Raw genomic sequence first — 72,089 nt, 5'->3', positions numbered from 1 at the left:
TTATTCCCTTTGGAGGATAAGAGTGCTTTGTCAAGATGCACGATGAGTCTATGATGTGTACCTCTTAGCCGTATGACATCTTTATCCATCATGGAAATTTTGGATCTCTCAATCGCCAGGCCCTCAGCTCTCGATCATCGCTCCTGCGGCCCCTGACAGGCAGCCACTGTAACATGCAGGAGAAGCCACAGATGAGCTCTCCATTAATGAAAAAATAACATATCACACAATACAAATGGGTGTGAAGAAGTGAGAGCACTTCAGAAATGCCCAGATAATTAGACTGTCCGGCAGCAGATTGATGGATGCACTATAATTACCTTTGTGTTATTATTTCAGGGCCAGACAAAAGGGGAAAGCTGGTTCCTCTGCTTTGAGCTGCACTGATTCATTAATCCCATTAATGTGTGGAATTAATATCATTTTATCAGACATTCCAGAGCTGCTGGTGGTATGTGTGGCTCGAGCAATGATTCAGCGCTGTCAAATGGAGGAGATGCATCAATCTAACTCACCACACCGTCAGCTCATCTACCTTCCAGTCACGAGACGGGTGAAAAGTGTACACAACAAATATGAGGCTGTGTTTCCATTACACTCCTTTGTTTAGTGTCTCTGCCAAAGTGTCCCTTTTCTATTCTTTTATTCAAAAAGAGGTAACGGAAGCCAGTGTTGGTACTTTGTGGTAGTAATTTTCTACAAATGAATTCATAGTAAAATGTTAATATCAATTTACCTGACAGGCATAATTGAGCCATTACAGTTGTAAAACCTTCATATGAATATTGCATGTGGAATATTAGGAATTCAGGCTTATGTTGCCCGCCAGTCCTGTAGATTTGTCTTTTCTCTTTTTAAACTGCAGCTTTGCCATGAAAATGGTAGAATAAGAAGGAGAAGGGTGAATTGATTATTTACATCTACATTCATAATTATACTATCACACTAAGAGAGAGTTAGTTCACTCATACATGCATAGCATAGCTTTCATAGCATCTAATCATATATTTAGAATTTGGGGCAGTTGTGTGTAGTTTTTCTTTTGTCCTTTAATTCAATGCTATATTTTAAGCCTATCACTAAATAAGCAGAATTACAATAGTTGCACAGTGAGGAATAGCTTATAACAACAATAATAATAATATATGATATTTTGTGGTTTCTGTATAGTTTTGGCTGTGTTGACCTTTTAGCTACAAACAAAGCTAATTTTGAGGGCTAGAGTTTACCAAACAGCATTATTGTGAAGTCTTAACTGAAACTATGCACATGCTCAATGCAAAGCATATGCACCGGTCATGTGTTTTCTGTGCTTTTTGAAAAAACCAACACACTAACTATATTATTTTTTGTTTGCTTCATTAATATCACGTATTGCTGCATGTGTCAATCTTGAGGAGAAAAGTAAAAAAAAATTGATTGAACACAGATAAATCGACCTATCTGCATTATGACAGAAAAAATGAATGTGTTCACATGTTAACATTACAGATTTTGGGGTCTGGAAGTTTAGGGTGGAACTAACTGCACAGGGCGGCTGTGGCTGAGGTGTAGAGTGGTCGTCCTCCAACCTGAAGGTCGGCAGTTCGATCCCCAGTCTGACCCATCTGCATGCCGAAGTGTCCTTGGGCAAGATCCTGAACCCCGAATGGCCCCCCATAGAATAACAAAGTGCTGCGAGTAGATGCACTGTATGAATGTGTGTGTGAATGGGTGAATGTAAAACTGTACTGTAAAGTGCTTTGAGTGGTCATCAAGACTGGAAAATCTATATAAATACAAAACCATTTACAAAGACACACAATACAAGTTTATGCGACATTCAACATTATATATTTTCGGGTTATGCAGAGAGAGAGTGATGTGGTACATTTTATTTACTGTGACCAAACAAAAGCAGAATATCAGTGTATCAGAATATCAGTGCTGTATATGTAGACATCAACAGCATCATATCCCATCAGCCTGCAGGTGGTTCAGTTTGTCGATGGGAGGAAATGGGATCTTTACACCCAATTTGAGGTGAAGTGACTCAGAGTTTACATGTAGGATATCCCGTGACCCTGGAGTAATGACTTCCAGACTGCAGGTGGTCCTGCTCTTGTGTGGCAGTGATAGGACTCCATAAACAGACTTAATCACATTCCTCCAGCACTCTCTGTATCTCTCTCTCCTTCCCTCTTTTGGCAAATGCTTGGTTGCTCATTTTTGTACATCTCACCCTCAATGTCTTTTTCTTTCTAGTCTCTGTGGCTCAATATGTAAGATTTAAGAATCGTCCTCAATAACATTGTATCTACTACTGATAGACGACTGATGTCTTTGACCCACATATGCACAGTTGTCAACTCTCACAAACACATACACTTTAGTTTCTTGTGGCTTATGTCTCCTGCCACATACATCTACACACAGACGTTCTGTATGCACGTGTATAAAGTTTAGCTGGCTGTAACTTTGACCCAGTCTTTCAGAGGGAGATCATGGTTAGCAGAGTGAGTTGTCAAAGAAAGCAGCTGTTCACTCAGCCTTTCTCTTTTAATGACACTTCCGTGGCTTCCCGAAGGTCCTCTAAGGTTGGAACCATACACAACAGCCACTCCCCCAAGTACAAATGCGGTTTCTGTTTAATTGTTTTCAGATTTTTTTTTTTGCCCACCACCCACTGAAGCCTTTTCCAGGTCTTAATAACAGAGTGGTTTTAGAGGGATATGTCGGAGTCAAAACTCCATGAACAGAAGTGGTTCTTCCAGCCCTGTGCTCATTCCAGCAGGCAGTATGCTGCCCAAATGGAATTTTCTTATGAAACACAATGCAATACTCATTAAGACGGATTGATTTGTGGACTTTTTAAAATCTAGCCTTACTGAGCAACACCGCCATCTTTTCACTTCAATCCATAAATTCACATACTCTGGTATGTCCAATCCAACCAAACATTATTAGTTCCATTATTTTAGAAAAAGATTTTTTTGCAAACTGCTAAAATCTCTAGAGCGCTGTTATCCAAAACACATAAACAGTGTCAGAAATGTTCATTGTAGAAAAGCACTGAATACTGTATAAATTGGTATTGGGTACAACAATGTAAACACCATACTACAGTGGTATTGTGATCTGTTGTCACAACATGCCAATACCTTAATTTGCCAGAAGCCCACTGCAAGTGGTCTGCATTTTAATTTAGACTCTAAAAAAGAGGCCAGTTATGATCTGTTATGAAAAATGATATTATAACACTGGATCCAAAGAAAAACTCAGCAAAAGCCCCATAAACCTACAACTGATCATCCAAGAAATGTTAAATGGATAACCACCTGGATAACCATAACCTGAATAACAGACTACAGCTGCCTGTGGGGCTTTCTAAACACGAACAATGATCTGTTAAATAGAATTATTCTCTTCTGCAGATTATCTTTTTAAATCCACCAACATTTTATTACTTTGCAGCTCTCTAGGTAATTAAGCAGGATTTATTCTTCTTATTCTTATTAAATTCTGTGAATTGACTTTTACTGTTCGGGTGTCTAATGCCCGTCACAGTCTATTTTGTCCCACACTTGAATGAACCACATTTTGTCTCACACTTTTCATTAGAACAAAAAAAGATAATTGACCTAGTGTTTGATGTCATTGCTTTGTTTTTACATTGATTGCCCTGTCTGTCTGACTCACCACCAGGAGTACCTGGAGAAGTCCTGCTGTATTTGAGCACCGTCTAAAAATCCACTACGTTTTTACCTGACGGAATTTGGCATAACATTGGTCCTCTTTGTGTACCTGTCAGCCCAAGCACCCTCCACTTCAGTGGCTACAACCACAGATCAAAACTAATTCTGTTGGAAACACTGTTGTTGTTTTTGTAAGATGAAGCTTTAGGTACAAAAGGCAAGACTAGTTCTTTCCTACATAAACAAACGCAACTAAAGGAGAAAACTACTCTTTGCTCCAACAAGTCACTCTAAACATCCTTAATGTGAATCTGTTTTGGCAATGAAACAAAATGATATCCCCCTACGTATGTTAAGGAGTGGAGCATAACGCTGGGCCCCGTCCTGTCTGGACAGCAGAGCGTCTTGTCCCTGTTTGGGATGTTGTTGATGTAGGGGAGTGGAGCTGTTGAGGCACGCATGAGAGAGATTATCATTGGCTGGGGGGCGGCGTGGGCAGTAGGAACCTATGAAACCTGCCACCCAGGACCTAATTGGAGGTCATTAATCATGAAAGGCTGTCCTGCAGTGAACAGTCCTGTGATTCTCTTTGCTTTTTGACCATCATGTAGTGATCTTCTGTGTAGAAACCAGTTCCAAGTCATGATGGGTAGAGTTTGGTTATGGTCAAGCTGTATCATAAGTAGCATTTGTAACAGTAAAGTAATTGTAGTAATTGTTTGAACCATTAGGGGTGGGACAAATTTTTTAATTGCCACGCTGATTCTTGAATCAATATTTAATTAATTGTTAACCCTGGCCCAGTGTAATAACAGCCAGCGGCTAAAAGCAGTAAAACTTGGGCAATTAGCTCAAGATGGATAATAACTCTGAGACTGCACACCCCCAGGGTTCATTAGAGTCAACAGTGTGGGTGTGGTTGTAATAAATACAACTCTATATGTTTTTACTTTATTACGGTTATTTAACGGTATTTAATTTTACACAAAGGTAGGGTGACTTCTGTGGGCTTATGGCCTATTGACCTGTTAAGTGGTGATCATAATGACAGATTTTTCATTAGCATGGCTTTAAGACGGAGCGAGGGTGCTGCTAAAATAAAACTCAAAAAGACTGTTAACATGCAATGTGCTTTAACTGTAGGAATATGACTCATCAGTTACTGTGTATGAATCAACCCTCCCCATGGTTTATACAGTATTAACTCTATACTGTTAAAAAAGTAAAGCATGTCATTCCAGAAATAGAAACCAAACTGGTTCTCTAGATATACCTGTTGGACTGTTAGTATAATATACTGCCTGAAATTACACCTGACAAAAAACACATCAAGGTGTTTTGATTACTTAAAAACAAACGTAACTTTAGTTGTTGACAATTATTAAAGTTAAAGACTTGTCCTTGATGCCAATGTTGTAAAACTGTTATTTAAAAAAATTACAACTGCCAAGGAGGTTATGTTTTCATCTGTGTTTGTCTCTTAGGTGGGGCATGACCCAAGGAAGATCTGGATAAACGGGTGGAATCCAAGATTTTTTTACACTTTCTTTGACATGGTGCTGTTAGTGCTCTCTGACTGCCTTTCTAGTTTTAACTATATTTGATTTGGACTATGCTCGATCAGTATATAAGATGATCAGTCCACTACTTGTATGCAGGATCTTTTCTTCTTGCCCAGTCAAATATACTAAGCAATAGTCACACATTTTTGCTAAACTAAAGGTCCCTCTATAAGACGAAAGGGTATTTAACAAAAATTATAAAAAAATTAAGAGAAGGATTCAGCGAAACTGTCTGATGGCTAATTATTTTTATGACCTTGGTGATTTGTCATAGGTCAGAGAACTATGCCAACTCGTTGTGATGTCCAATGATGACCGTAGAACAAAATGGAATGTATATTAACAGTTATGTAAAAAATGATGCACTCACAGGTTTATCTAGTGGCTTGCTGCATTTTACATTGTCACATATTAAATGAGCAGGAGTTGGGTCTTTCAACACTGGGCACACACTTTAATCTATCTTTTGACTCCGCAAACAAGGTTTTAACTCACTGATATGAATTAGGAGTGGAAGTATATCTAAGAGCTGGAAATCATGAACTCCTTCCAGCAGCTATTGATTCCAACAGCAGAAAATCCATAGTGGCTGATTTGTGAACCATTAAGTTTTGAACCCAAAGCTCATAATGTCCATATTCACAGCTTCGCTCTGGGCTGATGAGAGTGAGGCTGGGATAAAGAGGCAGGGGGTTAGGGCATTAGATGGTGAGGGGTTAGAGGCAGGCTGTTAGAGAACGAGGGAAAAGCGTTGGAGGGATTGAAGATCATTAAACAAATCAATTCAACTCTATCTGGAAGATTGCCCACAGTGTGCAATAAAACAATGAAGGAAGTGCACAAGGGGGGTAATTTGTTATTATCATATTTACAAGTCTAATTTACCTTTTGGTCTATTGACCCAATGCAAAAGAGCCAGGAGTTTTTATCATAGCTCAAATACAGGCCTCATTTTATACAAGACATTAAGTGGAACCAGCACTTTCAGAGCCCTGTTTATGTTGTAGCAATACTTTATGAAGAACAAATTTTACAATAGTAGAAATCCTAAACATAGTTAATATTATCTGTAGTCAGTACATCCATAATGAATCATATGTTCAGAAATATTAAGGTTGCACAATGTTGCTTATCATCATGATTTACCCTGAGTAGAGATGTACACATATCATTTTCCCTTTCCGATACTGATTCCGATGACTGGACTTTGGATATTAGCCAATACAAAGTACTGGTCCGATACCGGTGCATTAAAAAATGATTTATATAATGTATTTTATCAGTTGTATGTTACTAACCCTTAATCAAAGTAATGATTGCTATCATTTTTGTATGTCCTATTGCTAATGTTGTAATTGGCAACACTGTATATGGTGCACGCACCCTTTTTACTTATGGGACCAACATGAAATATTGCCCAAAACACTACAGTACTAGAAATAATGTCGTCTTCCTAGCCGCTCTTTAAATTGTACTTGCCAGAGGCCTTACAACAAAAGTGCATGTTGGAGCAACAAAGTGATTGCAGGAAAAGAAAATAACAGTTTTATCCGGGTGAAACCAATATGCTTTAAAGACGTTGTATCGGATCGGTACATGATTTGCATACTCGATGCCTGACCTGGCATTTCTGCCACATTAGAGGCATTTCTAATGCTGGTATCAGTACTATCTGAGGCATTTGTCCAACATTGGGTAATGAAATACAAGTGTGTTGAAAAGCTAAATTAAACTTTTAGCTAAAATAACTCCATAGGTCTCCTTTATCTGTGTGTTGTTTTCATTTCATGTCACCTCTGTAGAATCTGCAAACATTGTGGTTTTGAATAGCAAAGCTGTTAATATGGAGATATATTTCATAGCTACATAACGCCTGCCTTGTTCCCTCTCCTTCTGGTCAGCCAGAGGTCACTTCGCACAGCTGCCTCAGTGATATTCTGTCGCTGTCTGTATGTAGTTGCCATCAGACTGTGAACATTAAATGTTTTTATGGATTCATAACACTTTCTATGGTGTCCTTAAGATATTTCCATATGGCAGGCAGCTTTCATGCAAGCTGAACATTACCCTGCCAGAAAGGGGAAAAAAATGTGAACTTCAAAATTCTTAAGTGAAATTAAATGATAATTAGCGACTTCTAAAATTAGTACCCACTACGCCAGAGGTGTCAAAAAAGTCATGAGGAGACATTAATCATAGCCTGCCTCACACATTCGCAGGTACACATATGCCCCTCTCTCAACCGTCACCTTAACACCATGTGCATGTACAAACTGTGGCGTGCCTCTGGGGAAACTAATGTGTTTTTCATACATATTTTGATTTAATCTTACTGCGAGCTGCAATTGAAAATTCGGTCTGACTCACAAAAAGCCATTGAGATCTGCTGGATGTCGTCCATCTGTCCACAGTTATTGAGAAAGTCCTTTTTTGGGAGGGGGAACTCTAAATGTGGTCATGCAACAGTTGAGCCATTTACTGCACAGGTACCTTTTAAGAAAGCCATCTCTGTTCTCAGGACTGTATTGTTTAACAAAGTTGGATAAAACTGTGGTTTATTTTTCACAGATTAGAACCTTATTTTCTTTACTTTGAACTATTGTCAGATGCATTTTCATTTGGCCACATTGTTAGATGGAAGACTAACTTCTATTATATTGGAAGCCAAATAAAATATAATGATCGGTTTGGGCTTTACATGGAATTTAGGGCTAATATTCTGTGCTGTGTAGTTTTCATGAACAATGAGAGAATACACTTATATTAAGTATTACTTTTCACAGTGATTACAAAACTTTACATTACGAAGTGAGTCAGTAAAATTACAACTTCCTGCTATGCAGATCAATTAAAAGAAGTTTGGTTTGGTAATCCTGGAAAAGTTAGCAAGAGCATTCTAATGCAATTGGTACATTTCAACTCCTCCCATCACCCCTTTCATCAAAGCTATGCCCACAAAACACATGAATATGAACTGACTGTTAGAAGCCAACTTATCCGTGACTCCCTCGCTAAATTCTGGCTATCGTGCTAGCTGTGCAGTTCTTCCTAACAGAAGAGTCTAGTCGTGTGCAGTGAGAGCTCAGGCAGGCAGGCAGGTTGGTTAGTTAGTAACGCCAGCCAATCATTTCCTTCGGTCAGTCCGTCAGGGGCAAAGAGACATTGATGCTATCGGAACATGAAGAGGATTTTAACAAATACGATACATTTTCAGAAACACTTTACCAACCACTTCTTTAAAGCACAAATGTAAAATCAAAATTTAGCTAGAACCAACATACCCTGTGGTCTATAACGATACTAACAATGACATTTTCCGATTGTAATCATTGCTGGGATCATCATTAGCTTCATTTTGCAGGGAGAAATGATAATTAGGAAACCACCAAGGAAAGTTCTGCCTCAGCCATGAGTCATATTAATGCTCACCACTGCTGCGGTTGCCAGATATTGTTCAATTGGAAACATCCCTTCAGAAATCTTGCGAAGCAGCCGGATCTGCAGGATATATTTTCCCAGCTATTTCCAAGATGTGTTGAGTGGCGTCCTAATCAAAAATCAATGTTCCCACTTGAGTAGGGCCGCAAGGCTTCTGTAGCGGGTTATGTAATCTGATAATATCAATCATAACTGTGTTAGAGGCAATCCATCTGACTTTCACAGGACTGGGGTCAGTGAGTATAGGGTTGGGGGGGCAGGGTGAGGGAGACCTGGCCTCCCATGCCATCAATTACCACTTATTATGGTGGGGCTCACTCTGCCAGAGATCTATGTGGCCCCTCTACCATAAATAATATTAACAGGACCAAGCTCATCAATCAATAGCAGCACAGTTGTATTGCTCCAGCCTAAATGGCGGCTTCCATGGCTCTCCAGCCTCGATCAATGACCATGGCTCCTCCAGACTTGCGCATAAGGGTAAATCTAGCTCTGCTTGAGCCCTGGGGTCTTCAGCCCACCCTCTCCTGCTACTCCAGTGTTCCCCCCCAAGATCTGTGACTGCCTGTCTATGTCTCACTTGTCTCACTACGCCGAACACCAAACCAACACTACCATCTGAAGCTGCTACTAACTGCTGGTGCTGCAGTCTCTGCCAGGCTCAAGCAAGCTGGCTTGTTAACAGTATGAAGCACACACGGAGGAAGTGTCAGAAAAGTGTCTGAAAGAGTGATTATGTAGAATTAATGAGTCACTTAATGATTCCCTTCCCTCCACTCTCTACCTCCTTCCACTTTTCTGTGCGATTTCCTGCTGGGACGTGGTGTGAAGAAGAGCGTTTTAAGCACTTCGGTGTTGCCAGTAGTAGCAGGAGGGTACAGGGTCAGAGTGCTGCAAAGTTACATTTCACTGTTTTTGAAGCAGCTGTCACATACGAAACCATGTGATTCCTTTTCCCCCCCCCAACATGTTCACCTTAAATACAAATTTATGGGCTGTTTCTCAAGCTGCAGGGAGGAAATCGAGACGGGCCACAGTGGTTCCGTTGGGTAAAGTGGTGTTAGAGGCATAATTATGGAAGCAAATAATTAGTCAGTCGAGTGCAAAGCAAGATTAATTATCCTCATCATCTGCCTGTGACCTTAGCTCCCGCGAATCATTCCCTGCTTGACCAGCCCGGCCATAAGCGAGTCATTCACTCAGGGACCGAGCGCCACATGCCCAGCAACCAGTGAGAGAGTAAGTGGCTCAGACAGCCTTTGCCTTGTGACTGTTATTTGGGTGGTTACAGCGTTCGTCTGTTTGAAATATGAAATTGCTTCCCCTGGAGCCACAGCTGTGAGTGACGGTTTGTCAGACAGAAAAAACTATATGTGCTGAATTATTAAATGCTGTACAAGTGTAATTGAAATGTTGAGTGTCTTGGATCTGACTTTTTGAATCTTTGACCAGAAACAATAACAGATAGAAACCCTACAACAGATAAGGTTAAATATTTCTAGGGATGCACCGATTTATCGGCCGAACATCGGTAGCGGCCGATATTCGCCTCGTTTACTGATATCGGCTTATCGGTAATAAACTTGACTTTCACCGATATCATTGGCCGATGTTCATATTTGTGGTAAAACCGCTGGGCACGTGCCGCGGCTGTCCCTCCGTCGCCCTCCTCTCCGCGCCGCCGGAGGCTCAGTGTGCGGCACCGGGAGGTCCTCATCCGGTGGCACCTCACGGCATCACTGCTGGGGGGGCTTTCTTTCTCTTGTACCGCGGGGCGGTGTCCATCGCCGGCGCGGAAGGGAGGGGACCGGGTACGCGGTCAGCGGCAGCCACTCTGGACGCGTGTCGGGCCCTTCTCGCGGATCACCTCAGCTACGGCGACCGCTGGGGGAACCCTCCGGCTGGCGCCTAGCAGCTGACTGAGAACTGGTGCGGACCAGGGGAATCCGACTGTTTAATTAAAACAAGCATCGCGAAGGGCCACGGTGGGTGTTGACGCGATGTGATTTCTGCCCGACACTCAAAACAGGTAAAACTGAGGAGGGCTTGTTAAGTTATCTTGACTCACGCAGTGTAACTTGGTGTAAAAAGTATGAGCGTAGCGTCTGTTTAAGTACTTTATTCTCATGTGCACCGGCTCTATTCATCCGTCTCATGCACAGGTAACAAGGGAATTGACAACATACGTCATACACACAGAAGCCGTAACACATCTAATAAACGGGCAATACTGCTACCGTAAATCAATGAGAAGAGCGTTCTCTATAATGATACTTTAACAGGGCTGTTTTAGACAGGGTAAAAAGGTACTGTTTTAAATTACCCTTGTGGTATTTTGACCAAAATATGTTACAGACATTTCATTAAGATCCCAAGGAACCATTTCAACTTGCGGTAAAATGGGCATAATATGTCTCTGTTAAATAAAGTTTAGTTAAATCAAAGATTGTTTCATAAATCTGATTCAATCTGTGCTCATTAAAAGATAAGAGTGATGAAGGGCTGAATTTTTTTTAAATAGTGCTTTCTAAATAATGATTTAATTATTTTTCTGGCACAAAAGGGTGAATGAATAACAACAAAAAGAAAATAAACAAATATCGGTATCGGCTATCGGCCAGATTGTTATTTTAAATATCGGTATCGGTATCGGCCAAGAATTTCCATATCGGTGCATCCCTAAACTCAACCCAGAACCTTCATCTAAGTCAATAAAAGAATGATGTTTTCCTTTTCCTTTTTTGGTGATAAAACCAGTGCACCTCAGATTAAATGATGGAAGATTTGAGAGCCGTGAACCACAAGGGTTCAAATCTAGTCATGAATCAACTACTTCTGGTCCAAATGTTAGAAATAATTTTATAAACAATTACATTTCAATGATTGATGAATGAAATGTTCACCTCCGATTCCGTGGGTCAAAAATGAGACCAGCAGGACACCCTTACTCTCCACTCACTGGTTCTGTTCCTAGTTTATAAATATTGGAAATAAGTATTAAATGAAATAATTATAAGATATCTTACCTAAACTTGATATTTAAGTGCTTTTATTTACGTTTGATACTCTGATTTTGTCTTAAATTAACTTTTACATAAAGAAAACGTTGCACATTGTACAGATTAATTCAGATCAAACAAATAACAGTTTGCTTTGATGATTCAGGTCAGATCAAAGCCAGACCAGATCATAGCCAACTAACACATATAAGGAGAACTTTCAAGGGGACGCCTGCACGAGAATCTTTTCCCAGCCAACATCCTTAAACCGCATCAGTAGACCAGCGCTTCATAGCAAATATACTTTATTTCAGTCACTGAGGAAGCTGGCTGCTAAGAAAAAAGCTCTGATGGAGCAGGTTGCAAAGAACGCTGCTCTAGGTGCAGAGCACACCTTTCTGAAGAGGCAGCTGGATGCAGAGAACACCGCTCTGAAGAAAAAGGCTGTATATGAGATTGCTCTGCTTGAAGAAAACATTGCACTGAAGAAGAAGCTGGATACTGCGAACAAAGCTCTGATGGTGCAGGTTGCAGAGAAAGCTGCTCTAGGTATAGAAAACTTTGCTCTGAAGAAGCAGCTGGATGCAGAGAACACTGCTCCGAAGAAAAAGGATGTATATGAGATTGCTCTGCTTGAAGAAAACATTGCACTGAAGAAGAAGCTGGATACTGCGAACAAAGCTCTGATGGTGCAGGTTGCAGAGAAAGCTGCTCTAGGTATAGAAAACTTTGCTCTGAAGAAGCAGCTGGATGCAGAGAACACTGCTCAGAAGAAAAAGGATGTATATAAAATTGCTCTGATTGAAGAAAACATTGCACTGAAGAAGAAGCTGGATGCTGGGAACAAACCTCTGAGGGAGCAGGTGGCAGAGAAAACTGCTCTGGGTGCGGAAAACACCGCTCTGAAGAGGCAGCTGGATGTAGAGAACACCGCTCTGAAGAAGCAAGCTGTATTTAACGATGCTCTTGTTGAAGAAAACATTGTACTTAAGAAGAAGCTGGATGCTGCGAATACAGTTATAAAAGATCATGTGGCAGAGAAAGCTATTCTGGAAAACCGGGCTGCAGAAAACGCTGATCTAGCTGCAGACAGACATGCTGTGAAGAAACAGCTAACTGCTAAGAATGGAACTCTGAGGAAGCAGATAGCCTCTACTGCCTTTCAGCTGCATCAGGCCAGAGAGGACTTGATCAAGATTGAGAAGTCTGTGGACACAGCAAGATCCAGAGAGGAAGAGTTGGAGAAAAAGCTCGATGATCTTCAGCTCCAGGACCTGGAAAAGGTGAGAGTGGAACAAGAGTGGAAGGCGAAATTTGAAGATCTGCAGGAGAACTATGAGGCGAAGCTGAGGAGCAGCGTCCTTGAACAGGAGGCCAGCTTCAAGCAGATAGAGGATCTGATGAACCAGATCAGGGAGGCAGAGGAGAAGTTGTCTGCTGAGCAGGAGGACTCAGTGGAAAAAGAGCGAAAAATGGATGAAGAATTAAAACTCCTGATTCTGCAAAACATTGAGCTTCAGGTACGTTACATCAGATCAATTTTAGATTTGAATTATACAGATTGATTTGTTTCATGTTCAGACATTGAATAAGCAAATTCTGAAACTTATGTTGTCTCTGTCTTTTCAGAGACTCGTCTTGAAGACCAATGAGTACAGAGAGAAGGTCCAGAAGGAGAAGAAGGAGAAGAAGAAGCAGGAAAAGAAAGAGCAACAGGAGAGAGAGAAGAAGGAGAAGGAGGAGAGGAAAAAACTGAAGAAGAGAGAGAAGAAGGAGAAGGAGGAGAGAGAAGGAGATGAAGAAGTTGGGAAGATGTTTTCATGTTTTAGTTTTAAACGACGGAGCTCATCCTAATCTCCTTTCTCATCTTTCCTCTACCTCAACCACCTCGTCATCCTGACTCCCCCCACTTCCTGACCCCTTAACCCCTTCCCACCCCCCCACCCCTCTCCTTAGCCCCGCTCCCTCCTCCCACCTGTATTATATGTATTTATACTCTATATATTTCGAGGGAAAGTACATAACAATGACTTCTTGTCCCATTTTGATCCTTGATTCCAGATGCTCGTGAGTTGACATCTATCTCAATAATGAAAAATAAACATGTACATGAGAATACTTCAATAATAAGAGTTATTATTACATGTGAACGCTGCATGTTGTGATGTTATGATGCACGGCCTTATATCTGAAGCAAGAGTGTCACTCAGTAGAGGATCTGCAGCAATCTCATAAACATCAGTCCCTTAATCTTCTCAGATTTTCTTCCTCAAGATCCACGAATTATTCTCTGACCAATCAGTAAAGCATATCCTTTCTCACCATGTTAAAGAGCAAGAGAAAGAATTCCTGGATCCATCCCCAGATCCAGACCTGCACCAAAGTGCATGCTTCTTTCTTGACCCACATCCTTCCACCAAGTTTCATGGAAATCCGTCCAGTCGTTTTTGAGTAATCCTGCAAACTCGGGCTAAGTTCAGAAAAACTGATACAAGTGGGATTCATGTGACCTCGACGTAAACCATAACCAGTTCATGCCAAACGTTAACCAAGTTTAGCCTCAATAGGACCATTCTTTTATCCCCATGAGGTTTACACTGTTCCTAACAAAGAACCCCCCCCCCACACACACACGTACAAATAAAACCAGAAATGACGAAACTCGAAACCGTTTCCACACGTGACGACACTGGGCTTCCAGCTCATGACCGGGAGGTACCAGGTGAGACTGTGAGTGAGACCCGCTGCCTGCAGGCCGGTCCACAGGAGAGGCAGGTTGATTTCTAAAGTTCATCCACACAGGTCGATACTTCACAGGGACAGCAAACACAACAGAGACAACATTGATGAATCAATTTAATATCAAAGAGCACAGTTTAAAACTGTTTTCAAGCAACAAAAAGAGGTAAAAGAAATGAGAGGGATAAATCTGTATACAAATGTAATAATTTAAGTTTAGGTTAAAATAATACAAATAAAATTAATGGAATTGTGTGAAATAATAGAACAAAATTAACACTAACAACAAAATAAAAAAAACATAATTTCAAGCAAGAGAAACGAGCCAATGTGAAGAAATAAACATAAAAGAGTTAGAGATTAAAAGGGATGAAACCCATATAAAAAATTGAAGGAGAGTACAATAATACAAATGAAATGCACTGCTCAAAACTAGGGATGCACCGATTTATCGGCCGAACATCGGTAGCGGCCGATATTCGCCTCGTTTACTGATATCGGCTTATCGGTAATAAACTTGACTTTCACCGATATCATTGGCCGATGTTCATATTTGTGGTAAAACCGCTGGGCACCTCTCCGCGCCGCCGGAGGCTCAGCGTGCGACACCGGGAGGTCCTCATCCGGTGGCACCTCACAGCGTCGCTGTTGCGGGGGCTTTCTTTCTCTTGGACCGCGGGGCGGTGTCCATCGCCGGCGCGGAAGGCCGGGTACGCGGTCAGCGGCGGCCACTCTGGACGCGTGTCGGGCCCTTCTCGCGGATCACCTCAGATACGGCGACCGCTGGGGGAACCCTCTGTTCGCGCGGGGGGGGCCTAGCAGCTGACTGAGAACTGGTGCGGACCAGGGGAATCCGACTGTTTAATTAAAACAAGCATCGCGAAGGGCCACGGTGGGTGTTGACGCGATGTGATTTCTGCCCGACACTCAAAACAGGTAAAACTGAGGAGGGCTTGTTAAGTTATCTTGACTCACGCAGTGTAACTTGGTGTAAAAAGTATGAGCGTAGCGTCTGTTTAAGTACTTTATTCTCATGTGCACCGGCTCTATTCATCCGTCTCATGCACAGGTAACAAGGGAATTGACAACATACGTCATACACACAGAAGCCGTAACACATCTAATAAACGGGCAATACTGCTACCGTAAATCAAAGAGAAGAGCGTTCTCTAATATGATACTTTAACAGGGGTGTTTTAGACAGGGTAACAAGGTGCTGTTTTAAATTATCCTTGTGGTATTTTGACCAAAATATGTTACAGTAATTTCATTAAGATCCCAAGGAAACATTTCAACTTGCGGTAAAATGGGCATAATATGTCTCTGTTAAATAAAGTTTAGTTAAATCAAAGATTGTTTCATAAATCTGATTCAATTTAGCTCATTAAAAGATAAGAGTGATGAAGGGCTGACATTTTTTTAAATAGTGCTTTTTAAATAATGATTTAATTATTTTTCTGGCACAAAAAGGTGAATGAATAAGAACAAAAAGAAAATAAAAACAAATATCGGTATCGGTATAACTGCTGCTGAGGGAGACTTAAACATATTTATTTCAGTACTATTGTTTTTAACAGTTGCATCTTTTTAATTGCTGCTTACTTTCCACAAGTGATTATTACTATTGGTTTGCATGATGAATGTATTTTTTTTACTCATTTTCTATGCTTTTCCGTTAAAAGGGGAAAGTCTAACAATTTTTAACACAAATAATCTGACAATCATTTAGAATCTGTGGTCATCACTATTTTCTTTTACTAGCAGTAATAGTTTGATCATGAAATTCCAAAAAGAATTACATAAATTTAGCTCAACATGAGTTAAAAAAGTGAAGTAGGGAAAAATAAAACCTGTCTGCGTTTTGGCTTACACGGTATTCCTGTGCCTTTACCAGAGAATCAGTCTAACCTCAGAATCAGGGACTTCAAATGCTGGCCTTACACTGACCTGCAGACTTCAAAGCTTGATCAAGCCTTCCCCAGACAAGAAATTCTTTGGTTCAGGCAATTTGTTAAACAGGAGAGCGGTTTAGTGTGATTTGGGAGTGAAAGGTTGTTTCAGTAGTCCTGGCTAACCCAGAGCTCAGACACTCAGGACCTGAGAGAAGCGCTGGTGATCCACCACCACCATGAAAGAATAAAATTACAAAAAAGAAAAGTCTGCTAGGATCATTACCACAGACTTTGCTTTTTTTTGTCAAAAGAAAGGCATGAAATTGTACTTTTTACATTCACTTTAATGTGTTGTTTTTCTAAAGCATGTGTTTATATATCACTTAGAGAGCTTTGTAAAAAAAAAAAAGGTATAGGCAAATGTGAATTTGTCATGAAAATATCTCTCCAGATGATATCTTTTGTATGAAACAAGGATATTATAAAACAAACTGATTAAAGTGGGAAATGTGGTTAAAACAATTGTGCCTTAATTCTTTTTTCTGGCATAACAACGTATCTGGAAAACCACGATGGTAATAGTTCTTTTGTGGACTACATGAATTTTCCTTTCTTTCAAATGAGTTTAAAAAAACATACATACAATATTTACTGCAAAAAAACATTATATTAAGTCTTCAGGTTACCTACTCCAGACAGTGCAGTTGACATAAAGTAAGCAATGGGGTGGTGGTAGCGGGGGAGGGAGTATCTTGAGGCATTTTGCCAGCACTTGAACAACTAAAATCCATTGCTGGATTCACAGAAAGATGTACTCCTTGTTCAGAGTTTGACACTGGGTCTCATCTGAATACCCTCTCGGCGGAATATAAGCTTTAGTCGACTGACTCTGGTGTCACCAGCTATGTCTGAAATGTATTGGACAGGGAGGCAGATATATTACAAAAGCTTGGTTTGTTTTGATTACGGCCAAGAAAAAGTAGCGTCCAGAAATTCTTCAAAGTAACATTTCTTGCAAATTAAACTAATCCAAATTATTTTATTAGAAATCATCCTGATGTTTTAAAAATGTGCTCACCAAAGATTTCTTGTTGAAGGCAGTAACAAATGTATATGCTCTGTTTTTCTAGACGTTTCATTTTAATCATTTTCAGAGGAGGAAAAGTACAAACCACTCCCTTGATGAGTATGTTCAGTTTGACAAAAGCACTGTATTTACTTCCAGTAATTGTCACAGTTGGTTGCAACCTGTCAAGTTAAGATGTATGAGCGGGTGTGTAAAACGGACATAATTTCATGGTAAAGATGGGACATGTTATTGCTGTTTGATTATAGAACCTTTTGGGGCAACTGCAAAAGTCCTTACTCTGGATTCGCACTCAGTTTTAACCCAATTATTTATGTATTCAGCAGAGTGATGTTTTGAAATCTGCCTCCCCTTTTAAACACTGTAAACAAAGGCTATCAATCATAACCCCTGACAGCTGTAATTGCTAGCAGAGATGGCGATTCGTCTCACTCGCTGCAGCATTAAGACATCGTTCAGTCCCACGGTAGTCTCTGCCAGTCTCATCAGACAACAAAGTATCATGTTGAAGTGAATTGTAGTCCATTTCCATTTGCGTAAACTTTCAAACTGTTGTGCTGTTCACTGTTTATTGGAACTGATTTCTTAATTATCTCAGCCTTTTTTTCCTGCTATAGGCAAATTGCGTGTCATCTGGGACTTTATGACCCGATGAATTTGGCAGTCCGCAAAGTAAGTCTTTGTCTTCTTTGAGTTCACAGTGGACGAGAACATCAAACAAAATTACTTCACAGTCTCTGCTGCAGCTGTACTGATTTTTCTCGGCCCATCACTCTTTTTAAAATTGCAGAGCGTCACCTACTTTTCCTGTTATTAAGTTAGTTGTCTCTTATGACCCTGCACTATTTTCTTTCCATGTCCGTTTGGTTTATTCGATTGCTTAAATGTTCTGTTTAGATTGAATCATAGACAGTTAGTCATCATGCGGAAGGAGTTAAGTTTCAAATATCACACTGAAGTTATACCTATGACATTATCAGATGATGAGAATCCTTTACAAGTAAAACATTTTGTAGTCTGTACACCACTCTGTTTTCTCTTGATCTTTTTTTTTTAATTATTATATTGCATACACACTAGAGTCTCTCTTTATCATGTATTGTACAGTGGGAATTGACAGGCTGTGGTGGGAGCTGGGGAGGAAGCAGAGATGGTGTTCACCGACTCCTTTCACATTAATGAATGGAGAGGCATGGATTTTTATGGAGCTGGGTTGTATTGACCTGTGGCTGACATCCACTTCTTAGTTTCATAACATAATCAGCACTTGACACATGATTATAATAACCCAATGCAATTTACTGCATTCTCTGCAAACACATTGATTTTTTTGAACAGCTCCCAGAACCAATTACATTAATATTGCTGCATAATTAGTTTACACATTACTAAATTACTGACAGATTAAAAGTGAAATAGCACAGTTCATACCCTGCCCACATAACTGCCAGAGAGGAAATTAATATGGATTCAAAAGCTCCTCAGAGACACGAGCAGTAAAGGGGGGGAAAGCAACAATCTATAAGGCATGCTTGCATAAGGATATCCTCTCTGCAGGCTTGCCAGGTGTTGGTTTCAGCAGAGGCTTTCAGGACCAGGTAATTAATATGGTCTTTAATGAGATTTGCATATGAATATTGATAGGCCCTGCTCCGTGGGGAGGGTTACTGTACTGGAAGTTTAGAGCTCTGTGGGTCAGACTACTGAGGCTGCCCATTATTATCAAAACGGCCCATTTAAACCAAACTCACACATAATCTGCTTTTCTTCCATCACCTCTAACTAGTGCAGTGCCTGTTGTAAACCTTAGCCGTCTTCAGAATTATTCATTGTCGATAGTTAGTCCTCCTCAAACAACTCCACAATTTAAGGTCACTTTTCATCTTTTGCATGCTGGATGTGTGCAGAGCTTTTTATAAGTAGTCTATGCTGTAGAGTCAATTTAGAAAACTTTGGGTTCATCCTACCTGGTTTATCTGCAATTAAGTTGTTATAGTTGTTTTTCATTAAAGGAAACAGAATTTGCTTTATTTCAGTTCACGTCTGTGCCTTATATATAAGTCTAAATTATTAACTTAACCGCTGTTTTTTTTTATAGATCACAAATCAAGAACTGCACAGGTCTAGACCCAAGTTCACACCTTTTCAAAATAAAAACTCTGCACTTCAGTTTGATATTAAGCTTTTTGTAAGTTGTCCGCTGCTGAGAATTACCAGGAGACATGTGCCTCTGTTAACACACTGCCCCGACCCACTGACTGCATTGTGACCAGGTCGGCCATCACTATGTACTTTCTTGGGCAATTTACAATAGACGTGCCAAATGCAAAGACGATTTGGTGAACGGTTCCCGAGATATGCATTCTACATACAGACAGACGGACAGACAGACAGATGTGTGTGGAACTAGTAAGTATATATATATATATATATTTAAACTTATACAGTATGGTAAGGAGTCACCTTTAGTAGATTTGCGTGTGAGTATTTTTCACACAAGCTGTGCTCATTTGAAAAGTGGTGCATGCTAGAGACCGTCACATATGTCTATCTGTCCGTCTTTATTGCCCCTCACTTCCAGTCAAGAGGAGGTTTGTTGGCAGATGAGCTGCTCGATGGCACACTAACTTTTCAGCAGAAATGTATTGCTTTGACCTTTGATGTCCACATTGATCCAATGTACTGAGTGGCCATTTCCCAAGAAACAAACATATATAATTGGTATTGGGTTCCAATGGTGCTCTCTCAATGTCTTGGGGATGTTTTGCAGCAATATAAATCAGTTCACACTTATAGACACGATATGGGCGCATTAGTGCTGACTGGTCATTTAGGGATGGCTGAGAGGTAAGAATTCAATAGACCTTGATCAGGCACAACCGATCTATCTTCATCAATCCTCCAACTTCTTCTTTGTACACAAACTTAGGATGGGAATCAGAATGAATTCATCTTTTAGATTTGTATTGTGACTTTTTGGTTATTTTAGGTAATACAATTTTTTAAGTAAGAAAACTGAATAGGTGCTTCATGAAGAATGCATTTAGTCAGCTCATGTTGTCCTTTGTCCTCACCTTACTAACACCTTGTAATGTACAACAATGATTCAGTTTGGCAAAACAGAGACTGTGAACATATGTTTGAGGGGAAAAAAATGTGTTTTCTCATTCCACACACAACAGGTCTGAGTAGTGCTCTTCCTTTTTTTAATCATCAAAGTCTTTTGAGGTGTTACATGTACAGGCAGTGATAAATGCTTGATTGTTAGATTCAAGCCTCGTTGCTTAAAATATTGAATTCTGCTTGTGAGAGGGTGTGATGCAGAAGCACTGCATGATGGGATTCAGCCACCTCAGGTTTAACATGCATCAATGCCCCTGAGGCCTTTGTGTATTTACTGCCTCCTAAACTGCCTCTCTACAAACGAATGTGGTGATGTCGCTGGGTTACTCGTTCGGTGTTGGTGCAGGAAAAATCTCCTCAACTTTGAAAAATACAATTATGCAATTCACCACTTTCCTTTTAAAGTTATTGATTCTCCTCATTTCCTCAACATCTCCTGAGCCCTCTGTTCTTGTTGGTTTTCATATCAGACTTTGAAGTGAGCTGAATAAAGATCTTAATTCTCCCTGAAGTTCCGGGGCTGTGCTTTTTGAGATGCGGGTTTACGATGGAGCACTACAGTTAGATCGCTTCATTGTTCTAGATGTGTCTTTGTGCTGAAGGACTTAGAAAACTACCATATCACATATCTGCATTTACTGACCAGATCAAGAGCATCAGGGTCTGAGTAACACACAGAAATAGCCCAGAATCTTTCAAAGTCCATTGGTGAAGAAGATTTCAGGTTAGGAACTGAATCTTGGAAATAACTCATAGATCAGATCAGCTTTAAGAAAACCCTATAACCATACTTTTATCAAATAAATAGTGTTCTTGTCTTCCCTCACTTTTTTTTATTTGATGCCTCTTTAAGTCATGCCTCTAATGTAGGTAATTCATGTATTGAGCTTATTCATTCTTTACACATTTGCACGTATCTATTGAGACAGAAAATGGCCATGTTTTTATTTTTAACCATGAACCCAGTGTCCAGGCTAACAATGGTCATATTGGTCAGTGCTGGGGAGAGTGGGCGCTGCTCTTTACCTGTCCTCTCACAGCCCGGTTGTTTACTCAGCTGTAGGGCCTCTGTGTCTAGTGGAAGAGCAAAAGACACAGGTCACTAAATATTTCATTTCCCAAGTAAAACATGGTTCCCCCCTCCTCGTCAGCTGGAAAAAAAAAGAAACGGATCACAGTGATGAATGTGCAATCAGGCTGATTAACTCGTTATTATTTGTCCAAGGGATCCACGGAAGGAAATGAGGGCAAGAACCAAAACGGTTGTTTATACTTCTCCTGGTCAGAGTTATGAATGTGATGTGAGGAAGAGGCCTCAGTGAACTTTTACCTCTGCAAATCAGTGGTGTGTGATTTAAAGTTGAATTATGATGCTGACATACAGTGCTCAGTGTGTGGGGCTTCTCTATTCATCAGGTAGGTGTCTTCATCCAAAGCACCAGTACAGGAGAATGAATACATATGACCCAGGTGAGTACTGAACCTGGAGTACTCGCATTGGACCCATTTTTCTGCCAACTTCTCTCCAACTTTCATTTCGTTGACTCCCTCTTTTGACCAGCAGATGGTGCTGCAATCTCTTCACATTGCGTCTCCAGCGGAGCTGCACAACATATGCTCCCCTCATCTCCTACTGCACCCTTTCGATCTGTTCCTGAGTTCAGGCAAATGTTTGTTGAAATAAGTGGAGATTTCCTGGTTTTCTTTTAGTTGGAAAAAAAAAGAAAAGGCGCAAACTTTCTTTATAGGATGAGCTCGGGGTGTTCTGCAATTACCCTTACTTGCGCTCAAGCTGTTTTTCCCCTCGCTGAGTAGGAACAGACAGTGTTTTCCCTTCCAGTTGCTTCTTACAGTCGCAGAGAGGGTGCCGGTGGGCTCGGTGTCGGGGCTTTTACCGCTCGATGTGGCGCATGCTGGGTAGGATGGCTGGGCCAAATATCACAGCTATAGCAGGAATGGTGGGAGGCAGTGCGGACGTAAGTAATAGCAGCAGTAACATCTTTCTTAGTAAGTGGACTGAGAGCAGAGAGCATGCTGGACTTCTGCTAAAGAGGTTAATAATTAAGCTTTTAAGCATCTGCCATGGTTTTGTTTATCCTCAGGTTACAGCTGAACAAAATCTATTGTTATTCTTTAATGATACAATGAGTTTTTTAAATCATTAATAATATCAATATTATTATTATTATTAGTGAGTCAATGTTTTTTAGAGAACACCTGTGACTTGTCAAATGCCTAACATTTGCTTTTCACACCGAGAGGGAAGGTGTAGGCTGACCTGGGGAAGAGGTGTGTGTTCATGTGTGTAGAGGGGGGGGGGGGGGGGGGGGGGGGTTGCGGGGGTGTATGGTGAGTTGGGGGGGAGTTAGCTGAGATGGGGGGGGGCTGTAGTGTGTAAGCTATTGAAAGTAAGGAATGTGAGAGAGCATTATTGCCCACACTTCATGTGAATGGAAAAGGGGTTAAAGAAATGACAGCGTACAGTGGGTGGTACGGCCTCAGTACAACCTGGGAGGAAATGGAATGAGAAAGTGCAGTCAGGCAGACCACTCATTCACCATGACAAATGGGAGAGGCCTCGGCCGAGGGGGATACCTGATACCCCACGGTGGGCTGCGTGCACCTGTCCGGGCCTCCGTGTGCACCAAAGTGGAAATAAATCTCAGCCACTTGTAGAAGCACCTTTAGTTGGATATTACCCCACAATGCCAAAACACGTTCAAAGACAACAAAAATTAAAGGAATTATGTTTTATATTGACTTAAAATGTATTGGCTAATTATCTTCCAAAGTCTTAGGACAGCTTCTATTACACTTTTTTTTTAAATGGAATCCTCCCAAATATGTACAATTTAAAAAAATTTAATTTATTATTATGAAGGATATGAAAAAAATTAATCAATCTTGTGAATTTTTCACATCCAAAAGCATTAATATGCACACAAAGAGTTAATGACAGTTTCGACAGGCAGTCACAAGCTGCATGTCATGAGGTTTCCATCTAAATTAAGTCATATATCAAATTCCAGTGGCATATTAAATCTTTGGGAACTGTTAGAATTAGACAGAATTAGAGGGGTGCTGCTATAATCCAATTGTGTATGAGGACAGAACAAGAGACATACATAGGAAGCAGAGAAGCAGACTACTGTTCACGTATTCTCACACGTGGTGTTTCACAAAGTATACTCTGACCTGAACCTGTCACTCTCTCCTCGGGCGTCCAGGAAGAATTATTGACCTGCTCCCATGCAGCCAGATGAGCTGTGGTCACTCCAACACTGGTCAGTCTGTGGCGTTAGGGTGCAACGTAGCGTGCCATGAAAATATTCAATCTCCTCTCCCATTTCAGTGTTTAGATTGGGCTGTGGAATGACCGTAGCAGGCAGACAGTAGTGTAGAGCCTTCTCTGCGCAGAGGAGAAGAATAACAAAGTGTTTTTCCTCTCGCCAAACATGAGCCTACTCCTCTGCTTTTGAGTCCTTTTTATTAGATTTACACGTAATCGTCTAAATATGACCTTTCTTTAAATTATTACAATTACATAATTTATATTTTTATAGCCCTGGTTACATTTCTTTATGCCTCTGTATAGGCAATAACAGACAGGCACAGGTAAATCATGGTGTACAAATATTTATACATTAACTTGCAAACAAAAAACTATGTAATTTGTTTGTCTGATGTCATCCCTGGGTAAACTGTATTTCGTTTTAAATTGTAAGTGAGTTTAACCATTAATGTAGTGCAAAGCATCAGTCTTGTTACTTTGGTAACTTATAGTTAAATATCAGGAAGGGAGCTCATGAGCACCGATGATGTCATATAATGAGCTGAGTTTTTATAATGCACTATTTAAATTTGAAACTTAACTGTGTCCATCTAAATATCAAATATATGAGTGTGTTACATTGAGTGCACCTTTAATTCTATTCTGCATGGCACTGCTTTCTTTGTGTATTTACCATCAAGCTACCAGTGTGTGTGTGTGTTTTTATTCTTACACAAAGCTTCTGGGTTAATCTCTTATTAGTCAGGAAGAATCATTCTCACAAACAGTCTTGTTTCACGGATCTATGTTCTAAATAAAGTGCATCAAGTGTTAGTAGATTACGATGCATCACTTTAGAGAGTCACAATGGAAAAGAGGTTAGAACATAAACTCACATTGAAAACCGTTCTGAAGATTTCAACTCAGAGAACATGTTGATTTCCAAAAATGATGTTCATGCATAAAATGTATGAAAGCATCGTGATAGCCTTTACATAGTTAGTCATTAGGTTTAGATATATAATTACACCACATATCGGTTTGAATTATAACATTGTGCAGCAATCACTTTGCGTTCTGGAAGTCACTGTCACAGCTCCTGTGTACAAATGTGCACTTGTACGTCACTCTATGTATTAATGCTATTTCATGTGTCTTGTGGTTTGATTCATTCAGTCGCACAGTTCCACTGTTTTTATTTCATACTGAAATATCAGGGAGCAACGGGCAGCACAGACATCTGTTGCTTTAATGCCCAGCAGAGTAAACAATATGTTTTGAATTACGATTTGACCTTGGAATAAGCCTTATCTTATTTATAAATCATAGTGAGTTAAATATGCTTTGTAAGTAGATTAGGTCATCCCCCTCCCTCCCCCCTGTAGGCTCAGTCTTTTAGCAATGAGGGCACAGAGATGTAATCCAGATTCATAATCCAATGATTCTTACAAGCTGTTTTGTGTTGGTAAATCCTGCGTATTTGTGTTTGATTTAATATCATTCTAATCTGTTTTAAACTGCCAGTTGCTGTCTGGTTCATCTTGTTTATCGCCTGCTCTCTACTGCCGACTGAATATGATGAGCAGTGGGCTTCATAGATTGTTCTGAACTGTTGATCTGTTTATTGATCTGTGAAGTTGAATATTGAAAATTAGACTAAATTAATTTTCACACATTTTCTTTTTTAGTTGTTGAAGAAAATGGGTCTTTTGATCGCACGTCTGATCATGTTTGTTCTCTTCTTGTTTCAGTTCATATGTACACCTTTTATGATTAACCACAGCCCTTAACAAAATACTTCAGGCTGCCTGTTCCTGACTGCTTCCTGCGGGCAGTATTTTAGATTTTGTTTCTCCACTTTCAAAAATGTTGATTCTCACTTTTTTCTAAAGACAAAGAACAAAAACAGTTATTGTTATAATGCAGATAGATATCTCTCTCTCTCTGTGTGTGTGTGTGTGTGTGTGTGTGTGTGTGTGTGTGTGTGTGTTAGAATATGATTTAGTTTAAGATTTTAAAACAATATTTGTAATAATTTCACAATTGTCTATCTAGAAACAATAGATATGTAGGGTCATCTACCTACCTTAATGGTAATGTGTGTGTGTCTCCTACATATATCAGGAGCAAAGCTCAGTAAAAGGTTTAGACGGCAACCTTTTTCATTCAGTCCAGCCCCAACAGGTGGTTGAGAGTTTTGTCCTGTAAGAGGTGTTCACTGTCGTTAGTCATTTGAAGTAATTGAGGTCTTATGTGTCTGATTAATATCTGTGCTATTTTTATTGGGGTTTATTTTAAGTGGATTCTCTGTGCAGAGGATTTCTCCAGCACTCCGACTGGCATGTCCAATATTATTAGTTCCTATGAGTTCAGCCTGTGCAAATCTGTTAATGCATAAGACCATAAGAGCTTCTTATGTTCCAAGCCAGTTCAGAGTGAAGACACATCAGATTAATATTTGATCATGCAGAAGGGCCCTTAATCAGATTTGCTTATTCCCTTAGCTGAGTGCTCTGCGGCAATTATCATAATTGTTGCGCTAAACATGCTTGTCTTTACGGCTGGCGGCGGGACGTGAGTGTGTGCCGTGAGAGGGGGATTCTAACACCAAACCCAATTAATGCAGGATGGATGGCTGGGCCTGCTGAGGGAGAAGGAGGATATAGGCAAGAGGAAGGGGAGGGCTGCTGGTCCAACCACTGACACAGCCCAGGGAGCACTCAGCTCCAGCCACCTGGAGCCCCTCAGCCCCCCCACAGCCACCTTCAGCCACCAGCTCCGGCTGATATGAGGGGAATGAGAGCTGCAGCAGGAAAATGACGATTTCAGCCACAGGTGTCTATTCAATGTCCCAATTCCTAGATTGTCTTGGCTGGTACATACAAGGTTCTCTCACATTCTCCTTCTCTCTCTGGCAGTCGGGGGAAATACAAATCTGTGTTTTAAACTGATGCTAAAGTGTGTAAAATACTGTAATTCTCATCCTGATTAGTTTGCTTTTTCAATTAATGTGATAGTGTCCACTTTCTTATTCCATTAAGGTCCAACTTGTATTTAAGGAAAATCCCAAATCTCATTTGTATCTATTCATCAGGACTCTGAAGAGTCTTCCTTTAAATAAAAAATAATTTGCTTGTGTTTATCTGGGTATATGTTTAAACAGAATGAAATATTTAATATTTATTCCTATCATGAAATAAAACAATGAAATAATGATAGGAAAATGTCTGGATATTTTTTATTACAATTTTGTATTCAATACGATATATAACTACTGGGGTGGATGACCCTAAATAACAATTGTGTCTGGAAAGAGAAATAATAATTAAAGGGTCATTTTTTTAATTGGTTTAAAATCTTGACATATTCAAACAAACTAATTTGGATTTGGAACCATTTTTTCTTTTATTCATATAACCATAGACAACTCAAGTTCATCTTTAACAGGATAGTGTTATAAAAGAAGGAAATAATTATTGATTTAAAACCCGCTTTATGGAAAAGGAGTCAACAGGGTCTCACAATTTTTACAAAACAGATATATCTACATATTGAAGTAAAATACACTAAATAAATTCATCTTCAACAAAGTGAATCATCATGAACACTTGATTGATACTCTTTGTATTATATGGACAGTCTGGTATTTTAATAACTAGTCTAATACTTCTGGGATAACATGATTCATATTCTGATGAAGGTAAGAGACTAGTTGTTTCTCTCTAAAAACATTTTGCATGGAAACAGTTGAGACTTGAATCTTGTAAACATGTCAAACCGATGCAATAAAACTACCAAAAGCAAAATCCTCGTCTGTGTCATTTTGATTGCTCTCTGATGAAAATGCTGCGAGCTCACCAGTTTGTCATAAGCGTGTCTATTAAACAAATGAGCCGGTGGACCAGTTGTGTCTGTATGGAAGTCATCTATCCTGCTGGAGGCATGGCACTGCGCAAAGAAACACTAGGAGAGACGGTTGGCCATTAATCTAGTGTTGACTGGCTGGAAATTGCATCTTTGTAATGAGTATTAGGTGTGCATCTACATGAATTAAAGCTGAATGAGCCTCTGATTGATCACCTCCTCCCAAATGATGCTCCTTCCATGATCATTATTGTTTAAAAGTGACTAAATCATATCGGCATGATTAACAGTCTCGACTTGAAGGGAAGATAAAGTAAAGCGAGGAGGTCTGGAAATTGTGCTTCTATCCCAAAATTTTGTGTCTATTGTTGTGGTGTCGTGCAAATTTTTTTGTGGATTTATGCTGAAGGGAGTTTTATTTTTGAATCAGTCAATTCATTAACAAAGTACAGTAGAAATTGATGCACAGTAATTATTTGTAGGATTTAACAGCACACAAGGACAACAAGTACAAGGACAATATATGAAGCAGAGGAACTAATGAGAAAAAGAGCGATTCGAGCCATAAATATTGGAGATTCGTAAGAAATGTCAATATTGTTTAAGTGTTAAAACGTGGGTTTTGCTTTATTAGAGAAATCTTGCGTTTCTGTCCTTAGTCCATCTGCACGTACAGAAATTGAAGAACAGAGCAGTCACACAGGACTCATTTGCATCCCTGCCTCTATAAGGTTTATACACGTAACAACCTCATACCACCTTCAGATGCCACACGCTCTGATGAGCTGAGATTTTTTTTTTTTGAACAGCCTGACCACATGAAACGTCTGTCAGAGTGAACAGTGCGCAGGCAGTGTTTGAAGTTGAGGCCAACAAGTCCAGGTCATTTTACAGGCATTGTGACATTTATGTGGTCTAAGCTATACGTCTGGATTCGCCTGCACACAAGTGCCCGACATCCCAGTCTGGTATTTACTGACTTCATAAAGTATATTCCACTGCAGGCAGCTGACTTGCTGCAGTTTGATTGCTCCACGTCATGTACACGCTGAAAGGTGGAGCGCTCCCTCACCCCGCTGTCTTACCAAATTATCACATTAGCCCGGATGTCTTGTTTCCATCACAGCAGATCGGAGCTGGAGCTGCACTCCCACTGCAGACAGTGTGGGTAGGCAGGCACATTTTTTGGACCAGTGGAAAATGGGCTTCAGCCATAAAATCTGGATTGTTTAGGCACTTTACAAAATATGGAACTGGAACCTGAATTTAAACTTATATATATTAATATATATATTTATAGCGTTATCAGGGACACTGTTTCAGTGATAAAATGTAACTAATGTTCGGGGGTGCAGCTTGGCACATGTTTGAAAGATAAACCTCGTCGCCCTGTATCCCGACATATTTACTGTACCTGGACACACTAATGTTCCTCTGTAATGTCTCTCTGGTAATTATACTGCCAAGCACCCTGTTGGGGTAATTATACTGAAAACACCCTCATTAGCTGCATCAAGATGTAAACCCCCAGAAGCCCAACTATCTTTTCCCCTCATGCCGATCTCAAGACGAGTGATTTGGCTTACTTGGCTTCGTGCTTTAACTTTTCTTTTTGCCCGTTGCAGTACATCACAGTATCATAGCAGAGGCCTTTTAGTGTGTTTGCATTAAATGTGCGTCATTATAGTGCAATTGCACGATTGCGCGACAAGTGATATCGTTCAACAATGTCCGTTAAACTGGCTTGAAACTCATGGATTCACCGATTGTCTCTGGGACTCGTTAGCTTGTGGCTGTTGTAGCAATTGGCTTAAATGAAGAATGCTACGAATGCTTACAGGCTGTTCACCAATTAAGTGACGGGTTTTAACAGAAGCACCCACAACTCATAGGCCACACACACACATACAGGCTGTTGACAGAAGTATGGATAAAACTGAGCATGTCAGAATTGTTTTATTAACTTGATATAATTGAAACTCAGCTTTATTCGGGTGCTTGGCAGTTGTGCAAATGTATTTACACAGCAGATCAGGAGCATGGGCAGATATTAATGTCTATTATTGGATACTCGTTTTCACTTTACTCACAAATGCTTACTGAAAATTGTCCATAGAAATTGCCTGAATGCATCAGCCAAACCATTTAAGGGAAGGACATAAAGAACGGAACTAAAAATGTAGTTACGAGTTGTGAGATTTTGCTCTGCTCATGCAAAGTGGACATACTACTCACCATAACACACCAGCATAGAAATAACAACAATCCCGAGCCCCTGCATTGTCTGGCAATTTGCTCTCTTTAAATTATTCAGAGGCAAGGTTTTTTTTTTATGTCAGCAACTGTGAGTTTCCCAGTGACAAACCCAGCCTCACCTAATAGTTTCACTGCGTCTGCCGTTTTATGACTGACATAGCAATAAGCAGATTGTCCAGATATTTATGCCATCTGCAGCTCCGAGAGATAATTAAAGTATATAAATTAATCAAGTGCAATTAATTAGAGGCTTTATGTTCGCAGCAGTACATCTTTGCATGTATAATTTATATTTATTGATTTGTTTGGTTTCATTAGCCTATAAGATAACAGTGCAAATGCATTAGAGGGGAAAATGCACAATTAGCATGCAGTAAGGGCTGCTGGTAATTGATAGATCAGCGAGCACTCCCTGCAGATATAAAGCTGTGTAAACTGTCATAAGCAGTTACAATCGATGACTGATATTTTGCGCCATATCTCTCTCTTGATTAATGATGTTTTGGAAAGTGGGCCCCCACTTAATGGGACCCTGATAGGCATGCAGGATTTACTGTTTAATCAGGGGAAAGAATTTATTACTGTCCAGAACCTGTGTCGTTGCTGGTGGAAATGTATGATTGGTCCCTGGAAGTGCTATCCTGATGTTATTTGCTCCCGTCAGCAGCCAATATGGCGCAGCATAAGAGCTTTGTGCTTCCCAGTTGATTTTTTTCATTGACTGCACTGCCATCGTTCATCACTGGCTGGTTTCCCTCTGTTCTGCAGTGCTGAGAGGAAAGGCAAGCTGGGCAGTCGATACCGGCCAGCGTGTTCACAGCTTTCCGGCGTTCCCCGCAATGGTGTGTAAAGTGTACTTAAAAATGAAAGCCGCTGACTTATTTCCAAGATAATGAGGACTTTATCCTTGTAAAATCGAGTAATAGAGTAAGCGTTTTGTGTGATTTGAAATTTTTCTTGCACATCTTGCTGACATGCACTTACAGAGGGGAAAAACACAGCTACGTCAAGGAGTAGGGCCATCTGAGGTGGTGGGAGTGTATGCCCAAAGCCTATTTGGCAGACAGATGCGTAAACACGTAGATAACTCTGTTAATATTTGACTTCATCATTCATATTCCTTCAGCTCTCACTAACCCTGTGATGGAAACTGCAGTCTTCTGAATCATTAGCTCCTGTTTGGTATGGATGACATATTTCGTGGATGTTGTCACTATGTGTTGCGTCACTGATAATTCATGTGGCTGTAGCAATATAATTACTCTAAATAGGATGTTGGCTTTATGGGCACCACATGTTGCTGTCTGGGAACAGCTTCTGTGTATTTCCACTCTCCTCAGTGTGGGCCAGTCTTTCTACTCTGCTTCCATGTTGTGTCTCCAATGTTATGTTCCATGAAACCAGTGTTCTCAGGGGATGAGAGGCGCAGGTGCGTGGCTTAAAACTGTGTAAAGTCGGCCAGGCGTCATTGCGAGTGTAGTGTGTGGTATGGTATGGCAGAAACTGTTTGAGGAGCTATGGCCCACAGCTGGGTGCCAGACATACATACATTTTTTGCCCTGTGTCTCAGGCAATTTCCTCCCCTAATGTCACTGTAAATGCTTACAGAGACACCGCCCCCTGTTTAGGGTTGCAGATATATGCTGTGGAAGAGGAAGCAGCCATTTGCCTTCTGGTGATGTGCTACAAATTGGGATCTTACTTTACACCTGCTGGTGTCTGCTCCTTCCCCCCTGAGGGCAGCTCATGAGATGCTGTGTTAAAGATGGACCTTCGGAAGAAAAATAATTGAAAAGCAGGACACTAAAGCTGCTTTCTGACTCCAGCACTGAACTCCGGATAATCGTAATTATCCATAAGGGCTGTATGTGAGAATGCAAATGTGAGAGTCAGTTGCTGCGAACATTCTCTAGAGTTGTTCTTCCTAGCCCCCTGGTCAAAACTCAGGACAAATCCGAGTGAGCCCATGTGAGAAGGAAGAAAAGGAGGAGAAGGAGGGGCAGTTGGAATTCCTTAAGATTGACAGCAAGCGAGTGGGCACCTTGAAGACGTTTCTAACATGCAACAGATGCAAAACGGAAAAAACCTAAATCAAAAATATCTCATGAGAAAGAGGAGATTAGAGCTTTTGACGATAAGAGCCGGCATCTGTGTTGATATGCTGTAAACAAAAACATGTGATCTCCTTAGCAGAAATTAAACATTACATCCTGCCTCCTGCATGCTCTGCACCAGAGATTTCTGTGTTGTTTTGAACACGTCTGACCTGTGAAATGCAAATTCAGGAGAAAGTCCAAACCCAATTCTGCGGATATTTTCTGGATGCTCATGTAAACACAAAAAACCTCACTGGATTTATTTTCAGTCAGCTTGTGCAAATGGATGACAGCTCATTTGAGCTTGTTGACCTCTAAAGATAATCCTGGTTAAAAATGTCTATATTTCCAATATGAGTATGGTGCTGTGGGTGAATAATGCAAATGACCATTGTCTTGGGAGTAACAGAAACCCTTTCACCTTCCCCTCCTCTCTGTCCTGAAGCTAGAGCTGAGATAACAGATGGAGATGTTGGGAGTTCGCTTCTCTCCGATCCGCTCGTCTGGCCGTAGCAGCACGTGGAGAGGTGGGCCGCCAAATAGTAAGGGCCATATTGACACGGTTGAACTGCTGCAGCCCTTAAACCCACAACAGGCTATCTGATTTCCTTCCAAGGGATCCCCAGAGAGTGAACGCTTCCATTTTTCTTAACTTGTGTATAAGTAAACTGCAAGACCTGGCAGGGAGGTCAAATCAATCTCTGCTATTTATTACATAGAAATGTGACACTCCGTCTTAAATGCTCCTGTCCCAAGTGATTTAGCCTCGTGTCTGCGTTACGTCTGCAGAGTGTGTGTGTGTGTCTTTGTGTGTGTGTGTGTGTGCATGCCAGCGAGGTGGGGAACGACATTTTATGACCATTGTGCCAAATTGTCTTTTTCTCCGACCCGTCTCTTGTAAACAAAGATGGGTTAATATGCTCTTTGAAGACAGTTTTATGTAAAGCTTTTAGCCCTGGTGTATGTATCATATTTACTGTAAGCACTTCAAACACAAGGGCACACTAATGCAACGAGAACGAGTAAGGATTGTAGTCATGCACGGGTCAACTCCTGAACACTGCTGTTTAAATATGATCAGTATCTGATGTTAGTTCAGTGTGCTTTGATGCTCGTTCAGGTTATGTCTGCATTATGTGTTTTTTAGAGTGCAGGGGAATAGGACGGTGACACAGTCATTAGCCGCTGAAGAGGGATGCAGTGCTGTTTCTGTGGGAAGCAGAGGTCTGTTTACTGCGTGACAATGTGATATTGTGCGGCTCATGCCGACTTAATTGGAAACAGTCTCACCCCACAAAAGGTGCACAAGACCCCTGATTTTTGCGAGGCAGTCTCACCCCTCCCCTTTCCCACCACCAGCACCTCCCTCCTCCTCTCTCCCCCTGAAGAGCAGCAAAACCCCCTGAAGCATTTCCTTAATCCTCCGGAAGATCCTGCTCTTCCACTAAACGCGGTACCTGTGGACAAACAATGGATTTTTCCATAATAATAAGTTGAAGATTTCATTATGAGTGTCTAATGGGTGGACGGGTCTAGGTCTGAGCAGACACACGGAGAAGCTTCCTTTTGATCAGCAGCATAGGGTTAATCCATGGTAAGAAATAATGGAGGTTTAGATGTGAGGGGGGGGCACAGTATTGAGCCAGGCGGAATTTACAGCTGAGAGGGCTCAGTAAAAGGATGATTTTTAGAGCCTCTCGCTGCGTATTGAAGGGAAGACCGTCTGACAAGTCATCAATGAGCCTCGGCGCTGTACTAAACTAATGAAAGCTGCATTTGATCTTCTGCGAGGGGATTCAATACTGCTCCTGCTATTATTTAAGTCCTCAGCTTCTCCCAAACCTGTTTCCAGATCCACAAAATCATTAAATTGCACAGTGAAGTAAACTGTGTTTGTAAGTATCGGAAGAGGAGGAAATATCTAAACTGCTTATAATGTATCCCTGTTGATTGCATCCAGTAGTAACTTCCTGACTTATTTATTGGCTGTCTTAGTCTTTTAGCTGGGTTAGATTCACTTAACGGTAACATCTTTACATGTATGTATTTTATATTTAACTGACAAATACTAAAGATTAGTCATGAACTTCAGCTTCATCCATATTACTTTTACTGTCCATTTAAAAAGCACTGCTACGGATACACCTGGGGTCCCTGGCGAACGCCTAGCTAGCAAAGGCTACATTGAGACCGGTAAGATCCAATCAGCAAGTGGCTGTGAGCGTTGACGGCATCTTTTCCAAACATCTCAGTTTCTGCTAGTCAGAGAAGTTTGGAAACGTTGTTGGCCACGTTTTGTGGCTGCATTTTGGTCTGGATGAGCAGAAATGAAAAATACAATCACAACTGCTTGATGACATGGTATTTTTGGCCATGACACAGCTCTCTTATCACATGACCCCCTTCCAGAAGAAGACAACCAGCGTTAGCCTTGACTACCAGTGTAGAGCACAACATGGATAATCGACCACTAGTGTGGCCGACTATGTTGTCTTTGCTAACAGCTGTTAAACAGTGTAATTCTGCCTTTTAATATTCGCCATTGCTGCTTCTAGTTGTAGCTTAGTTCTTTCTGAAACTTTTACACCGGCATGCGCATGCACAGTGTACGTGAGTGGTCATACGATATGCAGGATTAAAATTGTCATAGATCTTTTATGGACAGAGATTGTTGCAGTTTAAAAAAAGGCTGTTTCAAAATGAAAACAGTGCGTAGCCTTCAACTTTGGTCGCCTTGTGCAGTCTGATCACTTTAGTCCTTGCAGCGACACTTCATTTCAAATGGGCGTGAATGTAAACTCGTCTGCAGGTTGTCACTTGGCGCTTTTGTTCTGACCTTGTCTTTATTCTGCCATGTTGCTCTCGGAGGATGCGACCTGAAAGTCAACCACACAACAAATTAAACGCCTGCTCATATGTTTAAGAAAACCTCTTTTGGGTTTTCTGCCTGCTGTATTATTTTCTCATTGAACCTAACTCAAAGTAAAGCCTGTTTGTTGAAGTTATATTCAAGCTCAAACGTGGAGGGCTGTCCCGACCACACACTCGAGAGGCGAGCAGGATGAAAGATTTTGGTCTGAGCTCGTGCCAAGGAGCAGGTCATGCATCATCTGCTAACATCAATGATGGGTCTGCACCGCAAACAAAACAAGCCCATCCTCGCACTTGAACTGCAGTGATTCAAGGTTATGTTAACTGAAACATGCTGAAGTAATAATATAAACACTGTGATAAACCACCAGTTTGGAAGATTTCAGTCATAAATCTGACCATGGGGGGTCTGAGCGAAATTTGTGATGACATCAAGTGGATGTTAATGTAAAAAGTCTCCCATTATGCATCTGCTCTGTATCTATCTGCTGTTCGTCCCACATCAGGTTTAGTGGTGCATTTTAGTGAAAGCTGTGAATAAGTATTTAAATAAATAAATAAGTCAGAAGTCATTAATACTCAAATTGATTATTATTATTATTATATCTTATATCGTGTTGCTCTTGAGTCCTCCTATGAAAACAAACCAAAAAGCAACAATAACATCATGATTTGCTTCAAAAACCATTACAAAACGACATGAAAATGGCCTTAAATGGAACTAAATCCAGCATTTATTTTTATTTGTGATTCACATTTAATTGCGGTGGATGGTATTTTGTCATATTTGAAATTATTTTCTGAGATCATCAAGCAAACCATGGCATAATTCTTCTCTCACAGGAGGTGGTCATACAGTGTGACCTCAGACGGAGGCAGTCATGGAAAAGTTGCCTGAGGATCTGTCATAAATACCAGGAGAGAGAATAAAAGAGAGTTCGAGAAAAAAAATAAGGCTCCAGAGAGAGAAGAGTGAAACATAAAGGTAGCAGAGCTGGATTCTCACCAGCAGGGAGAGGCTAATATAGAGTAGAGAGAGAGAGCTGCTGGGCCATGCAGGGGATAGGCCTGCTAATCCTCACATATATATTCTCCTAATTAATCCTGATTACCACTTTTTAATCGGCCTGCTCAGGCTGCCCTGGAATAAAGTGACACTTCCTAATGAATTAAACCTGCAATTCACAATTGCCGCACTATTCTCTCTGTTGTTTTTTTCCAGTCTCCCATATTAGTCCCGTGTGGGAGCTCCCACTCTGTCAGTGGCGTGTGGTCTCTTTCCACACTAGTTAACTGCTAAATGCTTGGGTCACACCTGCGCCCTTTTATGGGGTCTGGCAAATCAGTGGGGTTAGTGTTGTGAAGAGCGTGATCGGTGCGGCCTCCCCTGTCGTTAAGGAGATGCAGGACTAAGACATTGGTATGGACAGTGGAACCTGTAAATATGCACAAGCTTTTTTAGGACACTATAGAAGAAAGCTTGCTGCTGAGGGCACATTGTGTGGTCCTCTGTAGCTTTTTGGTTACCTAATCCCCCGTCCAGTTTGAAGCTCCTGCTGAATTTTTAAATGATCTCATAAAGACTTCCCTGCCTCTTTGCAGCTGCCCACCAGAAGTTTGATCAACCCCAGCCCCTTGGTCAGTCTAGTGTCTAATCCGATGAAATGCGTTTAGGTGCAGGAAAAAGTAAACAGATAGATTGGTGACCCTGCCTTTACTTCCGGGTCAGCGGCACCTGGTGGCCCAGCAGCTTGAGACACACAGTGATAATGAACTCTGTCCCCCTGCGGTCGGGCCCTCTGCCTCCCTCATTTGAGTGGGTCCATCCCTGGGAGATGGGATCCTGTGAAGCAGTGATTGTTTCCACGATTAGGTGGGAAGAGCAGCGGAGCTGCGCTTGTGGATCCCTCCCATGGATTCGCTCCCTCAACAGAGGCCTGGCTGAAAAACAATAGCCAGCTGTCGCCCGCTGCCTGATGTGTCTTTGATCAGCCAAATGAAGGCTGCTGGCATTTCTTATGGAGTGGAGATTGCTTATCGATCTATATCAAAATATTCATGCTAATCCCAGGCAGCGGAGACTATTTTCAAGCCGGGTTAGCAATCAGAGCTGCCGTCCTGTCTGGAGCAATTCGCTGAGCTGGGAAGTCTAATCAGCTCAAGGTCCTGCAGTCAAATGCACTTTGCTGTTTAAATTTGGACCCCTGACATTGATGGAGGAGTCCAGAGAAAGGTGTTGACAAACCAAATTGTTTGTTCCAGCACTATTTTGCTAGAGATCAAGTCCAGAGTAATGCGCAGTGAATTTGTTCATTACTAGCTCGGGTTGGAGAGGAGAGGGCTGAGGTTTCACCAACACTCTGCTGCAGGAAGACTAGTGTTTCAAGGTTGGGGGGATTGAAGGTTCAGGGGGGCACCTTGATGGTGGTGGTGAGATTATGTGTGTTGTGTGCGTGTGTTTGGGTGTGTGTGGAGTTGCAGGGGATTGGTAGCTTGGATGTGGTGTGTGTGTGTGTGTGTGTATTGTTCGTTGTGTGTGGGGTATGTGTAACAGACACATTGGGGTGGCTGTATAAGGGGGTCATGCTGGGGAACGTTACAGATCGAGGAGGTTGAAAAGGTTTGGTGAACATTGGATACTAGATATTATGGATGTTAGGACTCACTGATACACTGGAACAAACATTCATAATGTATAAAAGATTATTACTAAAAAAGCGATTATTTAGGATAGACTCTCAATCAATCAAATTTGATTTGCATAGCATGGGGCTTATCAATCTGTACATAGTGAGACATCCTCCGTACCTCACCCTCGTCAAGAGTGAGGAAAAACTACACAAAACCTTTTAACTCTGAGAAAAAATGGAGAAACCTCAGAGAGTCACATGTGAGGGTTCCGTCTTCTAGGACGGACAGAAATACACATCAACAAAATAACATTATTTACAACATTAATGAGACAGTGTCTAATGTTAACATCACTCTAAATGCCCTGTGTCTTTGCATCTGTGAAAGTTAATTTATTCATATGATTGTTATTAGAGCCATTTCGTCTCTATTGTCTCTATCATTAAAAAATTTGACTAATAATCTTAGATTCTTCCCATTCTGCGCTGCTGATCAGTAGCAAAATATGCCGTACCACCACATATAGTATAGAAACAGCGGCACTGCTCTGTGCTCACTGATGAAAGTGTAAAGCACATATGTCTGCTGGCAGTAGTTACAGCACATGGCACTGTGCTTTGTTATTTATCATGAGCATCGTTAAACTGTTAAATGTGTAAGGAGTTAGAGGGAAGTGTAACTGGAGACTGGGTGGACTGGTTTGAGGTGAGATCCAGCGCTGGTCTGATTTTGTCCTTTGTCAGAGACTTCTGTGTCTTTTTGCACCACAGATTACTTGAAAGGGTCTTAAAGATGAAAGATAGCAAGTAATAATACCATATCACAAAAGTAGTAGTTTGCTTTGTATGTAACTTTATATACAAACATGTTCTTCAGATCATTGGCAGATATAAATAATCCAGTGCAGTTTGTGTGCCTTTGTCCTCTATTAAAGACACAAAGCAGATAATATTGATTAAAATTGTCCAGATATCTAAGTTTTTCCCCCAAATTATTTTATATTATTGTATATTATCATAGTAATAATAGTTTTATATTTGCTCTTCAGTGTTTCTTAATGTATTAAAATAAGAAATATTACATTACATCTGTGATTACAAATAAATAAATAATGTAAGTGTATAGCATTAGTCGTGTACAGGATCTGTGCATGGCTTCCTTGATCACAGATTATGTGTCCTTCCTTTTGCAGAAGCCCCTCCCCCTGTCCAGTGACGCAGGCCGTGCTAAATCTGTCCAAGTACGTTAATACTGTCATGCAATTATTGTGCAAAGAAATCTGTGAAGAAAAAGCATTGCCAGAATGGAGAGATTATCCTGCTGGAGGGTTGAAGGGCTAATGTCTTGCCATATGGCCCAGATTGTAATGTGCAGTGTCCTGCTTCAGGGTCAATCATACATCAAGTATTAGTGTCAGGTAGGGATTAATGCCTAATGTTCCCTCACCTTCGACATGGCACACTGTACTTTACCTGGATCTGCTCTTAGCCCCGACACCATGTATTTCTCATGTTGGATAAATGTTGTGGATAAACAATGAAGATTTGTTCCATGTTGTGAAAATCAAATCAGTAAAAAGAGCACAAATATAGAGCTATATAACATATATATATATATATATACAAATAATATAATTATTGTTATTATAAGGAAATAATTGTGATTATAAAGCCACAATACAACAAACTTGTTTTTCTCTGTCTGTTTTGCAGCCTGCCACCTCTGAAAAAGTCTTCCTGTTTGTGTTGCTGTTGCTGCAGAAAACACCGATTAGTGAGATTATTGCTATTGTTGACTGATGGCGGGGGGGCCATACATTCTCACACAGGGTGATTTACCCACACACTTATAGCGTAATGCGAGTCTTGTACACGCTGCAGACAAGGATGCGTCTGTGTGCATTATCAGGATTTACTTTTCAGTTTCTACGCTGATATTTAGTTTATATAGATTATTATTCATCCAATATAGGGGGATGATATGTACGCGGAAAAGGGAGCTATAATTTGATGCAGAGTAGAGCCTGTTATGCATAACCGTATATTATTTGATTATTGCTGCTGTTAAAAGCGCCTTAGTTTTTTCCTCGAGGCGTTTCTCTGTCACTTTATAAAGAATGAGTATACAGTATTTCCGTGGGGTCATAATTGCTATGGATCTTGCGGTTGCCTTATATGGCCCAGTGTACCCAGCTGGCCTTTGTCACCTGGTAGTGTGTTAAGCCAAGGCCTGGCTAGGGCATTAACCTAAATGACTATATAAGTAATTAACCTCATAATCCCTTTTTGACTGATTAGAAATGATAGGTTGCTGCTCAGTTGACACGAACGCCTCACCATATGAATCCTTCCCAAACAAACACAAATGTCAAGGGGCCCCAACATATTGTGTATTGTAACCTTGAGAAGCTCGGTGATGGAGAGAGTGGGCTGTGGGGAGGGTGTGACATGGAAAGGTGAGATGGGAGATGTTCCTGTGTGTGCGTGTGTGTGCGAGGTTCACATATGTCAGGCGGCAGGATGTAAGGTGCAGGTGTCGCCAGGGTTTGGTGCTGCCTGTCACCTTGTGAATAAACAGCAGTTGTTCTTTGGGGAAGGCGGGACTGATTCATGCGAGACCGGCGGAACATGGCAGATGGATGTACTTTTTCATATGTGTAAATAGTCGCAGCTAGCTATTAACATACCTCCGTGCAGATGGCAAACTGTAATAAAGTACAGGTGATAAAACAAGCCTCCTCGTCGATGGCTGACGCCCAGCCGATGTTTGTTCATTTTTACATACAGTGCAATATGTTCTGTAGCACAAGGGCACAATAACTAGTGGGGATATTTAGGAGCGCTTGTTGTTCCTGAATAGTAAACAGTTTTAATGCTGCAGTAAAAACGGTTTGATCTGGTTTGGCCTCACATACCAGGAGTTGAAAACTTGACTTTGTATTCCAGCTGCTCCGACTTGTTTCACATCATATTTGATCCAATAAAAAGCTTATTAACTGACAGAAATCCCAAACATAATTTTCCTTTTTTATTTGATACTCGAATGTGAGGTTTGTTTAGCTTTTCCTGATGTAATCAACATGCTGTAGGGCCAGCTAGTGAAGGAGCAGCATCAGGAGAGGTTACATGTTGGATCACAGTTGTAAGCTGACGTCGGAGCCACTCTGGCCCACAGCTGGTTCCCCTCCAACTAGATGATCTGCTCCCCCCTGACTCCAGAGACCAGAGGAAGAGGCTAAAAACCCAGACGAAGAGTGAGAACGGCAGAGACAGACGGATGGATGTGTAGAAGGGGGTAGAGAAACAGTTGAGGGGGGAGTGTGAGTGAGGAGTAAAAAAAAAAAGAAAAAGTGGGGGTGTGTGGCGTCAGCATCCAGATGCATCCCAACCACTCGCCGCAACGACGTGTGTGTGTGTGTGTGTGTGTTTGTGCAAGGCGTGCATGCATTTTGTGGAGCCCAAGGACTTGTCGTCTGTCTGCTGCTGGTTGTGGCAGCCAGCTGTCAGGGGAGCTCAGGGAGAGAGTGGAGCTCAGGTGAAAGGAGGGCCAGCGGCAGACGAGGACTGGAGCCAACGCTCGCTCACTCCAAATGAATGGTGACAAGAGCGCAAGAGCCATTGATCCACTGGTCAAAGCACCCCTAAGGCTGCAACCTAATATGCTGAAAAAAGAAACATCAGCCCCAGTTGGGGCCCTGGGAGGGAGACAACCCTCATCGGATGAAACACACCTTCCACACAACATGCAGGAGATCAATAGAAAGAGCTGGTGGACGTGGTTATCCAATACATTTACATCCGTTGTGGACAGAATCATATGCAGACTTAGATATTTACATGCTGTAAGACATAAAGGGAGCAAATTCATACTACAGAATAGAAGGATTTGTGTTTTAGCTTATGTTAAGGGTTGTTTGCGTAGATTGTTTCTGATCATTTTTTTATTGTTAAAAATACAAATGCAGCCTGTAATAGCCAACACAACTTTCAAATCCTGACACACATTTTAAAACAATTAAATATATAACAGCTCTTTTGCCAATACAGCTAACACTGTGTAAAAAGTCTTCTGAGAAGTGTTATTCATTAAATGTGTAACATCGATTGTTATTTTCCAGAGGTGTTAAGAAAGTTAAGATCACTAATAATACCACATCACACATATCTTTGACTCATATATCCGTTTCCTTAGGATTTCCAGAGAGGTCGTTTGATTGATGCCTCAGAGCTACACTCCATGTGTTGGGGTTAACGAATAAATGTGCTGTAAAAATACATATAAAATGCAGGAGGAGGAATTAGCCTAAAACTCTTTGCAAACAGCAGGCGAGCATAAAACGTCACATTACAACAGCATTGTTAGATGTGTGTAATTTCGACCACTACCCATCACCGGGGATAATTACCTGCTGTGGTCCACCTGCCTCTTCACTATTCATTTGTCATGAAAAAAAAAGAAGAGGAAAGAAATTACATGAATATAAAACACTCGAGTTTTTTTAGCTGGAGCAAATTAAAATTCATTGGTCACTGTGAATATTGAGTTCTCTGCAAAGTGCTCTGATGTGGGTCTTACTCGTTGCGGTGACACTTGATTGGCTGCTGTAACCCGAGCCAGGCGAAGAAGGGCCCTCTGTGGGCGTAGCGCCGAGCGGATTGATCGGTGATGCGGGCTGAGGGAGATGATTGATTGATTGATTGAGGTTGGTTGGGTGACAAACAATGCAGCGCCCGGCCCATCAAGGTGCAGCCCTGTCAGTGACAATAATCCCTGATTGCCTCTGCTCCCGGCCTCCTCCCCCTTCTCTCACCCACTCGCTCTGTCCACCTCTCCTCCCCTCCTCCGGGACTACATATAGAGTCGTCTATTACCACGGGCAAACATAAAGACAATAACTAATAAATAAGGTTGGCTGCAATTGGTAAGAGAGCAGATTAAATCATCTGGGAGAGAAAGCATGTAGAATCTATGGAGAGCCCATGTAAGGGCCCTCGGCATCTATACTTGTGTACAATGGATCTTTGTAGCATGTGGCTGTGTTGATGCTGATTTTAGAATTTCAGGATTCAAGTGTTTAACTATTTTGCCTCTTGTCCTCTTCTGCTCACGCTCACCATCCATTTACCCCAACTCTGGTAAATATCAGCAGCATAAGCAAATAGCTCTATTTTTCTTAACAACACACCTGCATTTGTGTGTGTGTGTTTGTGTGTGTGTTTGTGCATACTTTTGTGTGGGTTTTCCGCTCGCTGTTGCTCTGCACACAATGTTCAGAGCAGTGCAGCCAATGGCCCTGCAGCCTCTCACGCATATTATTCATATTAGTGTTGATTCTAAAAAATTAGTCGCCAGGATATCCCTTTGAGATTGCAGAGATTATCAAGCTCAACTTCAAACACGTCCCAGATTGGGTTAGATCACCACGCAGCATCCATTAGCGGGCGAACTTTGTTTCAGGGCATCAATCAGTTGGTGTTTTACACAAGCCAGAGAGAAACGTGGGTGTCTCGGTTTCCCTTGCTTTTGATAGCTCCCCCACACAAAGCATAACTAATACTGCGTATAGACTATTATCCATAGATTCATCTGATAATATGAATTTCTATAATCATTTCATTAAGGACTTCTCAACATCCTTTGTTTCTGATTTAACCAATTCAAGATTTGAAGGTTGCTCCCTTGCATAATGTTTCCTACATGTCTGACAGCCTGCCCTGCAGGTCTTCCGCTCAACGTGGGCCAGTTGGCAGGTCTGCTCTGCACATTTGGTTCATGTCCCACACATTTCCTATCTGGTGGGCATCACAGGCATTTTGCTTTAATTGCTAGGCGTGCTCCGACTGAGTGCAGCTTATTTGTATGTTTGTTTGCCTCCCTGCCTGAGCTATTGGTAATCTATTCTCCCTTCTTAGCGGGAGGAAACTCAGGCAGCCAGTGTCTGGATTCATTGAACTGGCAACAGAGTTACTGCATTATCATGCTGAGGTAGACGTGGAGACATACTTGGCTGGCTTTCCTTGATTGCAACTAAAGATCAGAAAGCTCAACTTTTTCTCAGTAGTTTGGAACAGTCCTTCATTTCCATAAGATGAACAGAGTTTGTCAAAGAGAGGAAGTAAATGAAATAAGGGTAAGACATGTCATGTATTAGAGCTGTGTGTGACAGTGACCCATACAGTATTCCTTTGCTGCAGTGTTAGTGGGGATTAGGATTCCTTATCCTCTGGAAGAAAAACATGGATAATCTGTGAGGAGATCAAGTGCGCAAAAAGAAGATTTCGTAGATAATCCATCTCTGAATAACAGATCCACAAATCAACAACACTATATGGGGTTGTCTAACAACTATTGTCCTTGTATTATTTACACAAAATGTGTCAAATCAAAACGGGAATTTATCCTATTAGAGTAGAGATGTGTCAATCCTCTGTCCGCATGATTCACATTGTTAAATATGGATCATATTATGCAGGGACTTGGATAAAAGCCGTCTTTTTTCTTTTCTAAGATAAGAAGACCTTGAGAGAAGGGACAGCAAAAAACAGTGGAATTGGCTCAAGGATCAATAATATAATAATTCTGACATAAACAAAACTGAAACATTTAATCACTGCCCAGCATCTTATCTTATAATAAAAGTTATTACTGTGTCCTTTAAAAATACACTTAATGGAATAGAAAAGCAAGAAAACAAGCTCCTCAACTATAACCTTATATCTTAACTCATATTTTTTCACTTCCATCATTATTTTATATTGTACTTGTGGTCAGAATAAGAGAAAAAGCTATATAAAGTTTTAGAAATATGACATTGTAATATTGTGATTTACAGCTCAAATTAAATGTAATGTCATAGTTTTAGCTACATGCTGACAGTGCTTTCTTATGTCTGGGCCACGCTGGCTGTGCGTGTGTTGCGTGGCGGCTGCGTCACGAATCTGCTGCGTGTCGCAGGCATCTGATGTTCCCACAGGCAGTGTGTATGCTGGGTGTCTTCAGCAGAGCTGCAATGTGAGGTTTCTGGTATCGACTGCTGTATTTCCTTGAATAAAAGTAGAGCTATGAACTCAACTAAAGCCCAGGAATATACGATATGAAGCTTTGTATCTTCCAGTCCTACAATAACATTGAAAACCTTGTTAAAACAAATTAATAGATTCATTCACGGAAATGGTGGAGTGCTTTTACTGTAGCTATAGTATAGGAAGTGATGCAAATAATTGTGTTTGTGACATATTCGACAGATGGACATTCAAACTGTGCTGAAAGATAATTTTCTCTGCCTTACTTATGTTACCCGCTCGTGGTAATCTGAGAAAATAGCTGGGACGTGGCTCAGCTCACGCAGGCAGTATGAACGGTCTAACCTGATCAAAATGAAAAGCAAGACGTTCCGTTACGCAAACGTGCCACACATGCAGGCAGTGAGGTGCAGGCCTAAGACATTGTAAAATTGCGGCATCTGTAACAGCTTGTGTTCTGGATCTTTTACCCCAAAATGACTGCAAAACTGCACTTTGTGATGTGAGGGTATTGACCTTGTCTAAACAGGCTGGCAAATCCAACAGAAAACCCAGTTCTCCTTCGCACTTAAACTCTCCCGCGTTTCCTTTACAATGTCTGGCACATGCACCACGAACTTTGACTTTCCCTCACTTCACAGTGAGTCACTAAAAATTATAAGGTGACTGTTGTCCGACAAAACCCCCAATCATGTTCAAAACACAATAACACGAATCCACTAGTTAATCATTTATGTGCTGGATGATATACATCCAGCAGGCTATACAATACACTTGGAAATGTGCGTCTCATATTCACATTTCATAGACACAGACTCACAGGTTGAATTGTTACGGCAGCTTTTATCGCAGCACTGACGAACAGTTAATATGCTGAGTAATTTAGTAGCGCTTGAACCTTCTTAACCCGACACACTCATACTTGCTCCGTGTGTCATAATTAAGCAGAGACCCGAGCAGACTGTGGCAGTAATACACCACTAAAGCATATCGCTTTTAGATTGATAACTCTGTGTGTCATAACACTGCATACCGAGGTCTCGACATACTGCCGGCATAGACACGTGTGAAATATGTTTAGTAAGCGCATAATTATGACATCTGTTACCCTCCATAGTAGCTCTCAGCACAATATTAACTAAAGAAATAAAGAGGTTTAAATACAGTGTGTTCTAATGCTATGATAGCACGTTCAATTGAAATATGACTGGGGCGTAATGGAGATTAAATTAAAGCCAGAGATAATTGTCTGACACAAAGATAATTGAGTTGCAATCCTGGGGCAATGAAGAATAGCTCGGGTAGAGGAAAGAAATAATCAAGGCCCTTTGCTGAAGAGGAATAAGCTTATTTCTCTGTGATGGGGAGGACATATTCTGCACTCAGATTAAAGAGTGATTAATCAAAGCAGTAATCCACAATGTGAGTGGAATCAGAAGGACACGTCTGTTTTATGTAATTTACTTTTCTGTCCTCGGCTTGCTGATTGTGTTATGGGCGCAATTTTTTTTTTTTTTAATACTTCGGAGATCTCTCATCATGACTTGATGACTGATCCGATTGCGGGGGGGGGTTCTGGCAAAATGTTTTCCTCTCTCTCTCCCCCTTGAAAAAAGCGCAGGGAAGAGCTTGTGCCCTCCTCAGCATATGGTCCCACGTTAGTGCCTGGGCTGCTTCAAAAGAGATTAGTGCCTGCGGTTTGAAGTGTCTCTGTGTCAGCGGTGGCACCCCGCTGCATTTTCAAGCCTCTGCACTGCCAAGCACCAAACGGCGCTCAGTCGTTCACATATGAGCTCACACGCTAACACAATCAAGCACATTACACCGCCTTTAAGGCTCTTGTCTCCAGAATTGTCTTTTTTCTTTGGCTGTTGTTCCCGATTTATTGAATTATATTTTTGATGTTGCACTATGTGTAAAATGTTGTATGCATTTGTCAATCAAATGTATACTACAATACCATTAGAACACTATACTGCAACATTAACTGGAATAGGGAAAGCCTCAGAAGATTCGATAGATGGTAGCATTTGCTAATAGGCAGCAAACACAAAGTGCAGATCAGGGTCTGGCATTTAATATGTTTACATAAAAATGGTGCTGATGAAAAAGTCACAGTATATGGGGGTAATTTTTGTTAATACGTGAAGGCAAATTGATGTCTTCTCCAAACTCTCATTGGATCACCTAAGTTAGTGGAACATATCTTTGATCATGATCATCTGCACAAAATATTGTCCCAGTTCATCCAATGGATGCTGTTTCACTTCATTTCTATCTTGGATAGTTCAATTGAACAGGTTGTCCTCTGCCTTACATTTCAGGTTTAGTCAGTGTACATCGGCAGAAGCCTAGTGACACGTTCATTGATAAGCTTCACCTCCTGAATGTCTGGAGTTTCACAAATTGAAAAATATAGATTTTTTTTTGACCAAAGGACCTGAGCTGCACAGGTTAAAGGTCAGCCAGGCCTTGTGCACCCAGAGGCCTGTTTTAGAGAGGTGAATAATTTAAACTGTGCTCAGAGGAGCGGTGTAGCATTACAACACAGGGAGAATGTGAATGAAAATGGCAAATTACCAAGGGCAAAGGGTAGAAGTGGAATCATCCCTAATTAGTGGTTACCATGGAGAGCAGCTCGGTAAACTGAGTGAAACAAAGACTGGCAGAGCAAGAGAGACAAATACAAAGAACACAAGTCTCACACCATCCAGCAACAGAGCAATGCACTGATTTCACAAAGTGCAACTTGTAATTAGCTGCACTGGTTATGTCCTAGACAGAAACCTAGGTAATCCTGCAACCACGGACTGGTCCAATGGAAATACACATGTACCCTTCACTTTTAGGTACTTACAACGCATTTTTCGATCAAATAAACATGTATTCTGCACAAATTCATCCACTCACCTGTTTGTACCAGCTGTTGTTTTTGTTTACACGTCTCAATGAGTTATTTAAATAGATCTTAGACACATCTTGAAGGACTCAAATCAGACAATATTGCAGCAGCAAGGTCACAACCTCAACATCCAAAATGCTTTATCCCCAAGCTGATGATAACACATCAAACCGAAAGAAAAAAAAGAAGATATTATCTGTGAATCGACTGTCTGCTATTGATGTTGTTGTCATTATCTCTAGATTGGCTCTGAATTAGAACAATGGCCATTTTAAGTACCATTTCCTCTTCCTTCCAGCCGGCTGCATGTGGTACACATTAGGCATCTTGCCATTAGTCCGAATATCTTCATTTCTATCTCGATTCATGCCCTCTGTGTTTCATTTTTCCACACTGTTACTTATTGCTGACAATTTAATAGAGCACATATGTTGATAATGTGGTTTGATGTTTTGAGGTAATTTTTCAAAGGGACTTGACACTGATAAAAGCAATTTGTGGGTATGTGTTGGAAAAACAGACAATTTAAGCATAAAATTGAAGAGAAATGTATTTTCATATTTGATGTGCTTCTTAGATGTTAATTGGGATGGTGACCGTGGGAACCAGATTTAAATTCACCAGATGGATAAAAAAAAAGAATACCTCTATAAATAATTCTCTGAGAAATCAATGAAAATATTATAAAATAACCCACGTTATAAACTTGTCGCTCCGGGCGCCGCCCCCTGATCTGCACCAAAGTTTAATGGGTTCTATCATAAACCATACCACAAGCTTTATGGTAAACTTTCCGGTAGGTTTTGCGTCATCCTACTTACAAACAAAAACACTGCCACAGACAGAAAAACAACATATATACAGACACACACACAACACTAAAATATGAAGTTCAGTTCTACTGTCTACTGTATTCTTCTGTCCCATTCTTCTGTCCCACCTCCTTGTGGGTAACTGTAGGCAGCCAGTATGATTCAGTTCTCAAATAGGAAGGAGGTGGGAGGAGGCAGACGTTGAGCTGCTACATACTACAGCACACTGGGTCATAGGAGGAGCCAGGAGGACAGATAGTGTTGTTCCCAGAAGTCAACTGCAGTGAGGCGGGGCGTCCGCCAGCACAGCAGCGACCTGCCTTCCCTCTGCCTTCCCAGCTGCTGGGAAAGATGAAGATACCAGCAAATCAGTGTTTGTTCAGCCACTCCACAAATATCCCCTCTCCAGATTGCGTCTGGCCGAGGAAACAGCACTTGACTGGGATTCTGAAATGATTATTGGTGGCAGTGTCCTTCTGGGGCTGCTTTTCTAAATGTGCCAATAAATTTCACATGTCCAGATTTGTTTTGCTTTCATTAGGCCTCTAATCTCCGTCCCAGGGCCAGGCCGATTCTGCCATGAGTGAACTCTCTGTTTTCTCTGCAGCCTGTGATTAATGACTGGACAGCATCATTACCAACACTCTGCTCCGCAGTTACATATCTGCCTCCGCTGACACAATGCCACAAACAGAGCAACACTGCACCCACTGCATGTATGCATATATCTGTTTTATGTGTTGTATGTGTGCCTGAACATGTGCAATGAGCAAATGTGAGCTGTCCATGTTTAATAACGGGCCCACGTCTTATAAGATTAAATGTTTTGTCAGGTGCATGGTTTATGTTGTTTGCTCCAGGCCTTGGCTCAGACACCGACAGTCACCACAGAGTTTATAACCTTCGTCTCTCTGAAGTTACTTGTATTTTTATATCTCTGAAGTCTCAAACATGGTGCACGGCTTGCTAATGAACTAAAGGAATCTGACCTGCAGACAACCCCTCCTCTTTTACAACGTGGGCATTGTTCATCTTTCCTTTTAAAACTCATATACCCATAGCAGCCAGCTATTAACTTGACATTTACAGTACTTTTATCAACTCTTGAGTGCATTGATTCATAACAGTCATGTAAGTACTCATCTCCTGGGATATTAGTCACCCATCCCCCCCCCCCCCGATGCCGTAATATCATATTTTAACTCATTGTCTCAACTCGGTGCCCCGGGCATGGAGACATATGCACGGCCCAATAAACCACAGCATCATAAACCCCGCCTGTGCTGCATTATACATCCGGCTAAGCTGAATGTGAATGTGTTTCCACATGACTAATAGATGATGCGTGCTGTCTGCCAGGCCAGGTTTAGTTCTAGTCAAAGGCCAGACAGTGGGAACAGGAAACCCTCTTTTTCTTTTTTTTTAAGGTCAAAGAAACACAGTAACCTGTGCAGTGGAGCCGGCAGGTGCTCTGCCTCTCACATCTCAACACCTTTACTGTCTCTGGAGCAATTATGCTGCCTGCATACTGGCTGCTAGAAGGGAGGTGGAGATGAGAAGGTAGATTACTGTAAAGAGTTGAGCAGCACTCCCAGTATATAACATATTAAACTTGTCAATAAAGTCACTATAAATATTTTCCTATAATCTTATAAACCAAACCAGCTGGTTGAGAATTTAATGCTGTTTATTGTGAAAGTTTGATTCCAATTAAACTCAACTTTGTGATCCAGCGACACCAAGTAGTCTCCCAACAAGCATTTTGGCTCCTTAGCAGTTTTAATCTATGTCCATAATAACAAACCCGGAAAATACAGATCACGTGACCACTCATGTGCACTTGGCATGCTGGTTTAAACAGGAAGGCGAATAATATCTTGTCTCCCACACATAAACGGTAATAGTTGTGGTTGTGAGTGTCTTTATCATTGTGTACAAGCATATGCTAAAATGCTGTCCTGGATATTTCAAACCAAAACGGGGCCAGCAGCATTTCCCAACTTTTATGGTTTAGTGTCTCTAAAACAACAGCTTTAAAAACAGAGTATTGGGGACCCCAGGTGTATCCGCAGCAGAATGTATGCATTTTTTCAAATGAAAATGTAGTGTAGATGTAGCCTTTATTTATATAGCCCAGTGTCAGAAATGTCCCCCAAGGGGTTTAGCAATCTGCAGCGTTACAACAACCTCTGTCCTGAGAGCATACATTCAACCTCCTGTGTTCTGTGCCCTGAAGAGAAAAATCTTTTAAAATTGACCATCTCTACTTTGATGAATGATATTTTCTTAGCAATGAAGCCTCCAATGCTTATTTTTCCATCTTCCAAGTGTTATTTTTTCATACTGGGTTGAGTATTTCCCCGGTGTGTGAACAAGCCTGTCACTCCCACATTAAACACAACGCTCGTCCAATAAATGGACACCACCTGTTTAAACGGTCAGTGCCATGTTAGGGTCAAGCAGGGTCTTATTTGATTGGCCACATCGAATGGTCGGAACATGCCGCATGCCCTCTGTGGTAACTTTAAAAAATGTTCAGGAAGTTTGGTTCACCCTTTACGGCCTAGGACATTTCCTACTACAGGAGTTAAGCACTCAGGACAGGAAACCATTTGCTGTGGCTGTAAGATCTCTTTAATGACTGTCTAACTAGAAACAGGCCGGCCTAATTCAGTGCCTGGAGCCAGCAGGAATGGCCTTGCATCTCGGCGTTGTTAGGATATTTACTGCTTCTTCGATGGGAGTCTTTTTGACACTGCTGCAATAAAATTTACAAGGAATCCCTTTTTAGCGTGATGCGAAGCAAAGTGTGGTCAAGAGGGGAAGAAACATGCTTGAAAAAGTAGCGGGCCATTAAAGTTATCATTTGTCTTTGTTTATGTGAACTGGGATCTACGGATGGCTGACATTTAAACAGCATTTGATCGGCTTTGTCCCTGGTCACCTCAGAATACAGTTAGTTGATGGTCAGCAACGTCTGACTTTGCAGTGTGTCAAAGAAGGTAACTGTGTTGAAGTGTGAGACCTTAGTTTTAGTGCATGTGAAAAGGTCAGTAGTGTCCTTGGAAAGCAAAGCTGCTGATTCAAACATATTGAGCTTGTTATTGTCCTTTAACTTTCTCTTTGCCACTGTCAACTCTTGTTTGTCTTAAATCAGAGATATCTTCTTGTGATGACAGCTGGAGGGCAAGCCTATGTACCGTGGAACTCTGAACTTCTTAGTGGTTATGGATTAGGGGTGGATGTGTACGTTTTAATGTGTTACATGCCTATGTGGGTGTCCCTGCACCAGCGTACACAGTGTGTCAGTGCTCCCGCTGACTGAGGAAATGAGCTGGGACCACCAAAGGTGATTGTGCATGTGCAAGCACAGACCAGGATTGGCTTGTTCCAGTCAATGACTGACTAGGCCTGTACTGTGACCCACCAAGCCTTGTGTCCCCCCCCAACCTTTGTTTAATAAGCCCAGGGAGTGGTAGCCCCTTCTTTCTAAAGTGCCACCATGTCTGGACAAACTGACACTCTTCAGTTTCACTGCAACCCCTCCACCCTCCTTTCTCTTTCTTCCACTGTGGATTTAAACAAATGCAGTCAAACCCAATTAGGGGAGAGTGAGAGCAGCACAGGAGAGGCACTGGTAATAGTAACTTTGTTCAGCTGGTTCCTGCTGTGACCAGCCCTCATTTAAATGAGCCGCTTGATAACCCTCAGAAATACGATCCCAGTGAGAGAGGGAGCGAGGCAGTCTCTCCACTTTCCTTGTTCCCAGCGGAGCGTCTTTTAACAGGCTTCTCACCTCTGCGTGTCGAGGGGCGCCCCAGTGACACAGATGAGCCAGTCGGGACAATTGGGAAAGAGGTTTTCATGCTCTGTAACAACATGATGCTTGACATGAGACATACTGTAGTTGTAAACAAGGTGGAACAATATTGGTGGAATTTTTCGTTTCCATATTGTCCTTGTCACCAATCATCTTCTTGATTCGTATATTAAGTCAGACCAGATCCTCATGATGTTTAAACAATCCCAATAATGAGATTCCTCACGTGGGATAAATAGATTTAGACTTAAAACAAATCCCAAATCAACAACTTAGTTTAACAACTTAACACGGTAACTTGACATCCTTTGTGCTTGGTAACTTACCGGGCATTGGCTGAATTGTTCAAATGATATAATCCCTGGCCATCTGTGGCTCTAAGTGGGATAACACAGGAGCTGAGAACTACTCCAGTCTGATTTAGGTTTCCTGACAGCCCCTGAGCAAACTTTGAAGTGTTTTTACTATTGATTTTGTGTTTTCTCTTTTAACACGTCTCCCGGGCAGAGACCAGATGAGATGAGTGCGAAAGTACTGTTATTCACATCATTGCATTTAGGTATTGGAACAATTGATAAGGTGTCTTACTACCTGCTGGGTAAACAATTCATCAGAAAAAGTCTATCATCATTCTTTACCCATCCAAATCTATATTTGTGAGAATGGGTGATTTGCTTTCTAAGGACGAGGTGGTCCAGTGCATCACATTGTTAAGGAGGGAAACCAGGTATTTATAAAAAACAACCTATATCTTATCGTTTGAGAGAAATTGTATCTAAAATATGATTCAATCTGCATGAATTTCTTAAATGTTTGTCTGAACTGAATTCATGAATAACAATGTGTAATGTTAAAGGAAATCAAACTGAAGAATTACTAGTGCTCCTTGGTACTCCCACCTGAATTCAATATTCAATATTAACCGACTTAATGATCACACTACGCAAACATTAAGGGAGAATTCAACACGATGAAGTAAATAATTTGTGGCAAGTTTGACTTTTATAAAATATGTATCGGTTGCATAGGTTGACTAGGACACAGTTATTGCTCTATCTTCTTTAACTGGGGCTTGATGGGGAGGAGTCAGGGAGCTTTGATCCGTTCCTCAATATGTTTCACAGCTGATCTTAGAGCTCCACTGGAGTGCTGTCGTAGGCAGATGGTCCTTTTGTCACTGTGAAAATAAAAAATCCAATAAACATGGTAATTATATAAAATGCAGGACACTGTTGACAGGATCAATGGCTCGCTTTTTCCTCTTGTTCTGGTCCTGAGAATGGCAAATACAATTTATGAGAGTTTTTACACATAAATGGCAGCTGAAAGCAACAGTGCTACTTTGCCAAATGACTGACACCCGCATGATGGCTGCGCCGCTGTTGCATTACTGCAGCGTGTCGTGGTTGTCTGCTGTCCACACAGGCAGCATCTCTGCTGCAGTTCTGCTGCGGAGCTGCTCAGTGAGGTTTCTGGTATAACTACTGTATATACTCACATAATATCAGGTTAGGTACTCAACTCAAAGTCAGGACACTACAGAATGAGGTCGTTCATCTTCCGGTCATGTGATAAAATTAAAAGATTCGATCAACAGAATTGGAGTTCTTTACTTTTAATATTCAACAGATAACTTGAAACTGGGGAAAGATTACTTTAATATTTTCAAATGATACAGCCATCACCTACCTCTTTGCTTCCTTTATGGTGACAACCATGTTAAGCAATAAATACTCTTGACGGAAGCACATGGTCAAGAGTTTCCTACAAAAACTAACATGTTTACAGTTGAGGAGGTTGTTATAACACACTCATACACTTGAGCATAAATGAGGCTTAACACCAGGTCCACTTGGAATTAGAGAAATGGGGGACCTGTTAACACTTTTTCTTCTCCATCAAGAGTCAAATAAATCAAGGGATACAAAATATTGATAGCCTTAGGGCCAATTACTCAAATATGTTTTCCCAGAAATTAACAGTAAACATTTGAAATGAAAATTCAGTAAATCACTTCATACCCATCATGCAGGCCAGGAGATCTTGGCCTGTTTGCTCAGAGAATGGCATGTGATTGAATGTCTTCCCATTACGCTGATAGCAGATCAGAGAGGGGAGCCTGTTGGGTCTTTGATAGGCAGTTAATGGTCCATGAGGCTCTGGGAAGAGATATCTCCGAGAATCCACAGGTCTCGCTGCCCTTGTTCCCTTCTGCTCCCTGCGCTGTAGCAATCAAGCTGTAACTCGAGCCTGTGTTTCCATTGGCACTTAAAGGGACGTGATTTACAGGACAACGAGGTTGATGTCAGCTCCAGAAAAATGACAAACAATAAAACGGGGCGGAATTGCACTCGAGCAGCCCCAGGACAATGGCATGTCACTTATGGTGTGGCAGATATACAATTTAATGTCCTACATGTTCTTTTGTGTGAAATAAAAACGCTAACCTGTACTTAAGGGTTAGAATACAAGACAAATGTGTCATTCCACACCAAAGCCAAGATGAATGGTTGTGGTCTTTTTTTGTAATACCTTCATACCCAGTTTATCTGGGATCGCTGATGTTCAATATGTGTTTGGCAGTGTGAGGCCAAGTTGGAGCCCATGTTTAGCCCTGTTACATTAATAACACAGATGTGGGGGTGGGCTTGGATAGAGGGGTTACACGGTCGGGCCCTATTATATGCCACACTGAGGAAGCCTTTGTGGGTGCTGGGGCCACACTCTAAGTGGCTCTTTATTTTGGCTCTCATTACACGCTCCAATCCCACAGCAGATACTGTCCTATGTGTATGGAAGGGACTTGAATGTAATGCAGAAGTCCCTCGGAGGAAGCCAGTGTCACTAACCAAACATTACTTCCTTTTTTTCTCATGCTCCGTTGGGTTCAGTGGAGACTCTCAAGAGCCTGTGCCGCTGGAGCCCCAGTGGAGGCACAACACCACATCCTGATGTATGCACGCTCTCTTTTGCCATTTTTGTCAAACCTGATTACAATTATGTATATCAGTGCCACTTCTTTGTTGCTGTTGATTGTTGCAGGGTGTTATAATCACATTAATGTGAAAGGCCACAATGACAGACACAGCTGTTTGACAGGCCACAGACGTCTGCTTGGAAAAACACAGAAGACCTTCAAACTGAGGTGGACTCAGATGGTGACTTTTTTTTTTGGTCATATTTCAGAGTGCAAACCAAACTCAACTCGCTCTAACATGTTTTTTTCTCTTTCTTTCTTTTACAATATGCAGAACCAGCTTAAAACTGATCCTGTGTTTCTCTATTCAGAATGAAATTGATGCCAAGTAACTGGAATAAACTCCAAAAGTCATCAATTATTCAAGAAACTCTAAAAATCTGTTATCTGGGATGTAACTGGATAACAGGCCTCACTACAAAAGCGTCCAACTCACAATAAACAGATGGATTTGGTGTTGGTAGAGCTTTTTAAGACCTTACAGGGGTCGGGGATGACCTAGAATTAATATCAGAGCCATTTTCACTTTATATGAGGTGATGTATTTTATCACTATATTGCTCTATTTAAATGTTTTGGGAGGCGAAGCCTGTTTGTCACATGATATCTCTCCATCTCTCAGTAGCCTGTCGTTCATGGCGTGGCAGCAGTAAGCGGTTCCTGGAGTGACACTGGTGTGGTGTTGGGACATGCTCCTAACATAGTGATTATGTTTAAGTGTTTAATCCGCCAGAACAAAATGCTTTATATTTTATAATTAGGCTTTGGATTTATAACAGTGACAAAGGTATTGCACAATCCATGTCATGGTGCACTATCACACCGGTGATGCCTATGACCACTGTGTACCGTCCAACCTTATCCTGGATTGTGAAGTTTATCCTAAGGTGACAAAAGGATGTTACTGCAGTCAACAGTGTGTATGTCCTTGGTAATATTCATATGCTGTGCAAACTTCATGACAACTTACCCATTTCAGATTGTATGAAATGTGCTCCCTGGAATCTCCAAAATGCCAAGTGCCTGTAAGCATTTTTACAATTTATTCATCATTACACCAGCCAGTGCCACATATAACAAAATATATTTTCTTGTAAAACACACTTTTAAATTTTCAAAACCAAAGAGCAGTGGGTTAAACTCAGAGCTCCGTCTCACCTTGTCCCTGAAACTGAGCACAGACACCCTATTTAAAAGCACGTCACGCTCAATCTTACATTTCAGTGAGACAGGACTCTCGGCCTCTCCAGTGGTCACTATAGTTAACTACTCATCCAACATTAAAAATAATTCAAATGAAAGCCATGTTAATACAAGAAAGCAAACACATCCTTATTTGACATATATACACCCCTAGTTTCACTGTGCATGTCCATGTAAATAAAAAAGGTTAAATATTTATTATTAGTTTGTCTCAAACACTGACAATTTAACACTGTAGCAGCGTCAGGCAGCCTGCCTCTGCAAGTTTGTTTGTCTTTTAGTTAGCAGCATTACACAAAGGCTTATGGACAGATGACAAAGAACTAGGTGGAAGGATGCGGTCAGGAAAACTTTAATAAAATTATCGGGCAGATCAAAATTACGCAGATGCAGGAACTTTTTTTCACTTTCCTTAACATTGTCTGATAAGACTTAATTTTACTTTTTCACCAATTTCTCAGGGAATAGTTTGTGGATCAAAATTTTATAAAACTTGGAATATTTGGAGGATTGATATATATACATGAAATGTGGTGCAGCTTCATCAAGTTTAGCCTAAGATCTAAGTTGTAAATAACAACATACTCTAAAACTTAATTGTTAAAAACAACCCCCTTAAACCTGAGGGTTTTCTGAAGAGCAGACAGAATGGCCAACGTTTACAAGAACCTACATTTCTAAGCCTCTGAATCAGATAAAGACACAAAATAAAAACATTGAATAGCTTAAACCTTTAGTTTTCATTGTAAGTACTCTTCTTTTTCATATAAAAGCGTATATATGTATCTGGTCTAATTGGGTTAAAGGGATAGTTCAACCAAAAATGAGAACACACCATAGTGTTTTGTGGACTCAAAGACTTCACCCACCCCCTCCATCAGCATTATGGTGAGTACATAATGAAGGCATTTTCATTTTTGGGTGAACTCTCCCTTTAGCGATTTTCGATAAGTGCATTCAACCATGAGGCTACAAACCCAGAACAACAACAATCAAGAAAGTACAATTTCCTAAAAAAAGTAAAACTACAAAGTGTTCTAAGTAAGTGCCACTTAAGTGCTACTAAATTCTTAGTTTTAAAATTGTATTCATAGGGCCAAATATGAAAAAGGGCTGATTTCTATCTGGGCACTGGTTGATAATGATCCTCTACAAATCCTTTTGGTTTGGTCAGTATTATGGAACAGGAGCAGCAGCTGGGCCCCTCTGACTCTCCTCTTCACATATCACCAGCATTGTGGGTGTGTTTTAAGTAGGAAGTAGCTTGATGCAGCCGCTGAGCCCCCTGCCTGTCAGTTCACATGATAAATGAATCAGTTTCACATCAATCTGGTGCTGAGCAGCTGTAATTAGATTATTTACACAGAGGCACATGGTGTGTGACCATCTTAACCCCAGGTGGACGCTGGACTCCTGCTCTCAGGGCGTGGACTATGACCCAGAGTCTGTATTCCTCATGGTTATCCACAACCAACCAGTTAACATCATTAAAGTCATGCTGGCATATTTCAGTTTGGTGAGGTTCCATGCTTGTATTCAGAGCAATGTGCAGAATGTTTTCTTGTAAGCGTATGACCTCAGAATATTGATATTAAGACTTAAGAATTTAGCAGAGGACAGAGATACTGGACATTTTTGACTTAAATGATTTAGCTACAACAATACAACAATAGCTACAACAATACAGCTACAACAAGACAACAACACTCCTCCATCAGTTCATATTTTTGAATACAGATTCACTCTCTTGCCACAAATCTCTGAGAACACTAAACCACTAAACCACCACACAGGTTTCTTTCTCACACAAAACAATTGACACTTTAAAAAACACCTTACAAAACACTCCTGACGTGGGAACCCAACGGATAGTTAGTCTCACATCATTAAAATGAGCCTGCCTGAATAAATAGATAAATAAATCAAATAAATTTTCACTACAAAAGCTGAACAAAAAATGACCTAGACGCGTCCCCTCCCCCTGCATCATGAGATGTACATTTGTCACATGTCCATTTCAGTAATTGACATTAGCCTCTCTTTCATTTTGTCCACGCCCAGAAAACACGATGATCAAATATCATTCACAAATCCAGACGAACTTTCCTGACATCACAGTAAGGTTGCCCGGCAACAGGCAGACACCTATAGATGGTCATACTGCTGTGGTCACAGTTGTTTATATGTACTTAAAATCTAAAACACATTCCTCATAGATCTGAAAAAAACTAAGATCCAGCCAGAGGATATATAATCAGAGGTGCCGGTGAGTAGATTCCGTTGCCCTCACAGAAATCCAGGCTAACGTTTCTTTCTGCTTCCATGTGTTTATGCTAATCAAAGCGAGGCCTGCTGGGCCCAGCTCCATTTTTCACATGCAGACATGAGGGTGGAATCAAACTTCTCATCTGTGTCTTCACAGGGAAGCAAATAAGCTAATAAAAGAATTGTTCCCACAACAAATGGAGGAAGTGATGACCAGAAACAAACAGTAGTTTTAACTCTTCTGTCTCTGTCATGTATTGATCTCCTTTTGCAGTGTGTGCTGGCCTCCCTCCAAGAAATTAGTCTGGGCTCTCTCTTATAAAAGTTTCAGTTTGTTGTTGCCTCTTTCTATTTATGTGGTGTTTGTGATTTTAACATATTCTTCTCACAACTGAGTCGTTTTTTTTTATTTTATTCTTAAGATAAAGGTTTCAAAAGGAGTCATAAGAATATATCATATGTCAGAGTTATTTTTTGCTATTGTAATAATTACCTAGTGCAAAAATACTTTTCTGTCCATGGTTTAATTCCCTTCATTAAACTATCACAGAAACCTATTGTGGGAATTATCCCATCAAGCCAAACAGAAATCTCCTGTGTCTTTATCTTCCAGGCTCGGTTTGGTGTCACCCTGCTGTGGATGTGTAACTTGTGCTTCGTGTGCAGGAAGTGACTCTATCTACAGGAGTGGGTAGTTTTCTTGCCCCCTGCTGACAACAGCCTGCACCGGGATAGACGGTGAAGGAATATGTGGTGTGTGTAGGACGCGTTTCTTTGAGGCAGAGTCACCTGCTTTACACCTCTGCGTGCTGCCGACTCTGGGAATTTATGCTCGTAGAAATGCAGCTCGCTCAGAACAAAGTCTTGGCAGAGGACGGATTAATTTTGTCATGAAGCATTTTCAGTTTTATTTTAGCCAGTAAACGTTTTAATAGAGGTGGATTTTTAACATTGGATTAATATGTAAATTTCTACGAGGGCTTGCTTGGGTTATTGCTTATATGATGCTTTTATGAGTTTGATTTTGAAAATGAACAGAGCTGTTGCAGATGAAATGTACTGTAATACCTGGACAAAGACTGGAGTGTGACTGTGTGAAGAAGTAAATCCAATGGCATCAAGCTTTTCGCTCCGTGATGTATTTAGTCATCTGATTTTCTGTTAGACGCTGTGACAAAGAGAACATTTAGATTTTACACTTTGGTCGTCTGTACAGTATCTGACAATTAAATTAGATCTTTTTCTCTGGTTAGTCCTCAGTTATACTCACTACAGTCATCCAGAATTCATATCACTTCCCTGCTGCTCTCTGAAAGGTGGAATTTCTCTGATAGTCACAAACTGTGCCAACAGGCCTCCCCTCCACGCACTTATTTGCACTGATTAAAAAATAAAACAGACATTGTGTCCTGTCCGCAGAGGAACTACAAACCCATCTTTTTGTATTCTGCGTAAATCCTGTGGAAAATTCAGCAGGATTGTTTTTTATTAGGCTAAAGTTCCCAGGAGCTGCACAGCCAATAAAAAGCCAACAAGATAAAAGAGCAGGGAGGATTAGGAAGGGATGAAAGCTGTAAAATTTTCCATATTATCTTGTGAAAAGCTATGTTCTCTGCTCGCTCTTATTACATTTACCTTAATCATTCTGAAGGACAGAGCCCAAGAGGGAGTAATTTGAACTTTCAGCAAGTCATCCCCAGCACACTCACTGCTAATTCTAACTAATACCTTTTGCTCTAGTGTTTGGACATAAATGTATTCTTCCTCATGACGAGAAAACGGCAATGGACCTTATCATAAATTAGTTACATTGTTGGTCAAAGACAACCTGACCCCCCCCCCTCTTCTTTTTGCCCTGCGAGTTGCGTGTTTACGAATCGCACCACAAGTCGCACAGACTCATAAAAGCAGAGGCGAAGAGACATTGAAATATCTAGACCTTGCAAAGATAAACAAACTGAGGTATTCATTGCACATTTTATAGGCTGTCCAAAGAATTCTGTGCTCTTAGGATTTTTTTGTTAGTGCAACTTTAGTGCTACAGATCAATTTGCACAATCAAAAGCGCACGCATACAGTCCTCCCATGTATAAAAGCTCCTGCATACAGGCCCAGAGACACACACACAATAAATAAATAGTTAAATAAATGGGCTTTTCCTTTGCCCAATTCATGGATCGGTTTTCACTGTTTAGTTCTAGGAACCATCTGGGTCTCTTCTTTCACTCGGCTCCGTGGAGCACAGATGCTCCTTTTGTGGCGCGCTCCAAATCTTAATAAGCAGTTAAAATATTTACCGAGGTGGGTTTTTCTTTTCCTCTCCTGTTTCTCTTTTTTTTATTATCATTATTATTATTTATACCTTTTCACGGGCAAAAATGGAGATGTCCACTAAATGTGATTGATTGGGCTTAAAAATGGCCATTATTACCATTAAGCCCCACATGTCAGCTGCTGCTTTTGTTGCCGGCTGTATTTCTAAGCTAACCAGTGATCCATGAGCACAGACAGGAGGGGGAAGAATGTAATGCTCTGAAAGAAATGCCCATTTCTCTATGGATCCCTCACTTGATTAAAAATACAGCTGCAGACACCAGCATACAAGAGAGTCAAAGAAAGAGGAGTGAGGAGAAAGTGAGATTGAGAGCAAAGGGAAAAACCCTGATGCTAGAAAAAATAAAAAGAACTCGAGCAGAATTTAAGAAGTAACTTCTTTGAACTGACAGAAAAGAAGAACAGTGGCATATTGGGGGCAAACATGTGCATGTTTAAGAGGGCGCATGTATAATTATGTGGCAAAGAGTTAACTGAGTTTCCAGCACACATGGGAATCAAAACCTGTGGAATGTGGGGGGGTTGGTGTGAATCTGTTTACTGTTGTTGTTAGTAAATAGCAAGTTATCAGGCTGATGCAGTGTCTGATAAAGGACTGTGTTTTCACATATATGTATTTATGTAATTCATTTGGATAAAACTTTTAGTATATATAGAAACAATACAAGTATAAAGAAAAAAGAACAAACCACTTCCTAACTATGAAACATTTCCTGTTTCTCGTATCCGTCCATTGCGTGTGATTCATTAACAAATCATACGAGCATTAAGATGGTCGACGTCATGGTTGGGCACTGCTGGCATCCTAATTGTGTGTTTAGATGATATGAGTAAGACATGATCTCATAGGAGATATAAACAGCTCGGCCTCATAGTTGTGAGATCCAGTGAATCATCGCAGTCACACTGTGGTGTTTAGATTGCTCCGGCTGTAAATTAAAAGCAGTTTAAAAAAATGTCTCTGCGTAAATATAATATGACTAATACGGTTTTGTTTAAGCTACCCAAAGGATGAGGCCTTTCGCCCACTTCACGTATATATGTTTTGGGGGAATTGTTAAAAGCAGGAAACAGTAATTTTGGCGTTCACTTCCTGTATAGAACTTTCCACAACATATTTGTTTTCCTCTCCAAAAAGGAGGGGGAGGGGAAGCAAACAAAATCACTGGTGGTGCTCAGCAGCATTTTGCACAATTCTTCAGTTTGTTCCCTTTTTTTATCATTTTTTTGAATAAGGGATAAAACACTGGAGTCCCGCTATTCCTTGTTTACAGGTGGTTTACACAGTCTGAGCACTGACTGAAGCCTGCGAAGCATCATACCATCTTTATCTCTTGTAACACAGAGGTGATTCCTTGGTGCCGTGTGACATGATCCAGTGACTCAGACCCCACAAGAGACACTGAGGTGACAGTGGCAATAGGCCCCAGAGCTCCCTCCAAGTCATCAGTCATCTACTCTCAGCAGCTCTGGCCATTAATTCACTGTGTGGGAAGCGACTGTCCGCCTCCAAACCCTATTGACTTTTTATTAGTGACAAACAGCCCACACATTACACGCTCCTTTTCTCTCTCAGGTGACCAACCTGTGTATTATCAGTGACATGTTTTCTTCTATTGTTCACTAGATGGCTCAGGATATGCCTCTGTGTGCCTCGCTATATTTTCATAACTGCAGAGCCGTGTTGATACAGCACGCTGGGGAGGACGAAAAACACCAGAACATGCGCAGGGTCTGGAAAAACATGACTTCACGCGCGTTGCAGAGAGGGAAGATTCCCAGGGGTCAAAGAACTTGTTGTTCCTCAGAGGGGAAGTGCCCGAGGGTCCCCGAGGCCACTGGGTGACCTCACTCAGGCGACATATCGAGCAGAGGGCAATCTGCTCAAGACTCCCACCAGCGAGCAGCCCTGTACTGACGCTGGAAGTAGAACCCAGCGATGTTCACTACTTGTCTGCAGGTTTTCATGCCAGTGCAACCCTGCAGAGGACATGTTCACTGATTAAATCCTCATCTCTGGTTGAAGGTGCACGTTCAGATCAACTGGTGGTTGTAATGAAAACCAGCACACTATCTGGCTCACAGTGGTGTAGAGAGGTACAACACTTGTCCTCTAGTCTTGCTTTTTTACTTTTTTCTATGTTTGGTAAATTGGAACATTATTCCCTTTTTAACATAGACTTCTTTGTGTAGTTTATGAATCAATCATCACCACCAAAGCCCAGCTGTACCCTAATGAACTACATTTAAATTCACAAGATCCAAATGACATGTTATGTAATGTAATGTAATATCAGTCCACTTCACGTCTGATTGTTTTTCATCAAGATCCATGAATTATTCTCTGATAATGTTGAATAGCACCGAATGTCACAGGGTTAAAGAAAGTGAATTATTTTTTATCCTGGATCCACCCCTGAATCAGATCAGCACCAAAAAGTGATTGGTTCTTTCCTGACCCATACCACATTCTTCCACCATGTTTAGTGGTGATATGCCTCGTAGTTTTTGCTTAATCCTTCTAACATACAAACCAACTAACCCAGAAGAAAACATAGCGTCCTCGGCAGATGTAATTATCATTTTATAAAGTATTTACTGTACTTTAATTTAATGTAAATGTTGCAGATATCTTCACAATTAAGTGACTTAATTATGTATCTTGCCGAGTGCGGACTTATTGTTTCATAATCAAGTAGATCAAAACTCTGGTTTATAATGTAACCAGCTTTATTCACCAGTATTTTTGCAATAGCAATTTCAAAATTGTGTTTGATTAATCAAGACTTTACTCTTAATTTACTGTGTGATGATAGCACTCATGCACATTGTGCACATCATAGATGCCCCCCCCCCCCCGCCCCCCGCAACCATCCCTGACTGTCTCTGTCACCACACTGAATGTACTCTGTCTCTAAGCTCCTTTGAAATAAGTCATCTCTTTTGCTTCCTTTATCTGTTCCTTAACATCCCTCTCTTCCTCTCTCCGGCCATCCCTCTCTTCCTATTCTTACCGATGGTGCGCTTGTTCTGTGAAGCAGATGCCACATGGGCTCCCTTTTATAGCCCTGCACCGTTTGTTTTATTTATCTGACAGGCGTCCCCCCTGTATTGTCCTGGGTTATCAGCGCTCCCCTGCAGATCGCATTACCGCCTGTGTGAGGCTCTGACCCATCTCAGGGTTCACCTTTAAATCTGATTCTTATCATTACCTCCGTGATAAATAGGCAAGGCTTAGGAGGAGATTACTCCACTCGTCCCGATCCCCCTTTCCCACTGTCGACAGTGCTCTCCTCTGGGCCTGGAGCTGTCATCCCAGTCTCCATCAGGAGGAAGGCAAATACTCAACTCTGTTCCTCTAAAGATTTGGTGACTTTAGAAAAAAAAATTAAAGGGCTACCGCTGTTCCCATGTGAACGGTCTCTTATCTCTAGTGGGCGTCCTTAAAACCCTCTTCCCACTCTGCCTCGCTCCTCCGAGAGTTAGTCAGCACATCGTCATACTGACAACTGAGCTCCCCCATCGATTTTTCACACGGTTCTTATCTTGAGCAATAGTTTCAGAAAGTTTTTGTTCCTTCTCTCTTAAAACTGGTGTCATTTCAGATGTAATACACACACCTGCAAGTCCCTCTCTCTCTCTCTCTCTCTCTCTCTCTCTCTCTCTCTCTCTCTCTCTCTCTCTCTCTCTCTCATCTCTCTACTCTCCATAGTTTTTCCCCATTTATACAATCTTCTCTGTGATTCCCTTGCTTTCCCTGTTTTTATCATATAAACGTGCACCGTGCATGATTTCCATGTCGTAATGCAGCAACCTTTTGAGCCTTCATCACAGAGCGGAATTGCAATAAACGTGTGACCCGCCCTGTCTAATTAAGCCCTTGTTGTTCTGCACTTTTTGCCCTAATTAAATTCTGCTGTCTAGTGCTGGCACTGGCAGAAATCTTTCTCTACCCACAAGAAATAATGAATCAACGCTCTTTTCTAAACATCAGACATAGTCGGACTCATTGATGTGAGATGTTTACCTCTTTCTTTGCTCTGGTATCTTCATGGTACAAGGTTATAAACATACATTTCTGTGTTCTGTAAACATCATAATGTTCAAGGTTTAATAACATCATGAAATGACCAGGCTTTGGCATTCAATAATTCAAGTTAATTGCTGGAAGAGAATATCCCAAACTAGTCTTATTATCTGTTAGTCATACTTAATGATTAATATCAGCTATAACCACCCACAAGGTTTAAGATCAAAATTGAAGGGTGCTAAGTATAAAAAATAAAGTGCCTCTCTCTCTAGACGGATGTTGTTGATGTTCCCTTGCCTTCTGAGAGTTAACACATGTTCACCCTCAATGTATAGTATAAATATAATGTAAATTGTGTTGATAACTTATGTTTGGCAGTGACAGATCTAGTATTTCTCTAAATCAGGGGCCATAAAGGGGCCACAGTTAACACTTAGGGGCCAATTATATGTCCAACATCCATGCACAATTCCTGGTTCAGTAAGGTGCACATTTAAGGCATTCCTGGTTCATTGTTAGCTCTATAGCTTTTAATGAAGCCACACATCATTGAATATATTTGGAAGATTGTTGCTTGTTCAAGCACATTGTGTACTTCAAAGAAGTTTAATAAAATTCATAACAAATTGTCTTATTTATTATTATTCATTTCAAATTATTGTGTAATCATGGACTAATGACAATGCACATCCACAGTGTTTTTTTGCAAATAAAGGATTTAAAACATGTAATTCCTTTTGAGTCTATAATGTTCATAGTTGCTCAATTTCAAAGAGATGACGTGAAACAAAACTTTGGGCGATTACAAGCCTGACATTTCACATATCTTTGCTGGCACTTCATATTTAATCAGTTTTTTAAACACCTATGATTTTTTTCCTACTAGATTATATTTGGAGTATTGGTATTTTGACCTCTATTAAACTTAGACATTGACTATGACTCTGCTGGTGTACTTGGATTAACATGTATACTTGTATTTTAGCGAATGGAGGATCAAGCCTGGTTTTGCAGTGCCATTGCATGATGGTTTTTCTGTGCGTAGTGGACCGTCTGTGTGAGTCGGTGGTCAGTGTCATGTGACCTTTCAGCCCTGCTGGCTTTGATTGATGGTCACTAACAGCCACTCCCGCTATCTACCACGGGGAAATATGGAATTCATTATTTAGTTTCTCACATGGGGTCAAAGGTTAAACTGAAACAATGATAAAATGAGGGAATCGTTTGCTTTGGACCAGGGATGGGGGGAAGAACGACTTCATGTTAACATTAGCAGCTGGCTTCTCTCACCTATATCATGTGGACAGTTTTAATAGCAGTAAACTGGAAGAAGTGCATGACCCGGTGATGGAGGACACTAATGTTAGCCCCGGGTCGCAATATCTAACCCTGGTTCACAATCTTAACGTAAACATTTCTGAAGATGAATACATTTGGCCATAATCATCAGAGTGAGATTTTGCAGCTGTTACTATGCAAACTGGTCTTTCAGCAGGTTAGTCATGCCGCAGATGGTTCTTGTATATTGTTTTATAAGTTACACATGTATCTGTCACACAGTGGAACTTTTTCTTATACTTAATTCTCACACTATTTAATAATGCAGTATTAATGCTATTGCTAATCATGCATTTTCAAAATATCTGCTTTCAATGTAGACTCAAATCAGCATATGAGGCCGACCTTGTGACCTCTTTGGCATTTGCCTATTTGGCCCACTTATTAAAAGAAATGACGAATCGGATCTCCTTTCAAAAGCAGCCAATTCAAAAGACCTCCATTCTCTCGGTCATGTTTCGGCAGCCAGTTAACAAGAGCAGACTGGTGCATTAATGATGATAGATTCCAAACCCAAGGCCTTTGGAGAACAATCACTCCCAGGATGCCATGCAAGAGGCTGACCCCCTGACCTGTCTCAGGCCACACAGCAAAGGAAATCTATAAGCAGTTTTGGAGGCAGAAGTGACCAGTGGCTAGAGTGACTGGCCGGTGAGTTTAGGAGCCTGTTTGCTGGGCAAACATACTCAGACACACAAGCCCCACAGCTGGAGAATAATCCCATTGAAGGCCTCTTAAATATCCGGCCCATGTCAAATAGAGGAGCTCTAAGATATGCAAAGCTTTTTAAAACCTAATGAAGCACAATCTTATTTCACAAGGAGCTGAATTTTGTTCCATAGAAATGGAAAAAGACATGTTGAATTGAGTCCCTGGGTGTTTCTCTGTGGGAAACTTGTCATCTTTGAACTCTATCCCTGAACCTCAGCAGCCACTGTCTCTCTGGAACGGGCCTGTTTCCTCGCTAGGGTTTAATCTTTTCACAGGAATCCTATTCACCGTCAGACTACTGTACTCTGGCTTTATTTACATCACACTGACAGGCTGGAGAGTCATGATGTATGTCCTGGTCCCTATTTACAAGCCACAGCATAAATGTGTTTGTTCAGCATCTTCCTCTGCATCTACATGTTTTCAGTAAAATAAGATATCAGATGACATATTAGTTGTGTTAGTATAGAGAGGATAACCACTGCTTGTGGGAATGTTTACCAGATGATGGTGCTAAATGCATGTCAAGGGCTTACAAAAGTTATTACAACTCATCTTGAGGGGAACATTACTGTCTGCACGCCGGCATTAACTAGTTGAATTGTTTGGTCCATTGGTCAAGTTTCAGAAAACAGGGGAAAATGTTCTGGTATCAACTTTCAAAAGCCTGTGTTGGTGTCCCCAAAGAGATTTCCTATTTTTGTATTCATCAAAAGTATGAAACACCAAAATTATGTTTTTGTTATCACAAACCAAACAAAAGCAGAAAATCTTCACAAGTGAGTAATTAAATCAAGGTAATGCTTGGCAGTCTTTCTTGAGTAAATGACAACCTTTCAATCGATTCTCAAAAATAGATTAATTCCTTATCATTATTAAACGATTCTACCAAGATTTCTTGGCAGTGTAAAAAACAGACGTAGTCAAGAAAACTCAGGGATATATTAAAATCATTAGTCATTTTCAGGGAGTCATTTATACCTGCACAACATGTCACAGCAGCCACTAGATTTTGAAATATTTTACAGAACAATGACCTGCTACTGGTTTAAGATGAAATATTAATGCATCATTAAAAAATTAAAAAAATATTCTCTTGGGAGCATATAAAGCCTTTGTAATTTCCAATCCAGGAGATTCCAATTGTTAAATAATTACAGTAAAAAAACTAAAATGCCTGCCTCATAGTCCCAATTATTGAGGACAATTTTGTAGTCCCCCAAAGTCTGGTTCATCCTCTGTTTACTATGAATGACTGCCTATAATGTTATTGCAGTCCATCCTGTAACCTATGTGATGCACCATCTCAACCTGGACCAGAAGTGGTGGACCAATCAACAGCTGTCAGACCAGCATTTCCGTGCCTTGAACCATGCCGCTAGCTCAGAGGTATATGTTTATCTATTGCCCTTGTCTTATGTATGACGTTAACAGTTATTTGTTTAGCCAATACACTGTGTACATTGGATATATTATAATTAAAGCAAGTAGTATACAGTTGTTTGTACAGCTGTAATTTTCCCAAACACCTGCCTTGACTTAACTTTCAGCTGTTGTTCCTGACGCTTTTTACACTTTACCCAAATAGGTAGGCAGTCTTTACAAGCAGGGCGATAATCCTACCTTTTACTGCTGCTAAGAAGGCTACCTTCACTGGCTTTGGCAGGAATTAACACCCATGCCAATCCCCTCAAGCCATGGGCTGAGAGCAGTTTTTATTTTTATTTATTTTTGGTATGACTGTATGTTGTTAAAAATTATATAAGAGGAAGCTAATCACATAAGATATTGAGCTATAATTATGTATATGCATATTTGTTCTTGGTTATTAAAATGAAGCTTTCTGAGAGGTGTAACCACAGCCTCCCAAGCAGCCTCATCATCCACTGCAGATTGTTTCATTGTATCCATGCATGAACTTTGACACAGTTAATAAGTTTTGCAAAGAAAAAATATATAGATGAAATAAAGTGATGTCATTAGAAACTTTGGAGATCAAACTGTATGTTTAAATGCAATTATTTTGGTGACGTTGGAGTTGTTGCCGGTGTAATGACAAGCTTCAGACGTTGTGTGTGAGTGTGTGTGTGTTTCTGTAAGGTTGGATATTTATTAATCTCCCATCCTTATCTCTCACTAAGAGTTGGTGGGGGTTTGGGGAGTTTCATGTGAAATCGTAAATGGAACCTTTCATAAAAGTCCAATGGTACAAACGTTTGCACATTCAAGGACAAATCGTTTTCCATGAAAAACTGATAGACCAATCTGTTCATCACTGAGCAAACTTTAGCCATTATTTGCATTCAGAAAAAAATTCCAGCGAGGGACAGTTGACTGATGTCGAGGGCATTCGGCTCTTTAGTCAAATGATGAGTGTTGATTTGCTTTGTCCCCAGAGGCAGCTATGTAGTTTGTTAACCTCACTGGTAGATTATTTCATAGCTGTCAAGGCCGTACCTCACTGGAACAAATAGTCGACCCCTGGAAGTAAATTCCCAGAATGATTCTGGTGACCTCTGGATATGCTTTCATGTTGTATCGAGAATAATGAAGTTACTGTGTGTGTATGTGTGTGTGTGTGTGTGTGTGTGTGTGTGTGTGTGTGTGTGTGTGTGTGTGTGTGTGTTTCAGTGAAAACAACTTAAAAGATAATTGAAAAAAATGCATTCTTCTTTGAGAAATCCATGAAAAAGTTTTGTTGTAATCAATCCAGTAGTTTAGTGTAATCCTGCTAAGTGAAAGAATACACAGATAACAACATGACCACCTTGGTCCAGGTGAAAATGGACACAAGCATAATCACAATAAGATGTTGGAGTGATTTTGTGTTTGGAAAATATATTCTCATACTAAAAGTTTCTGTCAATCAGCTGCTTTATGTGAGAATTTTAGAATGCACTGTAATACCAGTTACAAGTTCAATATTTTTGTGCTTTTCCTGGATTCTAGTTTATTATTTTGGCTGTAACATGATGTTGATGACTGTTTCAGCTTCTGGGAAAATCCTATTGGTGTGTCATGGTGGATATGAGGATGACACATAATTGGAGAGACTTGTGAAAATATGATTTCATTCAACATCCTTTGTGTTTTCATAGTGAGTCACGGCTGAGAGCCCTGTCTCTTTCCTTTATGATATCAGTGAGTCATAGAGCAGCAGACTGCAAAGAGACAACTTCAGTATCCGGCGAACCGACGGATTCTCTTGTTGATCTCTTTGCTGTCTCTTTTGTTGTTGCCGAATGAGGATCTATACTATCTTGTTTCTGTCGATGTCAGTGTCCATTCAGAGATGGCATTCCTGCTGGGAAGGTCTTAGCGATTAAAGCAGACAGGTGTTCTTAGTCCTTGGAGAAATAAAGAAAGGAAACCATCAATGGCAACATGTGGCCATCATGCAGGAACATCCATAAAATAGATCATGGCAAGGAGAAAATGGATAAGAGCTCGAGGCTAGAAAGATCCAATCCATCGGGTAGGGAATCATTTCTTGCAGCTGAATTAAAGTCCACTCAGTATGGGAACGTGTTAGTATGTCTTTGGGGACATTCATTGTTCAAACATTCTTTAAAAGTCTATGTAAGGTTCATTTACAAAATACCTGTGATATATTTACTCTTTAATAACATTTAATGTTAATTTGTAGAAAAGTAAAAACATGCATCACATGAGGTCATGAAGAAGTCAGACAATGAGAATAGTTCAAATCATCATCATCATATAGGATGATAGACATGACTTAAAGGTTCAGTGTGCCAAATTTAGTGACATCTAGTGGTGAAGTTGCATGTTGCAGCTGAATACCTGTCACCTCTCCCTCCCCTTCCAAACACGAAATAGAACCTGTGTTAGCTTTCAGTCATCTTCTGTCATAAAAACTAAAAAGAGGTTTAGCTTGTCCAGTCTGGGCTACTGTAAAAAAAAAAATGGCGGCCTCCATAGAGAGGAGCCACTTCTGATGTAAATATAAATTATTTAAATATAAAAAGGCCCATTCTAGGGTAAAGAAAACAACAATTAATACAGTTTAGATGAAACACATTGTGAAAACATCCGTAGGATTATTTTATATTCAATTTCAGTGGCAGACAAAGGGGTGTACATGCATACACACAAACGTCACTCATGCACAACAGATTCAAAGTGACAGGAACACTGACTGAAGAGTGAAAGGGAAGTTCTCTCATGACAGAGAGGGAAGTGTATCGCATGCCACGTGAACAAATAGCGCTCCACACGTCTGAACAGTGCTACAACAGAACAAAATACCAAGGTAGATATCCCTCATGCTATTATGAAAAGTGTAAACAATCTCTTTGGTACATTTTCAATCAATAGCTGGACAGATTAGAATATGGTGGGGGGCCTCAGCCTACATGATTTATGGGAAACACTGACTTTTGCAACAATAAGATTAGAGAAGCCACATTATCCATGTTTCCTTAGCCCAACTCACCAACTGCACCCTTATCTCACATTCAAACGAAACAGGCAATGTTTTACACAATTTTCCAAACCTTAGTTGCAATTTGTCCTATTCAAATTTTTTTAAACAGTATTTAAGGCACAAGTTTACTCCTGTGCATCAATGTGTTGAATAATTCCCCTATATGGATCTTGTGGTGTGAAACAAAAAGGTTCAGCAGGAAGCAGATAAAAAGGGAATGCAGGGAATAAGCTGTTAGCATGGTGCTGTGTGATTCTTGTCAGCAGTGTCCTGCAGGCCTCTGACTGAATCAGAAGTGTTTGAGTATAATTTCATCATATTACAGTGTGTCATCCTGACAGCAGAGTGGTGTCATCGTGGGAAATCTAATTGGATTTATTGGCTGGGTGTGCAGCAGTCCAGCCGCTGTGGGTCTCTCAGCATGGTGATGACGCGTAATGCTGCTCTGTAGCGTGTCTGCGGCAGCGAAGCAAAGCCCCGAGCCCGCAAATATCATTTGACTGGTGAATTTGTCACCCTGGCATCACACCGCAGTCGCCACAACTGTCCAAGCTGAATGCCTGATTTATATCTTCCCACTTTCCAGGACGTGGTTAAACCGCATTTTAAAGCACTTGTCAATCTGCTTCAACGTAATCATTGTTCCTCGGCTCATCTCTGCGGCGTTAAAACTGACACCACGAACAGTGGAGACATTGTATATTTTGAGCCTATTTAAAAACCTG

Source organism: Pleuronectes platessa, chromosome 1 (genome assembly GCF_947347685.1).
Source record: "Pleuronectes platessa chromosome 1, fPlePla1.1, whole genome shotgun sequence".
Taxonomy (NCBI): Eukaryota; Metazoa; Chordata; class Actinopteri; order Pleuronectiformes; family Pleuronectidae; genus Pleuronectes; species Pleuronectes platessa.
The sequence above is the reverse complement of the archived record's forward strand: the minus strand, read 5'-3'. Positions refer to the sequence as shown.